This window comes from Capricornis sumatraensis, chromosome 3 (assembly GCF_032405125.1).
Source record: "Capricornis sumatraensis isolate serow.1 chromosome 3, serow.2, whole genome shotgun sequence".
In the NCBI taxonomy this organism is placed as follows: Eukaryota; Metazoa; Chordata; class Mammalia; order Artiodactyla; family Bovidae; genus Capricornis; species Capricornis sumatraensis.
Window position 1 is genome coordinate 74,910,965 of NC_091071.1, and position 72,089 is coordinate 74,983,053.

Here is a 72,089-nt window from a genome sequence, read left to right on the forward strand (position 1 = left end):
TGTTATTAGAAATTTGTCCCTTACATTCCTAGTCCATTACTCTTACTTGCCTAAATTATTTCTCCAAACTGTTTGGTTAAAGCATTCTTTTGGGCTTGCACCCAGTTCAAGACACTCTGATTATTGTTTTCTTCATGATATTTAGTGGATCTATTTATTAATTTAACAAATATTTATTGAGTACCTATTAAGTTTCGAATACTGGTCTTGCCATTACTTTATATATTAACAGAAATTATTAAATAGTGAGTATTATTTTGGGAGTGGTTTAGTTGCTAAGTGCTGTTCGACTCTTGCAACCCACGGACTATTGCCCACCAGGCTCCTCTGTCCATGGGATTTCCCCAGGCAAGAATACTGGAGTGAGTTGCCATTTCCTTCTCTAGGGGATCTTTCCAATCTAGGGATTGAACCTGCATCTCCTGTACTGCAGGCAGTCTTCTGCATTGCAGGTAGATTCTTTACAGATGAACCACCAGAGAGGCCCGAGTATTATTTTAAACCCATATAAATGAGCATTTTGTGGTTAGTCTTGTATACGTGTGTGTGTGTATGTGTGTTTTCCTGTGGCAGAGGGGAACGGAGGTGAGAGAATGTCTGTTTTCCTTCCTGTGTAAAATCTGCTTGGTTTTCTATCTTAACTGCCATTTTATGCCAAACATGTAGTGTTAAGATAAGCTTGTTCCTGGAACTTCCCTGGTGATCCAGTGGTTAGGACTCAGCATTTCTGGTTCAGGAGATGCAGGTTCAATTCCTGGTCTGGGAACTGGGGCCTGCCTGCTTCATATAGCATCCGAAAAAAAAAGCTTATATATGTATATATAAAATATTCTTGTTTCTGAGAAGCATGTCTACACTAAGTCTCCTGGGTTTTATTTTATGATGAAATGCTGATTTCCTCTTTATAAAACAAATTCTTTATTCCATAATTTTGAATAACATGATACTTTCAAAAACCCTTTGTCTGATTGGATTTAGGACATTAAACATTTCAGCATAACAATATTTTCCTCTGGGCCTGCGGCATTTTAATTTTATTGTTAAGGAATAACTTTCATTAATTTAAAGACTTTGCTTCAGAATGAAATGAAATAGTATCTGTAATGGGAATAGTTATGCCAGACAAAGAAATATTGTTTTTCTTATTTAAATGATTTGTCTTCATTGTAAAAGTGACCATCAATTTTTAGTTCTTTCTGATTTTTCCTGGTCTTTTTTCACTCATGCAGCATTTTGGTCCTATTTGCTTGTTCTCTCTTTTTATAGGTCTCCCCTAGCTTCTCTTCTGGCTTCCCAGGTGGCTCAATCAGTAAAGACTCTGCCTGCAGTGGAGGAGACTGCCAGAGTACAGGAGACAAGCGTTCGATCCCTGGGTCGGGAAACTCCCCTGGAGTAGGAAATGGCAACCCACTCCAGTTTTCTTGCCTGAAAAATCCATGAACAGAGTAGCCTGGCAGTTATTATTTGACTTTTCTAGTATTGCTGTCAAAGAATTTCAGTCCTTGGATCCCAGACTGCTTTTCTATATTCATCTGCTCTATCCTGCCCTGTTAGTGAAAATTGCTTGTTGCTTGGTGGGACATCAAAAATCTGACAGTCTTTGGCTCCTGCCTCATTTAGGGATGAGGAGTACCACATAAGAAACACAGACTCCTTGGTTTAGGATTTCTTAGTTTATTAATTTCTTGGTTCAAGTTTCTTGGCTTCATATGTCTCTCAAATTTCCCAAAGGCTAATGCTCTAATATCCGCTTAAAAGCAAACAACAAAGAAAGTAGCAGAATTTTTTAAAAAGGAGATGTGTGATGTGGAATTTAGGCAGTGTTTTTAGCTCTGGCTCTAACAACAAATATGATCAAGTTGGTATGGTAATACACATAAGTAGCTCCTGAACTTTTGTGGGATGAGAGGGAGAGCTTAAAAAATTGCAGGCAAGTACTGATATAAAAGGGGCTTTCCAGGTGGTGATAGTGGTGAAGAACCTGCCTGCCAACGCAGAAGACATAAAGAAACAAGGGTTTGATCCCTGGGCGGGGAAGATCCGCTGAAATAGGACACAGCAACACACTCTAGTATTCTTGCCTGGAGAATCCTTTGGACAGAGGAGCCTGGCAGGCTACAGTCCATAGGGTCACTAAGAGTCAGACATGGCTGAAGCAACTTAGCATGTGCACACACACACACACACACACACACACAGATATTAAAATGTCATAAACATATAATGGTTTCTTAATGCTTGCAAGATAACAGTTCAGTTCAGTTCAGTCACTCAGCTGTGTCTGTCTCTTTGCAACCTCATGGACTGTGGCACGCCAGGCCTCTCTGTCCATCAACAACTCCTGGAGTTTACTCAAACTCACAACCATTGAGTCGGTGATGCCATCCAACCATCTCATACTCTGTCATCCCCTTCTCCTCCTGCCTTCAATCTTTCGCAGCATCAGGGTCTCTTCCAATGAGTCAGTTCTTCACATCAAGTGGCCAAAGTATTGGAGTTTCAGCTTCAGGTAACCACAATATACAAAACAAACAACTAAAGTTTTAGACCCGATTTATGACTGTAATATAAAATAGTACTGTGGATGCTAAAACCAATGTTAGATTAACCAAGTCCTAAAAATACACCTGCTGATACTGTACTGACCAGTATTTCTAAGCGTTTACTTTTCAGTTCAGTTCAGCCACTCAGTCGTGTCTGACTCTTTGTGAATAAACCTTTACTTTAGTAAAGTAAACCTAGTAAAGTAAAGTACTTTAGGTCACACATAACACTAATATACCAATAAACAGGAACCATAAGAGTACATGCCAAAATGCTGGAGCAAGGCCACAGGTAAACTTTATGGAAAAACCTGCCACCAGGTAATTAAGCATGCCACTGAAACATTTTCAGCTATTTTCCTCTTAATATTCCCACGTACACTCAAGATAGAGCTAAATAAATGAGTAAGTTCACAGGAAGGTAGAAAGGTCATTTTAAGTCCTGGTTTCGGGTGTGTCAATGCTTGTCAGAACAGCAGCAGGAAGACTGAAACAGAAAGTTGCATCTATCATAGAAGGATTTAAAATTTTTCTTTTTTTCTTTTTTTTTTTGGTCTTGGGAAGAACAGCAAACCCCACCAGTTCCCTAGAGTCTGCGTTCTCACTTCCCAACTGATGTTGGGTTTAAGCAAAACTGCAGAGAAGCAAGCCCTCTCTAGGAAACCTCAGCGTCTTTGCAAACAAGGACAGCGGGTTGTTCTCTACTGTCGTTGCTTTCCCTCTCATCTGGCAATCGGTCTGCCTTTCGATAGCAACCCAGGAAGGAGTGGCGCGCCCCAAACTCGCGAGGCTCTGCCAAGTACCAGAAGCTCTTCTTTGGAAGACAGAGGCTCCTCCTTTGGACGTGAGGCGCCCCTACCAGAGCGCGCGCTTGCAGAAACGGAAACCACTAGCTGCGCTGAAGTGAGTCAAGTGATGAAATCAAGACTGCATGGGAAGGAAGCTCACCCAATAGCTCACGAACCTAAGTGGTGACAGACGCTGCTGAACTCTGCTCGTGGAAACCCTACGAGCCAACCGTCGCTACTCTCATGAGGTGGTCCTCGGAGGCACGGGGCACCCCGATCTCCGGACAGAGCACCCCTTCATTTTGGCAAAACGCAGAGGAAGAGAAGTGTGTCTGAGGGATATCTAGATCCTCTGGTTCCCTAAGGACTCAAGACTGTGTCCTGGTTACAAGGTGACCCCTGACATCAGGTCAGCGCAGGACTCCCCGGGGCAGACAGGCTGAGACTCGCCCGGAACCGAGAACCAGCCTCACCTCTCGCGCGGACAGAGCCGCCGCGCGGCGGCCGCGCGCGGCCAGGGACTGCGCCCTCGCCCCGAGCGCGGACCTCGGTCCTCACCTGGGGCGCTCAGGTAGGGCTTGGGCGGGGCGGGAGGCTGGCGCGCAGGCGCGCGGCGGGGGCCTCGCCCCTGCCGACGTCGCAGGCTGGAGCTCACCTGGGAGACTCCGAGAGGAAGCGGAGCCTCGGTTCGGCCTCTCCTGGCAACGCCGGAGGCCCAGCGGGAAGGCAGGAGGCGGCGGCGGAGGAGGAGCTGGACTAAGCGGCAACTGTAGCGACAGCAACCGGAGCCGTCGCCGCCGCCGCCGCCACCTGCACCTGGCGCCCGGCCCACGTCCAGCGCCCGCCGGGCCGCCGCTTCCCGCCGCCCTGCCCTGCCCTGCCCTGCCCTGCCCACCCGCCAGGTGAGTCGGCGGGCCGGCGCTGGTGTCGGGGCGGGGGACCCGTTGCCCCAGGGCAGCATCGGAGGTGGGGAGGGGGGTCGGATGGACGCGGAGGCTCACGTGGCGGGGAGACCGGGACGGTCCCGGTGGCCGGTTGGAGATGGTCTCGAGAGCGGTGTTTCAGTTGCCCTTCGGGAGAGGCCGAAAGGGGTGCCCGAGGCCGGGGGAGGTGACGCCCCGGGGGTCGCCCGGTCACCCGCGGTGCCCTCTGTAAGGAGGCTCCAGAAGATCCAGCCCCGGGCCGAAGTCCCGGGGCCCTGGAGCCTGTCCCTTTGAGGGTCGCGGACTGGGGGTGGGGTGGGGAGGTGGGAAGGGCAGGGAGCGGGGCGGCCGCGCTTCCTCTGGGCTAACAGGTTGCAGGTCTCCTCCCGCCCCGGTGCGGGTGCCGGAGCGGCGAGCCCGCGGCGGGAAGGGCAGAGCTTGGCAGACAACTTTCCCAGCCGGACCCCAGACAGTCCTAACTGGAAACCGCGGCCGCCGAGCCATTCGAATGGTTTCCGAGTGGTTTGGAAGGCGCTCTGTGGTCGGGACGCGGACATCCTTCTCTCTCTGTTTGGTCTCTGCACTTTTCCGGGTGCGCTCCCTAAGCCAGAGCTGCGCCTACTTTCCGGTTTGATCAAGAAGTTATTTTCTTCGTGTCAGGAGGAAATCCAACTGCCACTCACCGACCGCACACCATCTCGTTAAAGGACCTGTTGACTTAACAACCTGCATATCGCGGGTTTGGTCTGCCTGTGGCATATGACTCAAAGGTTCAAAAAAACTTTGTTTCAGGAACCTGCCACGTCTGAACCTGGGTGTGCCAGGCCCAAATTCCTTTCCCTGCCTAATTAGGCTTTTCTGAAGCCTAAGAAATGAGGGTGAAACCGGTGCTTACCTTAGATTTTTATTTTCTTTTCTTTCAAAGTCCATCAAAGTACTTCCTTCTCTCTCAAAAACTCATCCAAACACCTCATTTTAAAATTGATCAAATAACTGTTTCTGTTTTAAGAACTCCATGGAGTTACCAATTCTTCTGGTTTTCAAAATACCTTATCAAGTGAACAGTGAACATAATTTGCTATAGAAGTTATGCTGCAATATTGAAGACATTTTAATTCAATTTGTATTATTAAAAAATCAAAGTCGCTGCCTTTATTTGAGAATTTCTGGTTGTGGGGAAATCTATTGCTTTTTTTACTGTGCAAATTTTTCTTTGAATTTGTGGCTAAACTATGTAAGGTTAAAATCATGCCCTACAAATAAATTTCTTTAAATTTAACTTTTAATATCGGTAGTCTAGCATACATATTAGTTGAAACATTCTGAACAGTTTGTACCAAGCATCTTTCTTTTTGCATTGCTTTTAACTAGCATTTTTACATAGAAATTTTAATAATAAACAGTCTCACTGTCTAGATTTTTTTAGTTCTATCTTAGCTAATTTTTTAAAAACACAGTTTAAATTGAACACAACATAAAATGCCTTAGGAAACACGAATAATTTTTTTAAGGTGCAGTTAAAAATTCAATCACAGCACAATAGGAGATTATTATTAATGATCACTTTAACCAGTGCGTTTTGTTTTTCATAAAAGAGCCTCACCTTCCCTCTTAATCTGCTCACTATACAGAGAAATATATGTGCTAAATTAGATATGGGTATTGCTCTCTCTGAGGGGCTTCACAGGTGGGTCAGTGGTAAAGAATCTATCTGCCAGTGCAGAAGATGAGAATTCGATCCCTGGGTGGGAAAGATCACCTGGAGAAGGAAACAGCAACCCGTTCAAGTATTGCCTGGGAATTCCATGGATAGAGGATCCTGGCAGACTACAGTCCGCAGGGTCATAGTCAGAGAGGACTGAGCAACTGAGCACACAGGCGTTGATCTCTGGTATTAGTTTAATCTTATTGATTATTGGGCCAGATATTATTAGGTTATCTTTGCTTTTAATTCTAGAGAGAAATGTAATATATCTGCATCATCTAGAGTAACAGTGTGTCTCATTTAAACTATCTGTAAAATAGAAAAAATAATACTTCCCTAAATTAAGATAATGAGGGCTTAAGTCAGAACTCCCTTCTAGCCCTACCATTCTTAGGATCCCCTTCTCACTTTGGCTATCCAGCCAACCCATCCATTTTGTGATGAACTGAAGCTGAGAAGAGATTCTAACTTCAGTTCACCTAGCAAGTTAATAGTAGACATGGCCTTATTTGAGTGACTTGACTCATTCAAGACCCATGTTATCTTTTCTTTTCACCACCCACCTTCTCGTTTATCTTAAGATGTGTATCTTTCTGTCTTTCATATAGTTTGTAAGTCCTTTGTAATTACAGAACAGTCAATTGTTCTTTGTGCAGCTCTGATTTACTCTAATTTCTACTGTCCAGATGATGCCTGACTCCAGGGAGACTGAGTGAGGCTGTCAATCTTTTCTCTCACTGTGAGCACATGTGTATTGATGATGACATGTAGCTTGATATTTTTAATCCTTCCTTGATTTCACAGCCACATTTAATTTTTTGAGTCAACTTGGACGACATAATTTAGTCTTCTGATCTTTTATTATATTGGCTTAGAATGTATTTTATTTTAAGCCAATAAAACATCAGTGTTTTTAAAACTTTTTTTTTTTGGACTGCAGTCCTCAGAATTGCATTCTATTCTTCAATACAATAGACTGAAGTATGTGTGTATATAAATGAAGCAAGGTTTACAAGGCAGTACTTAACCTTACAAGTGGATGCTCTCTATTATTTACTGTAAAAAATATTGGTCCTAAAACACTGCATTGATTGTATGGGCCCAGATGGGCTGGAACCTACAATAAAAATAGTGATGTCCTATTGAATTTACATTTTTTTAAGGCTGATTTTTCTAGCAGTTTGTGTCTCTGTCTCTCACACACACACACATTCACAGGGAAGAAAATCAAACTGTACTTTTAAAAATGTATAAAATTATACTGTAATCCTTATGAAACATTTATTGGATGGCTAGAGGCTCTAGGACCTGGTGCTAGACCAAATCTCTCAAACATTAGGAACTGCATGAAAACTTATTGTACATCATTGTTATCTTAAATGAGTTCTCAGTATATTGTGGTATGTTTGGGGATAGAAAAAACTGGAAAGGTTTTTCTGAAGGGATTTCAGTGGTAACTATTATCAAATGAAAGCTTGAGAGAGAAAAAGAATTATGTCCACCTCTAAGTGCTAACTTTTATGGCTGAGTTATATGCTGGGTGGAGTGTGAAAAAATTATAGTAAACCAGCAAATTTATTCTTTGGTTTGTAGTTTGTTAATGTATATTTTCCTTTTACTATGAAACAAACATAAGACATATTGTAGAAATCATACCATTTACCCACCCCCCTGCAAAGACTAGATTGGGAATTTGAGAAATTTGATTGGATCCCTAAAGGACATGTAGGGATGTACGCTTGGAAGCTCAGATTGGATTGATTAAGCCTTCCATAGAAGCTTTTAATTTTAACCTGCCTTCCGATTCCTGGTAAAAGGAATCTTTCTCCAAAAGCAAATATTACTGTTTTAATATTTTGGAAATGGTTAATGCCCAGATCATCTTCAGACATATTTAACTTTTTGGTCCATAGAATATGAAAGTACATTTGTTATGCCAGATCTTTTATGATGGTAAAATCTTATTGAGAAAGAAAGATTTTTAATCACCTATCTTATTATACATCTAGTTAGGATCAGAATGATTAGTTTGATATAATTTGAGTAATCAAAACACAATTAATATGGGGCCAATAGCAGCAATGAATTCAAATTAGTGCCAGTAAAGACAAAAGACCAACATGCATTAACTTATGGCAAAGCAGAGACAAGTAAGACTCTGAATTCTAGGTCATTAGTGACTACTGGCAATTAGATGAAATCTCCTTCAGTCATTCTCTGGGTTGGCCTCATATTTTTGGCACTAAACAGAGATTATTTTCCCAAGTACACATTTTCCCCCTATAATTGTTTCAGTCTCAAACTGTCCAAACTAGTTTTTTCATCTCATCTATCCCATTGCCTGCTGGACATCTTTAAGATGTCATAATTACCTGAGATTATACCTGTGTAAACCAGAACCTTCATCTCATCAAAACAGCAGCAGCAACAGCAAAAGACAGCCTCTTTTACTTCCTGTATCTTCTTTATGAGCATTAGTACATTTACTGTATCTTATCCACAAATAAAACCAAAAGAATCTCTAACAAAAATTTTTTTGGTTAACTTATTTTTCAGTAGAATTCAATGCATTTGCCGTGAAACCTGAGTTAATTGTCAGGAAGCTGTTTACCATCTACTCTGCTTGGTGGATGTGCCTGGCTGAAGAAGTAGTTCTATGCTTGATTGTGTGTGTGTGTGTGCTAAGTCACTTCAGTCATGTCCGACTCTGTGCGACCCTGTGGACTATAGCCCTCCAGGCTCCTCTGTCCATGGGATTCTCCAGGAAAGAATACTGGAATGGATTGACATGCCCTTTGCCAGGGATCTTCCTGACCCAGGGATTAAACCCTCCTCTCTTACGTCTCCTGCGTTGGCAGGCGGGTTCTTTACCACTAGTTCCACCTGGGAAGCCCCTCTGTGTTTGACTACATGGCACCACCAAGTGCTGCTGGGGGATACTCTGTTATATTGGGTATGTAAACCGTATCTCCTTTATAACATCCAAAATGTCTCAATTTTTGAAACATATTAGGCTCCTGGGATTTTGGAGAAGGGGTTATTGATCTGTATCACCATCCAGCTGTCATGCCAGAAGTCCAGAGGTCATTTTTTACTCTTATTTTAACTTCTAGAACTATCAGAATACTGAATCTCTTTAAGGTTTTCCACTTATTTTTTTTTCTTTTTTCACAAATTCCTCTCCTATTTCTACTGCTCTAGTTCAGGGTCTCATCACCTTTTGTCTTGGGTACCATAGCCACCTGCCACCTGATATCTCAATGGATAGTGTTAGGCTCAAATCCATCCTCAAAAGAACCCCTGAGGTGCTAATCTCTTTAAAAACATAAACCTGAACTTCTCTCTCCTCGGCTTCAAATCATGTAATGACTTTTCATAGCTCACAGGATAGAGAATCTATGGCCCTTAAAATGGCCCCACCAGATGTGGCCCTCGTTTAACTATGGATTTATACTCAGAATTTTTTATTTCAGCAACAGATGTCATCGGGTTTTTTTTTGTTTGTTTGTTTGTTTTTTGTTCCTCTGAACTGCTCAGAGCACCTTCCCTCTTATGTTTACTTCTATAACTTTTTCTGATTCTTAAGAGTCAACTGAGATCTTACGTCATTTAGGATACTGCCACCCTAACCAACATACACTCCACATACACCTTGTAAGGTATAGTTCAGGCTGAGGCAGAAAGGAGAAACGACCTCAACAGAAGTAGGTTACCTTTTTTCAGGCAAGGAGGGGTGACAGTCGGCCTAACGACCAGGCCGAGCACAGAGAGGGATCAGAGAGGCTCAATATTTGTAGGGAGGTTTGTGGAAGCGATAAGGGAAACATTAATCAGGCAGGATGTTTTGGGTATTTTTTAGTTGAGATGGCATTTGTGGTTGGGCAGGGGGTGATAAGTCTTCTGTGCAGGTGTAGGGGGTGGAAGGTTTCCGGACAGGGGGTGATAAGTCCCAGATAGATGCAACCGGCCTGGAGCATCAGGGTGGGACCTAAAGTTCTGTTTTGTTTTCTCCGAAGTTAGATGATTCAGCAAGGGCCTTTGAAACCGTTGTTTTCTTTTCTAGGCCCAAAAGACTCCTTCACACCTGAGCTGGGTGAGGTGTCTTTTTATCATGTGACTTACATATGTGATATAATACAGTCTGCTGGCTCACCTGTGAACTCACACACAATTTTTATTAATAAATTATTTGCAAAACATGTAAAATTTCTCTTTCCACTTAAACTATTATGGAATAAAAATATTGGAGTAAAAATGGCACAGAAAGGAGAGAGAGGCATTGGGGAGGAAGTATATTTGCTTTTTTTATAGACATTGCAGAAATTGGGAAGTAAGAAACATACTTAATTAGGCTATTTAATTTATATAGCTATTATTTCCATCTGATTTCTTTGAATTCAGTGTTATTTTTGTTCCTTTTGGTTCTGTTCCAAGATCTGGGTTTTACCATTTAGAAGTGAAAAGTTAATTTTGTGATTGAAATGCCTTGCAGCTTTTGTTTGCAAATATTCTACAATTGAGTACATTTGTATTGGTGAGAAGTTTAGGAGATCAGCTTTCATGTAAAGAATATAATGTAATTAGACTAGACCAGAAAAGAAAAAAAAAAAAAGACGAAAGATTCCTTCCTGGAAGTCTCCCTTCACCAAGTTCTGTCAGTTTTACCTCTTAAATAAATATTTTTCAAATCCATCTACTTTTCTCTATTCCTAGCACTAGCATCTCTTGCCTGAACTTTGGCCATGTCCTCCCTGTTGCCTCTCTGAACTTCTTTCTAGTTGCTTCTTCGCAGGGTACCTAGAGGGATCTTCTCAGAATATTGGTCTTAAGCCTTTCCTTGCCTCAGGGTAAGTCAAACTCCTTAAGATGGCTTAAAGGCATGGCTTGATTTAGTTCCTGCCCAGAGCACATCTCTCTCATCATCACTCTCTGTTCTAGCTCTCAGCTCTTAGTCACTCAGTCCTGTCTGACTCTCTATGACCCCATGGACTACAACGCACCAGGCTTCCCTGTCCATCAACAACTCCCAGAGCTTGCTCAAACTCATGTCCATTGAGTCGATGATGCCATCCAACCATCTCATCCTCTGTCATCCCCTTCTCCTCCCACCTTAAATCTTTCCCAGCATCAGGGTCTTTTCAAATGAGTCAGCTCTTCGCATGAGGTGGCCAAAGTATTGGAGCTTCAGCTTCAACATCAGACCTTCCAATGAATATTCAGGGTTGATTTCCTTCAGGATGAACTGGTTTGATCTCTTTGCAGTTCAAGGGACTCTCAAGAGTCTTCTCCAATACCACAGTTGCTAGGCATCAATTCTTTAGTGCTCAGCTTTCTTTATTGTCCAACTCTCACATCCATACATGACTACTGGAAAAACCATAGCTTTGACTAGATTGATCTTTGTTGGCAAGTAATGTCTTTGCTTTTTAATATGCTGTCTACGTTGGTCATAATTTTCCTTCCAAGGAGCAAGCGTCTTTTAATTTCATCGCTGCAGTCACCATCTGCAGTGATTTTGGAGCCTAAGAAAATAAAGTCAGCCACTGTTTCTACTGTTTCCCTATCTATTTGCCATGAAGTGATGAGACTGGATGCCATGATCTTAGTTTTTTGAATGTTGAGTTTTAAGCCAGCTTTTTTGTTCTCTCTTTCACCTTCATCAAAGGGCTCTTTAGTCCCTCTTGGCTTTCTGTCATAAGGGTGGTGTCATCTGCATATCTGAGGTTATTGATATTTCTCCCAGAAAACTTGATTCCAACTTTAGGTTTATCCCGCCCAGCATTTCACATGATGTACTCTGTATATAAGTTAAATAAGCAGGGTGACAATATACAGCCTTGACATATTCCTTTCCCAATTTTAAACCAGTCCATTGTTCCATATCCGGTTCTAATGGTTGCTTCTTGACCTGTATGCAGATTTTTCAGGAGGCAGGTAAGGTGGCCTGGTATTCCCAACTCTTTAAGAATTTTCCAGTTTGTTGTGATCTACACAGTCAAAGGCTTTGGTGTAGTCAGTAAAACAGAAGTAGATGTGTTTCTGGAACTCTCTTGCTTTTTTGATGATGCAACAGATATTGGCAATTTGATCTCTGGTTCCTCTGCCTTTTCTAAATCCAGCTTGAATATCTGGAGGTTCATGGTTCACGTATTGCTGAAGCCTGGCTTGGAGAATTTTGAGCATTACTTTGCTAGCATGTGAGATGAGTGCAGCTGTGCGGTAGTTTGAACATTCTTTGGTATTGCCTTCCTTTGGGATTGGAACTGACCTTTTCCAGTCCTGTGGCCACTGGTGAGTTTTCCAAATTTGCTGGCATAAAGAGTGCAGCATTTTAACAGCATCATCTTTGAGGATTTGAAATAGCTCAACTGGAATTCCATCACCTCCACTAGCTTTGTTTGTAGTGATGCTTCCTAAGGCCCACTTGACTTCCAGGATGTCTGGCTCTAGTTGAGTTATCATATCATTGTGATTATTTGGGTCATGAAGATCTTTTTTGTATAGTTCTTCTGTGTATTTTTGCCACCTCTTCTTAATATCTTCTGCTTCTGCTAGGTCCAGACCATTTCTGTCCTTTATTGTGTGTGTCCTTTATTGTTCTAGCTCTACTAGCTTTTTTTCTTTTTTTTTTTTGCCAAGTCCCTCCTGCCTTTAGGTCATGTGTCATTCTTCCTGCCTGGAACTCTCCTTCCTCTTTCACCCTATCTAGCTAAAACTTACCTTCTGATTCCAATTTAAGCTCTTACTGTAACTGGAATTTTTTTTATGGGTCTTTTTTCCCACCTCCAGCTATGGATTAAAGTGAAGACTGAAGCCTAAAGAGGTAAAGTCCTACTTAATACCTGGGAATATTACCTTAAATAAAATTAAAGTTTCCTCACAAAAGGAGCAGACTTTAGTATGTGACTTGTATGTATAAAAAATAGATTTTAGTTATTAATGCCTTTATATTTTTACCAAATAACAGTAGTTAATATTTATTGTCTCAATAAGTTTTAGTCCTCAGTTACTATTTTACTACTGAGCAGTTATGTGCCAGGCATATTTTAGGAACTTACGTGAATTAGTTGTTTAATTTTCAAAGCTGCTCTATGAAGTGCATGTTTTTTCCGCCTAATTTAGAGATAGGAAAATTGAGGAATAAGTAATTTTCCTCTGTCCACAAGTCTAGTGAAATGTCAGAGCCGAGATTCAAATCTAAGTAGTCTCATTCCAAATCCTATACTTCCCCTGACTTATATGTAAATAAAATTAAGTAGGATTTAAAAGATTCTGCGGTAGCAACAGAAATCCTCTCAACCCTCATCTCCCCCAATCGTGCTATGAGAAGGCAATCACTTTCACCTCTTTTAGATGTTTCTTCCCATTTTTACCTTTTGAAATAATATGCTTATACTGCTATTTCTTAATGTATTATTTTGATGTTACCTACTGACTTCCCATATGGTAGATAAATGTTAAGCTTTTTCACACACATACTCATTGCACTCCCTACCTTGATTTCCCAATAGATGTCACAATATAGTCCCACATTTTGTTGGCATTTTAGTATGTATTTATTGTTGTGAAATCTTGTTCACCACTGAGCCGAGCAAGTCTATTATGAACATGCTTCCTTGTAGAATTTTAAAAAATCTTTGAGTTAATCATAAACTCACCTAAGAAGAAAGAACATGTTTAGTTTTTCTGTATATGGTTTTCTATATAATCCAACACTGTCTCAGTAAGATTTTTTTCACCTAATCAAACCTATCAAATTCATGGGTCCCTTCCTAGAGCTCTCTGTCTTCTTGTTTCTGTTTGGACTATTGCTCTCTAGTCCTGTTCCATAGTAATTGTTTGGGCTTTTTCTTTGCTGACATTTCTGACAGAGTTCATGTTTATTAGATACCATGACTTCTGTTGTTTTTGTGCTCCCTAATTTGGATGGCACACCCCCACATCCAGTAGCCCTTTTCCTTTCACTGTGTCCTCTAATAACCAGTTTTCCTCTCTGGAGGCAATTAATGCTTTTTTCTTTAAAAAAATAAATAAAAACAATATGTGTATATTTTCTCTGTTTTTGAAATGCAAATAAATTTTGCACTTTTTTTCCCATATAACTATATTATGGAACATCATATCAGCATATAAAGTTGCTTGTTTGTTTTTAACTTTGCTTACTATTCCATCATATGACTCTATCATTACTTATTTATCTAGTTCCCTTTTGGTAGAGTAGTAGGCTGTTTCAACCTTTGATATTAAAAAGAATGCTTTACCCTGGAGAAGAAAATGGCAACCCATTCCAGTATTCTTGCCTGGAAAATCCAATGGACAGAGGAGCCTGGTGGGCTAGAGTTCATGGGGTCGCAAAGAGTCGGACATGACTTAGCAACTAAACAACAACAACAAACATGGAAGCTGTTCTTTTTTCTTTTTACTTTTATATGTTTTAGAATTTTCCATAATAGAAACTTTAATAGAAATGTTTTAAAAAAGAATGCTTTAACGTAAAACCTTTACAGCTTTTTATTTGAATACTAACATATGTGTGGGATAAATTTCTAGAAGTTATTCTCATACTTGATTGGGTTATTCTCATACTCATACAAAGTATTCTCCATACTTTCATGGAGCTTTGGATAGTATGAGACCTTGCATGTTTGATGATTCTGCATCAAATGGGGTGAGAATAAAGGGTAAAAGAATAAGTGGGTAATACTGGTGATAAGTGGGCCCTTCTGGAGAACAATTAATAGTGCATAAAGGGTTTCTGATGCAAATTGTTTTCTTTGAGCTTTTGACCATGACATTTTTCAGATATGACCCATCTTTTTGAACTTTGTCATCACCTCCTTTAGTGTTCATGGCTTCTTGCTCCATTATTTTAGCTCCAGGTCTACCCCTGAAGTAATCCAGAGGAGAGATTATGTTGTTATTTTTCAGTCACTTAGTTGTGTCCAGCTTTTTTGTGACCTCCATGGACTGTAGCCTGCCAGGTTCCTCTGCCCATGGGATTTCCCTGGCAGGAATACTGAAGTGGGTTGCTATTTCCTTCCCCAGAGGATCCTCCTGACCCAGGGAGTGAATCTGCATCTCCTGAATTGCAGGCAGATTCTTTACCACTGAACCACCAGGGAAGCCCAAGCATGTCATTAAGTGGTCTTTTTCAGCAAGCCAAGAACCTATCTTTAATGCACTTCACAGCTTAACAACCTTCCCAGCCTCCACACTGATTTATCTGTTGAGTTCAGCTAACTCTTATTTCCAAATCATATCCTGAGCCTCCACACCTCTTCTGCTCTCACCTGGATTACTTTTACTAGTCTCCTAATTGCCTTCAGCCTCCTCTCTGGCTTTCCCAACCATCTCCCCTGAGGGGGAAAAAAATCCATACTCATCACAGCTTCAAGAGCAATCATTTTAAATTTCAGTTCTGATTAGTTCATCACCCTGCTTAAAAGCCATTAAAGCCTCTTCCCTTTGCCTGAAGGTTTAAGTGTTAATACAGATCCCACAGAATTAGGTACCCCTCCCTTCTCTACATGGAGCTTGGCATTCAACATGTGTTTCATAGGCCTCAGTGTGTGGTATTGTCCTGACAAAAATTGCCCTACTTGAGGTCATCTGTTGAAAGGAGAATTAAAGTTTAGGCTGACATTGTTTTATTTCCAACTGAAACATACATTAAAAGGGTTTTTTCATACTTTGACCATAGGATGCAGAAATTTCAAATGGTAACTGAATCAGTGGAGGGATAGCGTGTGCTTCAAATTAGGCACATGTCTGGCCTAATCTTAAAGGAAGACATTGCTTTTATGCATAATTAAACTAAATAATGTTATGGATTTATGGAGAATTTATTTTGTTCTTTTATATCTGGGGATGTATTAGCTAATGGAAATGGGGTAAGTAAGGGAAATATATAAATGCTGAGGTGGAAGTTTTTTGTTTTTTGTTTTTTAATTTCTAGACTAGAGGGTTGGCAAACTACAGCCCCTGGGCCAAATTCAGTCTACCACTTGTTTTTGTAGAGAAAATTTTATGAGAACCAGCCATGCCTTTTTATTTATATATTGTCTATAGCTGTTTCTACACCACAAAAATAGAGTTGAGGGGTTGCAATACAGATGATACAGCCCACAGAGCAAAAAAGATTTACTGTTTTGCCCTTTCCAGAGAGTTTGCTGACACTTTCTAGAGAGGAATGGAAGTTGAGAGCTTGAAAGCAAGTATTTACTAAATGAGTTGTGCATAAACCTGTAGAAAGATGAATGCAAAGGGATAAAGGTTTGAGCAAGCAATCTTCACTTCTCCCCTATTTCTTAATACTCTGAGGCCTCAAAAGGAGAGTGCGTGGACAGGCATATATCTGCAACTTGTGAGTTTTGGACCCCAAAAGGAATGTTTGATTGGATTTATTGTATGCAACTTGCACACACATCTTCCAACTGTATTCCATGACAAGGCCCCATGCACACTTCCTTCACTAAGATATTGAGAAAAAAACAATGAAGGGGTCCCTGCATTGTTGAAAAAATCTATAGTTGCTATCTTTAATAACCCATTGAGATTGGCTCCCTAATTTCAGTGGAGGTGGTGGAATCCTATAGCAGCAGAAACCAAGTGGCAGCATTTAACCACCAAGGATGAATCGGGTTACCTGTGCAATAAAGGAAAGCAGGGACATAGGTGTAATCAGAAGGTACTGGCCCTCAGATGGGGCCCAAACCTCAAATGGTTTTATGGGTAAAGTCATCAACAGACTTCTGGCATTTTGTGTATTTCACAGGAGAAGCTCTAGATCTGGTAGCAAAAAGCTTTAGTGGCCACAGTTGAGAATCATGATCTTTCATCCAGTTTCCAAACCTAAATCAGTTCCCAAGTCGAGAGTGATTTGATTGACGTGGCGGCCTGTTCCCCTCGAGGAAGAACACTGTGTCACTGCCTCAAGCATATACCATAAACCTTCTAAGACTGAGCGACTGAACTGAACTGAACTGAACTGAACTGAAGCCCTTCCCAAAGGAAGGAACCTGTAGCCATTTGTTAAACTGCATTTTGAGGAAAAGGAAATAATCATAGCTTTCACACTTAATTCCTGAGGACCGAAAGTATCCTTGTGGTCCACCAGTCAAAATGGGGACTTAGAATGGCCATGGAATATATGGAGTCTTAGCTCAAGCCTGACTCACAGTGTGCTCAGATGGTCAGAAGATCCACTCTGTGGATCTTATTTCCCCAGTTTCTCAAAGTATAATTGGAATAGATATACAAGATAACTATATTAGCTTTCTAAATCACAGATCCAGGACCACTATGGTAGGGGACCTAAATGGAAGACCTTAGGACTTTTCCCTTGTAAGACAGTAGATCAGAAGCAATGCCATATCCCAGAGGAAATTGTTGAGTTTAATGCCACCATCAAAGATTTGAAATAAGACTAGTGATATTTATCACATCTCCATTTACCTCACTAATTTGGCCTGTGCAAAAGTTGGATAGATCTTAGAGAATGACTGGACTACCATAAATCGAATCCTTGGCTGATTCCACATTACAGCTGACCTTTGAACAATATGCAGGTAGGGGCACCAACCCTCCAAATAGTTAAAAATCTGAGTATAACTTATAGTCAGCCTTCCAACTGTGTAGTTTCTCTGTATTGGCAGTTCTGCATCCGCAGATCCAAAAACCTCAGATCACATAATATGTTTTCACTGTTGAAAACATACATGTGTAAGTGGACTCATTCATTTCAAACCCATGTTGTCCAAGGAGCAGCTGCAGTTGCTGACCCAGATATAGTATCTTTACTTGATCAAATCAGCACAGCCCCTGGCTTTTGATGTGTACCTACTGATATGATGAATTTACCAGGACTACCAAAAGCAGTTTGCTTTTATTTAGCAGGGCCAACCATATAGTGTCACAGTTTTGCCTCAGGGTCAGGTTAGTCCTTCTGTTCTAGAAATCGTAATCATCCCAACATTCCACAAAACATCACACTGGCCTACTGTTGATGCTATTTTATTGATTGTATCCAATGAGCAGGAAGTACTTGGTACTTTAGATGTCTTAGTAAAGTATATGAGAACCAGAGGGTAATATTGATCATTGATAACCAGAGGGTATATTACCAGAGGGTAATATTGATAATTCAGCCCCGCAAAAATTCAAGAACACTTAAGTAACATTTCTGGATATTCAGTGGTCACTGTGCCCAAAAGGCCCTTCTGGATTTTGAAGTAACATGTACTACCTTTAAACATGCCACTTCAGCCTGTCTACAGAGTAACCTATAAGGTTGCTAGTTTTGAAAGACGATCAGAGCAAGAAAAAGGCTGTGCAGCAAGTCCAAGACATATGCATACTGTGCTCCCAATCTGGCTGTGTGACCTAGCAGAGTCAATGATTTTCTGAGTGTCTACAAGAAATGGAGAGGCTGTACAGAGCCTCTGACAAGCACCAAAAGCAGAATCACAGTGCAGATTTCTGAGATATTGAAGTAAACCTCTGACTTCTTTAGCTAACTCTTCACCCTTTGACACACAGCCTTTGAAACATTTTTTGGTTTGCTACCAGGTAGATCCTGAATACATGAATGTAGGCTGTCAGTTTATCATGTGGACCAGACTTCTCATCATTGAGTGTTGTCTGAGCTACCTTGCCATGAAGTTGGCCATTCTCAGCAACAATCTGTCCTCAAGTGGAAATGGTATTGTCGGGGAGAGGGAAATGTCCTCCTCTGCTCCTCCCGAGTCCCTGTGACTGGACTAATAATAAAATTGACATGAGAGTCTAACAGAAATAAAAGAAACAACTTTTAATGCACGCACACAGAGTTCTCATGGAAGATGGGACCTAAGAAGTGGCCAGAGTAGGCATCTTTTATACTTTTTACACAAAGAAACAATAAAACTTGTGAGGAATTGATAGGACAAAGAAACTTAGGCTTTGAGTGCTCAGTTGGTAAAGGATCTAAACAATTTGGGCTGTAGTAGTAAATTAAAGAAGGAACAAAGTGTGTGTGTATGTTTAACACAGGTTTCTTGGCCACAGATTCCTTGTCTCTGGCAATAGGGTGTCCTCTGCCTACAGATGCAGAGCATCCCCCCATTCACATGAGAGATTTATTTCCTGCTCTCTGGTATACAGGAGGGCTGAAGGGTCCCTCTTTCATTGGAAATTTCTTTTTTTTTTTTTAGTTAGTCATGTTTGACTCTTTGAGACCCCATGTACTATAGCCCCCTCCTGGCTCCTCTGACTGTGGAATTTTCTAGGCAAGAATACTGGAGTGGGTGGCCATTCTCTTCTCCTGGGGAATCTTCCTGACCCAGGGATCAAACCTGGGTCTCCTGCATTGCAGGCAGGTTCTTTACCATCTGAGCCACTAGGGAAGCCCAGCTGTTTCATAAGTAACTTTAATTCAAAATAATATGCCATTGGGGTGTGTTTGGTGGGGAGGTCTAGCCCTCAGCCCCAGTAGTATGTAAGGGACAGAGCTTGTGCAAATTTGGAAAGTACGAGCAAATGACTTGGACTCCTTTGATAGCAGCTCCTATTGTATTTCTCAAGCCTGTCTGGAGAAACTGGGAGACAGACTGGTTATAGGGGAGTCTGCAGAATACGCTGGTATCATTCAATAGCTGATACCCAGGGAGAGAATTCCAGAAAAAAATCTACTTCTGCTTTATTGGCTATGCTAGGGCCTTGGACTGTGTGGATCACAACAAACTGTTGGGAATACCAGACCATCTTACCTGCCTCCTCAGAAACCTGTTTGCAGGTCAAGAAGCAACAGTTAGAACTGGACATGGAGAAACGGACTGGTTTAAAATTGGGAAAGGAGTATGTCAAGGCTGTATATTGTCACCCTGCTTATTTAACTTATATGCAGAGTACATCATGTGAAATGCTGGGCTGGATAAAGCTAAAGTTGAAATCAAGTTTTCTGGGAGAAATATCAATAACCTCAGATATGCAGATGACTCCACCCTTATGACAGAAAGCCAAGAGGGACTAAAGAGCCCCTTGATGAAGGTGAAAGAGAGAATAAAAAGCTGGCTTAAAACTCAACATTCAAAAACTAAGATCATGGCATCTGGTCCCATCACTTCATGGCAAATAGATAGTGAAACAATGGAAACAGTGAGAGTTTATTTTCTTAGGGTCCAAAATCACTGCAGATGGTAACTGCAGCCATAAAATTAAAAGATGCTTGCTCCTTGGAAGAAAAACTATGACAAACCTAGACAGCATATTAAAAAGCAGAGACATTACTTGCCAACAAAGGTCCATCTAGTAGTCATGTATGGATGTGAGAGTTGGACCATAAAGAAGGTTGAGTGCTGAAGAATTGATGCTTTTGAACTGTGGTGTTGGAGAAGACTCTTGAGTGTCCCTTGGACTGCAAAGAGATCCAACCAGTCCATCCTAAAGGAAATCAGTCCTGAATATTCATTGGAAGGGCTGATTCTGAAGCTGAAGTTCAAATACTTTGGCCACCTCATGTGATGAGCTGACTCATTAGAAAAGACTTTGATGCTGGGAAAGGCTGAGAGCAAGAAGAGAAGGAGGTGGCAGAGGATGAGATGGTTGGATGGCATCACAGATTCAGTGGACATGAGTTTGAGCAAACTGGGAGACAGTGAAGGACAGAGAAGTCTGGCATACTGCAGTCCGTGGGGTCACAAAGGTCAGACACGACTGAGCGACTAAACAACAAATTCCAGAGTGGATAGCTATAGCACTACAACTCTCCTCATTGTAAAGGGCAGTGGAGAAGAAAAATTCTCCCAGTAGGCACAATTTTGAATAGTAGATGTGATTTGTATAGTGTATCTGAAATGAGAGATGCCAGCAGTAAAGGTATATAATGTGCCATGGGCAGTTGCTCATGGTTCAGCTGTATGGTCAGGGACTTAGGAGAAACAAGATTGGAAGATTGGTGACAAGGAATTTTGAGGGAGTGGTATAAGGACGGACTTTTCAAAAAGGGGAGATCCTGAAGAAACTCATTTTCCATCTGAATGCCCACCATGGAGCACCTATTTCTCTTAATAATGAAGTGGACAGAATTATACACTCTGTGGATGTCGGTTAGCCTTTCTCCTGTCTCCCCTAGCGCATATGCTGAGGGCCCATGCATAGTAGCCATGGTGGCAGAAATGGAGGCTATATGGGCACAACATGGACTTCTTTCTAAAGCTGCCTGGCTAGTACTACTGCTGAGTTCTTAGTCAATGAGAAATCAACATTGAGTGCCTAGGGGCACCAGCCAGCCACTGGGTGACAGGTTGATTATATCTGACTTTCCATCACTGAGGGAGCAGAGATTTATCCTCATTAAAATAGACAAATATTCAGGATATGGATTTGCTTTATCTGCCAGCATTAACAGCACAGAATGCTTGCAGACAGAGTTCACTCATAATGAGTAGTAGAAGAAGGAAGCCGTGAAGATCAGTTATGGTCTCGTGGCCAATGAGATAAATGAGGATTGTAGTAGCTTTGCACATGTTTCTGTTGCTTTTTGTATGTGTGTGTGTGTTTGTATCTGCTACCGGTTTTCTTCTTTCCTTCCCATTTTTTTTCTAATATTACACTAGGAGTTGTTAGAAGTTAACGTTATAATTTAGTCTTTAGGTGACAGAATGTTAGGTGGGACTGTGACAGAATTGGAGAAGTAATTCACATAGTCCTAACAGTGGATACAATGGCTACTGGCAGTCTGTGTCTCCTCATTTTGAGGTTTCCCCTTCACTTGTGAGAAGGGTGCATCTTGTTTGGTGGAATATAGTTATTTTGCTCTTGTGCTATACTTTTCAATAGCCCTACCATGTACACACTGGAAACCCATGAGAGATCTGGCTGTTCAACTTTTATCTCAGGCACTAGCTTGGAGCTCCACTGGCCCAGGGTGCACATGAAAATACACTAGAGTCCTGTCGAGGACAGCTCTTCAGCTCCATCAGCAGCCAGAAGTTTTCCTGAGCACCTAGCAAATTCCGGGGTTTGATACCTTGCTAGGAATGATTCCTTTCAGGGCCCCAGAGGGAGTGTCTACACTAGGGCACCCCATGACTCTTTCTCTATTAGGGAGCCAGGGCTCTCCCATCTCCATTAAGATCTCTGGATCTCAGCCCTTGTGATGGGATAGTTCTTGGGCCTTCAGCTCAGCTTAGGGGTGGTGGTTGCCCGTTATATCTGCCATATCTGTGTTCTTTACAATTCTTGTTAACTCCTACTAGCCAATTCCCTGTTACTCCAGTTCTCTCTTAATAATAGATTAACCTTTCCTTGTTCAAATCCGTATGTACTTTGTTTCCTTGCTAATCCCAAAGCCATTAGCTGTGGTGGTTCACTAGCTAAGTCGTGTCCCACTCTTGCAACCTCATGGACTGTAGCCCACCAGACTCCTCTGTCCATGTGATTTCCCAGGCAAGAATAGTGGAGTGAGTTGCCATTTCCTTCTCCAAGGGATCTTCCTGCCCCAGGGATTGAACCTGGGTTGCCTGCGTTGCAGGCGGATTCTTATGCCACAAATAATCAACTTAGCATAACTTTCATGTGTTATGTGAAATTCATTCATAGGTGCAGGCGTGGCAGGAGGTAGTATTTGAGCCTCCCTACCTGGTTACCCCCATGGGTAAGTGTAACTCCATAATGACTTTTTTGTTCCCAACTATAAAGATAGATTGGCTGGTCCACAAATCAAGATCTGCAACCTTTCACCTAAGATACATTAATGGAGATGTTTATCTGACCAGATATGGTTTAGAAGTTGAATGTCTGACCATGCTCTTTTCCTTACTAAAGCCTGTGCTTCACAGTCACTGGAAGTCAAACCTATCACTAGGCTTTTGTCTCAACCTGGAGATACCTTGGTTCAGAAGCCATCCTGCTTTATGACAAAAGCCATCCTACTTTATGACAATTTCATGCATTTTGTTGTCTGCTGGTGGCATTTTCCAGTCACCCAGCACAATTTTACTTGATGTTTAGCTGGGATCCTTGGGGTCTATCTGCTGTGTGTGGCTGTCTCCATGTAGTTTGCTTTGTATTAGTGTCTGTCACTTGTCATCCATCCGGAAGTTACTTCCTGCTCAGAATCGTTGACAAGGATGTGAATGTGGACTTAAACATAATCAGAACTAAGAAACTATAAGTGGCAAATCATCATGAAATTTTATTCCACCAATAAAGACAAACAGAAATGACTTCCTACCACTCCTCTGTTCATTAACATTTCCAACAGCAGATGACAGGCACTTAAAATTTCTGCCCAAGACTTAAGTGAAAGTCGCTCAGTTGTTTCCGACTCTTTGCAACCCCATGGACTATACAGTTCATGGATTTCTCCAGGCCAGGATGCTGGAGTGGATAGTTCCCTTCTCCAGGGGATCTTCCCAACCCAGTGATTGAACCCAGGTCTCCCACATTGCAGGCAGATTCTAACTGAGCCACAAGGGATGCCCAAGAATATTGGAGTGGGTTAGCCTATCCCTTCTCCAGCAGATCTTCCCAACCCAGAAACAGAACCAGGGTCTCCTGCATTTGCCAACTGAGCTATCAGGGCTTAAGGCTTTATTATCAGGGCGAATTTTGTGTTTAAATTCAATGAGGAAATCTAGATATAATGCATGGAAAAGCTCCAATGAATATTAATTCACAATAGTGTACTTTTGCTAATCTACAATCTAGGCTATGATTTGAAGATGCAGTTTTGTAATTTCTTGCTTTGTGTAGTTATTCTTAACTCTTTATAGCATGTTTTAACTCAAGTTGTAAGCAAGCTTAATATACCAATTAGGCTTTGTGCCAACTAAGTTCAACTGAAACCAGACCTTGAATCCCTAAAATTGTAAAGGTTTATTGTGACAAATACAGAAACAAGATATGGAAAGAACCACTGTTTGCTTATTTTGTTAAATGTTACTCTTATGTGCAGTTATGAAGTTATGCATTCCACTGCATTAGAAGATTGTTTTAGTTGACATTTTAAAATTAAACTAACAACTAATATTCTTAAAATTTGTGCTTTTTCACCTGGAGGGACAATAATGACTATAATGACTGTAATAATGGATCTTATTTTGATATTTTCCTGTCTGAATCTGCATTTAAACAATATCCCCAGCTGATTTATTGTCACATTATAGTTTAAGAAGCCATGGTCTAAATACTTGGAAGCACAACTTTGTAGTTAGATTATTTTAATTTATGAGATTTTGTTTTCTTTTCTGTTCAGATGGAAGCATATATTTACTCTTGAGTACAATTCATTGATTTTAAGCCAGCCTCACAGACTGTTAGAATTGTGAATATTATTTTAACCTTTCAAAGTATCATTTATAGGTATCTTTATTTATTATTAATACCTTTTTGTAATGTTTACATGTATATTAAGATATAGATTAATTTTTTAAGACCAGAACTACTCTGAATTTTAATTTTTTTCTAACTTTAGACATTTATAAGGATTTAGAATTTAGAAAATCTGAATTTTAATTACTTTATTCTAGCTTTGAAAAACTATTTTATGGTATTCCCTTCTCTTCTGTGAATGTGATCTTTTATAATTAGCAAGTGACCATTTTGGATAGGTATGTTTAAAGATTTTAGAAAGAGAACAAGAGCAAAGCCTTTGTCTGCTAATCATTTCTAATGTGCAAATATCCTGAGCTTGCTGTTGTGCTGAGTTTTTGTTTTTAATTCTCAAACTTAATAATCCAATTAGAAGTTGGATCTAGGAGAGATTTGTTTTGGTTCATTGGCTGTTTTTACACTGATCATCAAGGTTGGCAGGTAGTATGGTCTAAGAACATGGTATTATTCCCAGGAATGGGAATTAAGACACCCCCCCCCCACCAGTTTCATCTTACTCATTAATTAATTAGGATTATGTCTTTTACTGTTCAGAGTCTCAGTTTTTCCATCATTATTATGGGAATAAAATATTATTTAAAAAATGGTTTAACAGCATCATAATTTGGAATATAACTTCAATGCCTCATTTATATCAGCAATTAATCCCTTAGCCTTTCCAGGAAACTTTGGGTCATTCTTGCTTTGGATTTTATCTTATCTCTCTGTGTCAAAATAACTTCCCTAATTTATATCAGGAGTCTATTTTGAAAACCTATCTTTGAAGTATTAGAAATTAATAATGTGGTTGTCTTTGGTTAGGTACAGTCCCTTCCTTATCAGGCGCTAGTTTTGCCCAAAGTCTTGTTACCTAAATGAGTGATTCTTAACCTTTGCTGCCTTTTAGAATTATCTGGAGAGTTTAAAATAACAACAAAAACATGGCCTAGGCTCCACCACTAGAACAATAAAAAATTATATACTTTAAATATGTACAACATATTGTGTATCATGTACATTTCAGTAAAGCTGTAGAAAAGTCCTTAAAAGTCTCTTTGTAATAATACACAGTGATCCAGACAGCTGGAGTTCCTCTCCATAAAAGCCACAGTGTCAAAAATAAACGAATAAATAAATAATAAAAATAAGTAAAATAAAATCAGACTCTGTAGAGATGGGGCCTAAGGCACTGCAGTTTTAAAGAGCTTTCTCTTCACGTATGTCCAGAGTTGAAGATCAGTGGTGGAGATGCTTCATGTCGAGTGTAATTTATCATTAATGGAAGCTTGATATTGTGCATTAGCAGCAAAGAAGAGCACAGTATACACAGTCCTGAGGGAACTATGTTGGAATCTTCAGCTGATCAGCAATCGATAAAAAAATCTATTCCCTTAGAAATCTGAGAAAAGCAAACCATCATCTTCCTACTTTAGTAGGCTCTACCACTAAGCAGTCTGTTTCTTAACCCTCTGTTTTCAAAATCTACAGTCTCATCCTCCTCAATCTTTATTTCCAAAAATATGCTCTGAAAATAGTTTTTCCTTTAAAATTTCATTTGTCCAGAAAACCTCACTTGAGTTGTTAAGAGACTATTTGTAGCTTTTCCCCCCTAGATTTTCCCCCATTTCCTTACATTTATAACATCAATTCTTGACCCTAGCGACCTTATTTCAGACAAGTCAGTGAAAATCTCAGGCTTTTACATCAGTTGGGGGAAATGCTGCTTGAATGACCTTGGCCAAGCCACTTAATCTATTTGACTCTCAATGTTTGCCAGTGAAATGAAGGTATGTACACTTGTGTAGTAAGTGTCAAAGTATGTGGGACTTGACGTTTAACAAAAGCTAACTATTTCTGTTATTTATGATAATAAATGAAATCTTGGTCTACTTTCATCCCTTCTCTAGTCAACAAACACTTATTGGGTACCCATTATGTCACCAATATTGGAGAATGTCAAAAAAACAACCATGAGTAAGGGAGTAAATTCATGTCCTTTATGTGCTTTTCTCGACCCTCCTAGTAGAGACATCCTATCCTAAATCCTAATTGAGTGACTCCCTTAGGTAGATAAATGCGTGGACTGGAGAGGATTACTGCACTATTGATGAACTCCTCTAGTTTATAGTTTATCCTTAAAAAAGAACTCACTTCCAATAGCCTCATTAATTCTATCCTTTTTTCGAATTCCCCACCCTATCCACAAATATAACTTCTGGCATAAAATGTTTTAGGAAAAAACCATCACTATTATAGAATGATCTAATAATGTCATCTCCCTCCACTCTCTACTTTCCCAGGACTCTTTCTTGTTCTGCATTGTGTTAAAACATTCTAAGGAATGAGACCAGCTCATTCCTTCTCAAATTCCTAATCAAGCCTACTCTGGCTGTGGAAGAAATCTAGGATCACCATGTAGCGCTAGAGAAAGGGATTTTTGGTGATTGTCTCAGACAGAAAGGGGGATGAACGCAGGTTAATTTACATCTATTGTCAAGCATGAACACTATGCCAGAAAACATGTTTATGAGTAGGATGGGGAATTAGAAGAATGGGACTAAGGAGGCCATTAGAAGAGAGAAGGGTGATCAGGTTGTATTTTGTAGGTTGGAGACCATTATCCTGTGAAAACTCAGTATTTTTCCTATCCTTATCTCCCTGGAACTTCTTAGATCATTGTTGCCCTGTTTGAATGTGTCCTAGATCTTAAGCTCAAAGATGTTAGGGGCATGACTATAACTCACCTATTAGATTCTCTGCGAAAAGTTCATTTCTGGTTTTGCACTGAGGTCCGTTAGACCAGGTCTCATGACATTTACTTTTAAAGATCAACCACTGTCAAACAATTAACATCTCTCAAGGGTAGTATGCAGATTGTATCCACTTGATGTGGACACATTATCTGTCAGTCTGTTCTTCCTCGTTTCTCCTTTTTTCATATTCCTTGCTCTTTCCTTCCAGTTTCTCCTTTTCCTCCCCCAACCCTTCAGTTCAGTTCAGTTACTCAGTTGTGTCTGACTTTGCGACCCCATAAACCAGGCCTCCCTGTCCATCACCAACTCCTGGAGTCCACCCAAACCCGTGTCCATAGAGTCGGTGATGCCATCCAACCATCTCATCCACCATCATCCCCTTCTCCTCCTGCCCTCAATCTTTCCCAGCATCAGGGTCTTTTCAAATGAGTCAGCTCTTTGCATCAGGTGGCCAAAGTATTGGAGTTTCTGCTTTAGCATCAGTCCTTCCAATGAACACCCAGGACTGATCTCCTTTAGGATGGACTGGTTGGATCTCCTTGCCATCCAAGGGACTCTCAAGAGTCTTCTCCAACACCACAGTTCAAAAGCATCAATTCTTCTGCGTTCAGCTTTCTTTATAGTCCAACTCTCACATCCATACATGACCACTGGAAAAAAACACTAGACTAGACGGACCTTTGTTGACAAAGTAATGTCTCTACTTTTTAAAATGCTGTCTAGGTTGGTCATAACTTTCCTTACAAGGAGTAAGCGTCTTTTAATTTCATGGCTGCACTCACCATCTGCAGTGATTTTGGAGCCCCACAAAATAAAATCTGGCACTGTTTACACTATTTCCCCCAACCCTTAAATGTCGCCTTTTCTCTGGCCTTCTTTACTTCACCGTAGGTGAACTCTTTTGTACCCCAAGACTGTCAAACGTTCATCTCTAGCACAGAGCTTTCCCTAATTTTCAGTCCTATGTATCTTTTTCCCTGGAGAAGGAAATGGCAACCCACTCCAGTATTCTTGACTGGAGAATCCCATGGTCAGGGGAGCCTGGCAGGCTATAGTCCACAGGGTTCCAAAGTAGGACATGACTTAGCAACTAAACCACCACCACCATATATCTTTTTACTCAGGAGAACTCACCTTGGAAATCCTAACAGCATCTCAAATTTGTCATGGCCAAAATGGAACGTCCCATCTCCAATCTATCTTTCTTTCTATATTTCCTGCTTCTGTAATAGGCATCACTTTACCCATCCACCTCCTCTTTTTCCCTTTCGTTCACAAAGTCCTATTTGATCTCAATTCCTTGAGTCTCTTGAGTCAGCCCTCTTCATTCTTCCTGTTCCCCTCAATGATTTGGTACACATTACCTTTGCTGGTGCTGAGGAACTTGTGGTTTTTCAAAAATATAAATATGATTATGGTCCTTCCTTAAAGTCATGCAATACTTTCCATTCCGTTCATTCAGGACAAAATTGGTGGAGTCCAAATTTACTGTGTGAGCTGATCTTTAACTGACTTTCTAGCCTTACCTCCTGCCCTTTCCTGCTTGTGGCTTCCATTTCTGCTGTACTCAAGGACTGATCACATCTTTTCTTGCTCTTAGACCTTTGCACCTGCCATTCCCTCTCCTCTCTCTTTTGTCCAGCAGTCTAAAAATTGCTTATGGCTGGGTGATATCTCTGGGAAATTCTACCTAACATTTCTCCTTATCTTCCATGTGCTTTTGCAGTCTCCATCATATCACACTGCTTCATTGCCTGTTGAAGTGCCATCATTCTTATTGGCCTCTGCTCCTTGAAGCTTACCTTTAAGGTATCTTTCCTTTCATAGCCATAGCCTAGCACAACATTTGTTAGAGTAAAAAGGACATAACCACAGTTGGGTGGTTCTGAAACTCCTTATATCTTCAAGTGATGTTAAAAGCTAAAGAAAGAAAGTGAAAGAGTCGCTCAGTCATGTCTGACTCTTTGTGACCCCACAGACTGTAGCCTACCAGGCTCCTCTGTCCATGGGATTTTCCAGGCAATAGTACTGGAGTGGATTGCCATTTCCTTCCCCAGGGTATCTTCCCAACCCAGGGCTCGAACCCGGGTCTCCCACATTGTAGACAGACGCTTTACCGTGTGAGCCACCAGGGAAGTCAAAAGCTTAAGAGATCATTTTAATTTTTACATGATACCATTGAAGCAACCAAGCTGAGAAATATTGGAATCTCAGTTTTATGGGCAATAAACATCATAACTGAGGTATCTTTTGGAACCAAAGTGTCCATTCTATACTGAAAACTTATAGAGCAGTCCAACTAGAAACAGTATATTAAACTAAGTTTGCAGGTTCTGCCTATTTTGTTTATCCAGCTTAAAATTTCTTGTTAAAGACTGGAAAATCCATCTTAGAACTTGGTTTTCTTATTTTAAATCTAGTGATAACTTTGGAAAAGAATTTAATTAAATCAAGTGCTAGCTTTTACTTCTATAAATGACATTTTCCTTAAAATATGTTTAGGATTAGGGAGCACTGGCATTTTCCTTGCCCCTTTGCCCTTGCTAATTACTTGACTGACTATAATGGTGCATAGTGTATAATCACGTACTGAACCCTTCACATTACATTTTTTTAAGCATTGTGAAGAAAGTCCATCTTCACTGTGATTCAGGTTGTAGTCAGTGTCCTCTTTTACATTTTGTTTCTTCTGCTTCTGGTGGCCTGTATTAGGATATGATAAACATACTGCTTTGTTCTTAGGATCGTCTACAAGCAGGATTTTATCACACCAAATACTGGTTGTATAATTCAATGATCTCTATCGCCTCTTTAGAGACACTTCAAATGAAACTTACTGCCTTTTTTTTTTTTTTTTTTTTGGCTACTAGATTTTGTGTTTGTGTGAGCTATGAAAAATAGCCATTATAATAACATTTTCTTAATTTTCCAGTCTTTATTGGTTATGTCAAATTCACAAGCACTATTGGGTTCGCAAATTTGGGAGGATGCTGGTTTACTTGGTGGTGAAGTTGCTTTATCATTTTAATTGATTTAGTTGAACTTCAGATTGTTGGTGAATGTCTTAAAAACCACTATTTTAGATGTGTATCTGACAGTACCTGTCAGTGTACTTTTGTTTTCTTCTGGATTACCCCTTCCTTTACAATCAGTTTAATGAAGTCCTTTGTCCTCTCGGTTATTGAACTAAAATTCTTTTTAAACTCAAAATATATTTATAAAACCTATGCATATTATATGGTAGATAGTAGCCAGAGTTAACATGTAATGTATTTTTTACTGGAGAGAAATCTCTAATATTTTATAACCCCAACAGATTATAGTTAACGATAGCAATTGTCTCCCAAAAGTATAATTTTTTGAGGCCAAGATACCTTTGACTATTATTAACCATAAGAGTATATTGTTTACAGCTTATATTCAGTTGTCTGAGTGAGTGAAGTGAACCATGCCTATAGGAATGAATAGCTACTAATACCATCTGTCATTTCTGTTTACAGGTATTACAATTTAAGGAAACCTTCTTGCCAGCAAATCTATGATAAAAAATATACATAACAGAGGAAACTGTAACAATTATTTGTCAAGTGACAAGCTTTTCATGTCAGAATGGCTCACCTAAAACGATTAGTGAAACTACATCTTAAAAGACATTATCATAAAAAATTCTGGAAGCTTGGTGCAGTAGTTTTTTTCTTTATAATATTTTTGATTTTAATGCAAAGAGAAGTAAGTGTTCAGTATTCCAAAGAGGAATCAAGGATGGAAAGAAACATGAAAAACAAAAACAAGATGTTTGATTTAATGATAGAAGCTGTAAACAATATTAAAGATGCCATGCCAAAAATGCAAATAGGAGCCCCTGTCAGGCAAAACATTGACGCTGGTGAGAGACCCTGTTTGCAAGGATATTATACAGCAGCCGAATTGAAACCTGTTCTTGACCGCCCACCTCAGGATTCTAACGCACCTGGTGCTTCTGGTAAAGCATTCAAAACAACCAATTTAAGTGCTGAAGAGCAGAAGGAAAAAGAACGCGGAGAAGCAAAACACTGTTTTAATGCTTTTGCAAGTGACAGGATTTCTTTACACCGAGATCTTGGACCAGACACTCGACCTCCTGAGTATGTTGAAGCATATTAATTGTTTAGTATTTATCTCGAGGGTTTGCCTGGAAGGGGCGTTAGTTAAGGTGATACTTGTTCTTTAGCCACTTTGAAGCAAAGAATTAGCAAATACCAATTGTTTAATCTGTTTCAGTGATTTTTTGCTTATTATTATTGAGAGTAGATTTCTGTATCTATGATTGGTGAGGCATTGCATACATGAAAAATTACTATCTTAGAAATTAGGAAACAGAATTCTAGATTTGACCTCTATAGAAACACAAGGAAATCCTTTATTCCTAAAAGCTTTAGTTTTCTCATCTATTAAGCAGGAAATATGGGGTGGATTTTATGGGAAATGTGGGAGGTAGAAGAGTTATTTCTGTTCTTCTCTGTGTTGCTATAGAGTAGAAATATTAAAAATGTGCCAAGATTTTGGAGCTATTAGATAATGATACTTTATGAGCTAAATCACAGACTCTGTGGCTACTTTTAGTGCTATAATTATATTTCAGAATGCCCTGTGTTTTGTAACCTTTCTTTTAAGAGCCAATATTGCCATTATTACTAATTCAACTGCAATTCTTTTTCTGGGGTATCTTTGAACAAGTTCTTGTATTTATTGAGTTTTCTCCCTTTAGCCTCTGGAAGGCCAGAATTGCTTTTTATTGTTACTTTGTTTACATGTTTATCTCAAATATATTTTGCTTAACATTCCCCCACCCCAGATTCTTCTGTGCTGGCTCTTTGTTCTTAGTTAACTGTTTTGTTATCTTTGAGGTAGTATTCAAATACTCTATTTGAACTGAAATGGTGAAAATGAATTTTAGCACTTTCAGGCAATCTGTAGGTTTGTTAAAAGTGCAAGCTAGACAGACTGTAAACAGTGCCTGCATATTTTGCTTTCTAGTTATAAGAGAATTAAATTTATAAGTGTGGCTGAAGAAATGTACTTTGGTAGACTTAGGTCTATTGCTTTCTTCATATTTTTCTTTGATCTGTTCTCATGAATACCTGGTCCAACTATGAGTCCCTCAATACTGAAGCTGTGTAAATTAGATTTCTGTTGCTCTATTCTAATGTATATGATTCAGGGTTAAATTGCTTATTATTTTAAATGAATGTGTGAAAAAACAAATGAGTGGAAAATATTCTACCTCTTCTAACAGGGCACCGTATAGTTCCTTTTTTATGCTGATAGGTTAAAATGCACTATGGCACTTTACTGATTTTGGAAGAAGTGTTGATTGAAAAGTAATCCCCATCACAAATCAAGAAGCATGCTTTTTGTTCTTTGACATGACAAAATGAGCCTAAGATAAGCCTTTTCCCCAATATAGCATTGAGAATCTATAGTAATATACGATAATGTTAATCAATAAGTAAGTACAAAATAGCTAAACAGACAAAGAAACTTTTTTTGGACAGTAGTGCATACTTAGAACTGTGAAGAGTTGAAGATTGAATATTTCCATAGTTTTAACTTATGTCAGTAATAAAAACATTTTCTGAAGAATTGCTAACCTTTTATATGCTCATTAGAAATATGGATCTAGTTTCTCCCAAAGCCAGATGGTCTTGTGACTGATAACTTAAGCACATTTCTATATGCCAACTTTTTCAAATGGTTTGACTGGGAATCTGTAATTACTTTGGCAAGTTATTTTAATTTCACTACTTTAAATGACATGTGAAACAACTTTTAAAGCATAAATTGAGCATGCTAATTGTTTCAAAATAAATGAGGTTTATGAAATTATATTGTGAAATTTTATTATCACTTGTATTAATGACACTTTTACTTGATATTAGTACTTATCAGTTAGGCAAATAAACCCTAGTTTAAACTGAAAGTCTTATGAGATTAAAGAAATAACTTTTCACTAGTGTGAATTTTTGTAAAGTTTTCTACTTTAAATCTTCAAAAACTTTTTATATTTCTTAACTAATACTATATTAGTCACATGGCAAATAAATATAGGGAATTTTGTTTTAATCTCAAATCTTCCTCCCCCAAATGCTTATAAGACAACAAATAAGGTTTTCTCTTTTCTTAAAAAAATACTATAGTATGAAGTTTTTCATAATTTTTACTTATACTTTGTTGTTTTAAAAAACTTCACGTATTAAAAATACAAACTTATGTTTCGCTGTTTGTTTCTGTGTAATTTTAACTCAAGGATAGATAAATTGGTTGGTTGTATTTGGACTTTATTTTTAATGAGTAGATGAGTAGTTTATCCAAAATTCACTTTAGAACAAGTTGTTTTCATCTACCAGTGCAGATGAATGCTATTATTTTCTTCTGGCTATATGCTTCACGACAGTCCTAGAGAGAAAAATCAATTTCATGCAGAACCTTCCTCCTCTTTTCCTACTCAGTGGCATTGACACCCTCTCAATAGTTTACCCCTAATCTAATTCCTTCATCACTACAAATATTTCAACCTAAAGATCTCTCAGAAGAGGATCTGAAACACATTCATACTGATGTATGGCTATAAGAGTAGTAATTAGTGAGAGTTTGTAGAATATCTCTTTTAGGGTGGCTGCTTTCCTAGGCCTCTAGTACCATCGTGGGGGCTCTGGTTTTTCCATCAGCCCTGGCAGAGCAACGGAAGTGTGCTGGGCTCTTATCTCCACGAGTGACAGTGATTTATTTCCCTACCTTTGGATTTGACCAGCACAGTTTGATTGTTCACACACTATTTATAGTGGTATTTGACTGTGTGGGAGGATTTCATAGTCCATTTTCCAAAAGTGTACAACCGTTTATGGTTATCAAAGATCCAGTTGTTTTAATCTTTACCATAAACCACACATATTTTATGTCCCAGGTTCACTCTGTCTGATTTTACTGTGTTTTGAGGCCTCTCCTGTATGTTATTTCATTTGATCCTCACCTCACCTCAGCTGAGGAGGGACTGTGGTCATCTCTAGTCTCAAAGGCTGGAGATTGTACAGACCCACCCACATCCCAGTGGGTTCGGATGAGGATTATTTTCCTTGAGGGTGACATTGCTATAAAAATGAATTCAAGATCTATTTATAACTAATGTTTTTTAGCAAATGAGTAGGATCACTAATCAGTCATAAGCCACCTAGGATCTCTCTCCTTACCGGAGCAAAATCTTTAACACAGCAAGTCATGTGATATATGGTAGGTACTTAACAATTTTTTGCCTCTGATGATCATTATAAGAAATTAGGCTTTGTGGAAAGTGAATTTTTTTCCCCTTTTGGTTCAGGTATAGGTTAAGGAAATTGATTAAACAGAAAATATTACATACTTAGCAAATATCTAAGATAATCTCTACAAAGATGAGTATTAATTTAATAAAGTTGCATTGTTAAAAATTGCAAATATTAAGAGAAAGGCATCATTTCTACAATGAAAGAAAAAAATTTTTTTTTTTTTTTAATTTGAGCAGTTACACTTATTTGCCATTTTGCAGTTTGGCTCACTTCTAGGTTTATTTTTCTTATCTAAAATGTTATTTATATTTAAAGTTATATTGTTGAGAAAGCTTACAAGAGCACGTTTTAATCCATGACATGTGATCAGTATCAGTGGACATGACCTCTAGGTGAGTGGTCTATTTGTAAAACTTTTGTTTCAATCTGTTTGCCTTTATATAGCATTCAGATCATCTGACATAGAAATAAACTATGCGCCAGCATTTCTACTGTGTTAAAGATTAAAACAATGATAATTTTAGCAATGGTATAGCTGTGAAATAATGTAATACAATTCATTATCGTTCTTCTACTTTGACTTTTTCTAGATGCATTGAACAAAAATTTAAGCGCTGTCCTCCCCTGCCTACCACCAGTGTCATAATAGTTTTTCATAATGAAGCGTGGTCCACACTGCTTAGAACTGTCTACAGTGTGCTATATTCTTCACCTGCCATACTGCTGAAGGAGATCATTTTGGTGGATGATGCTAGTGTAGATGGTAAGAAAGCACATGCAAATTAGATTATTTCCTGAGTAAATCCATGTGGTGCTGTCCAAAGTCTTTTTGGTTGTATTTACTCTCTGTATGCCACTTCAGAGCCTGAATATAGTGTCTGGAATGCTGTGTATGCTGGGTAGAAGGAGAATCCAAGGATGTCCATATTCAGATATTTTGGAGTTTATAAGTGTGTGAAACGCCGTTATTTATAGTTTTGTAGTCCTCAGTGTGAGAATTTTTCCTTTAAAAGACATGATTAGGAGCACATACTTAAGCCTTGAGTCAGGCTGGCTTGGTTTGAATACCATTTCTGGTCCTAACAAGCTATGCAACTTGGGCAAGTTATTCAACCCTCTTATACTCAGTTTTTCTGTCTGTAAAATGGGGAAAATGTCATATTTCATCAAATTTATTGTAAGATACATTATTAGTTTATGTATCATTAGAAAAAAAGACCCTTACAGTCAACTAAACTAACATATCATTGATTATAAAAAGTATATAATTGTATGGTTCAGAATTGAAGAAATATATTAGTATATAACTCCTAAGTGAAGTGAACTGAAGTGAAGTTGCTCAATCATGTCTGACTCTTTGCGATCCCATGGACTGTAGCCCACCAGGCTCCTCAGTCCATGGAATTTTCCAGGCAAGATTACTGGAGTGGGTTGCTATTTCCTTCTCCAGGGGATCTTCCCAACCCGGGGATCCAACCCAGGTCTCCCGCACAGCAGGCAGACACTTTACTGTGTGAGCCACCAGGGAGATCCGAAAGTGAAGTCACTTAGTTGTGCCCGACTCTTTGCGACCCCATGGACTGTAGCCTACCAGGCTCCTCCCTCCATGGGATTCTCCAGGCAAGAGTACTGGAGTGGGGTGCCATTTCCTTCTCCAGGGGATCTCCCAACCCAGGGATCCAACGCTGGTCTCCTGCATTCCAGGCAGACACTTTAACCTCTGAGCCACCAGGGAAGTCAGCATATATAACTCCTAGGGTTGTTTTAAAGATTAGATGAATTAATATAAATAATATATTAATAAATAATATAAAAGAGTAGTTAAAAATTACTGAGGAGTTACCACATCCTGTTTTATTTTTGGTTCTTTTAAATATTCTAATACCACTTACAAAGCTAGATAAAATCGTTAATGAATTTTCACTTCAGTTTACAAGTCAATAGTCAGTTGCTAAGTTACACATTGTCAGTTGGACTCACAGGATAATTGGACAAATACTCTAATTTGCTGAATTTTCAAACATCACAAATATTTTGGGTATCAAACAGGTACAGATTATTTCAATGAATGCAAAATTTATTCCTGAATGAGCCCAAGTTTGGAACTAGATTTCTTAAACTCAAATTCCAGCTTTTTGGAAACACTAGTGAGCAGTTTCCTTATCTGTAAAATGATGATGACATTCTTCCATCAAATTCAAGCACCAAGTAAATCATTACTTTATAGGGCTTACCCTGGTGGCGCAGATGGTAAAGAATCTGCCTGCAATTCAGGAGGCCTGGATTTGACCCTTGGGTTGGGAAGATCCCCTGGAGAAAGGAATGGTTACCCACCCACTCCTGTATTCTTGCCTGGAGAACTCAATGGATAGAGGAGCCTGGTGGGCTACAGTCCGTGGTGTTGAAGAGTTGGACATGACTGAGCCACGAACACTTTCACTTTTTTTTCCATTGCTATAGACCATGAGGGGGAAAAAAGTTGCCTATTATGTCATATGTCATCAATTAATTATAGGATATATCCAGATTTTAGACATGATAGTAAGTGAACAAAGCACAAAATTATTAACTTGTTTTATTTAAATATTTCTACATACAATTCTAGACATCCCTATGGTTTCAAAATAAAATAGCCCAAGTGAATAGAGGTTATATTATTGAGCTAAATTAACATCCAGATGGAATAGGATTGCTCCTAATCAGAGATCTTTGACTTAGCTGTAAAACCTATCCACCAAATAGAGAAGCTTTATTATTCAAGTTCCCTAGATTCAAGTTACATTACGTCCAGATTTCTGATTTGAATCTTTAATCCTCTGAGCCAGGTTGCTTCACCATCCGATTGTAATCAGTTGGTTTATTTATTGCTTGACTTGTTCCATATTTTTCTAATTCTTTGTATCTATTTGGACCAAAGTCCATGGATTTTAAAGTGATATCTGATTAAGTTCTCTTGTGTGTTTTATGTAAAAAAAAGAAAAACCCAGAACTTTATTTTAGAAATCTTTTGCTTTGGTTTCTTGAGCTCTTTTCTCAGATAATTTTTATTTTGTTGATTTTTAAAGAAGTGGGACAACAGGGACACAATAAGGCTACATCTAGCAAGCCTTCAGTTGAAAGTAACATATTATTTAATTGCACAGCAAGATTAATAGAATGAAAGGAAATCAGAATAAAGGATGATATCCATTTATAATCTTTCTGTTTCAGCCATTTCAATCTTTTCTTTCCTAATCACTATCTAAACAAATATATAATGTTTATATAATTATACCCATGAAAGAAAACCAGTTTTGAAATCTGACATTTTCATATCACGTTGTTTTTAGCCTGTTTCTGTTACTTTCAAAACTTACTTTTAATGGCAGTAATGAACCAGACACATTTTGCTTAACCATATAATTTGTGTATGCCTTAGTCTTACTATAACATGATACTGTAATAGATACCCTTGTACTTCTGTTATTTTCCTTTTTTTGAATTATATCTTTAGATTAGTCTGGAATGGCAGGGCTATTTGGTTAAAGTGTCTGAATATATATATATATATATATATTTTGTAATTCTTTATAGCAATCAATGATAGATTTGGAAATATTTTCTTGACAAAGGGCTATCTTTGCATAGTAGTGTAATTGTCTTATTGGATTCAGTCAGAGAACTATCCAAGGAGTACCCACTGTGGAAAATGTATCCCTAGTTATTGTAAAGGAGCTTGTGAAGTAGAAACCATAGTCCCTGACTTCAATTTGCTTGACGGAAAAGCATGAATATGTGGGTTATCAATTAACAGATAGCTAAAACCCAGTGATACCAAACAAAATATAATGAACATTTCCAGAGCATAGACCATGTGCTAGTTTTGTTGTTATTTAGTTGCTAAGTTGTGTCCAACTCTTTGTGACCCCATGGGCTATAGGCCACCAGGCTTCTCTCTGTTCATGGGATTTCCCAGGCAAGAATAGTGGAGTGGATTGCCATTTCCTTCTCTAGGGGATCTTCCTGGCCCGGGGATAAAACCCAGGTCTCCTTCATTGTGGGTGAATTCCTTATTATCTGAGCCACCAGGAAAGCCCAATGTGCTAGGTAGTCCCTGTCTCAAATATTTTATTTGTATAACTAATCTTTCATTGTATCCTCCCAACAATCCCCTATGAGGGTAAATCCTATTATTCTCGTTTTATAGGTAAAGAAAGTGAGGTACAGAAAGGTAAAATAACTTGCCTAAGTTCACGTAGCTAAAAATAATGGTGCTATAAATCAGACCCAGGAAATTTGACTTCATGGTTTTGTGTTTTTAAATTCATAAAATCAAGAGTGTGGATGGGGGTTAAATTTAAAAGGCAGGTAAGAATTTACAGGAAATTCAAAAGTTTTGGGTGAATAAAATTTCTTAACTTGTGAACAGTGAGAGGGTTTATTGAAGGAATCTGTAGTGACTCCATTTAAAAAATTGATTCCCATAAAGATATTAGAAATATTTTTATTTTATAAGTTTCTGCTTTGTGAATTTATCATTAAAGCAGAAATATCGATGGTTATTTTTTTTTAAGACAAATTACAGTCCTACTTGTCTTTCAGAGAATTAGTTTTGAGGTACTTAGAAGGTGTTGAAAAAGTTAATCTGTTACTCTGAGATAGTAATGTTTAGATAACACTTACTTTTCCCCAAATGTTATTCCTGGACTCTTCCCTCCTTCATGAATGTTTAAGCTTTAAATAAGCAACTATCCTTTCTGCACCACAGGAGAATTAAAAAATATGCATAATTACAGATAAAGTCAAAGTCACCTTCAATTGCTTCTGAAATCTGGCAGAAGCAAACATCTACCCAGGAGGCTTGCTGGCATTCTCAATATTCCCAAGTCTTTTTGAGTCTGGGTGATGGCCCAAGAAGGCCACGTGAAGAACTACATGATATATTCAACGAAGAATCAAGCATTTAATGTGAAAAAACAGGCCTAAGAAGTTGTTTAAAAATATGGACAACACTTGAGTAACTTGACTGACATTTGTTCCTTTTACCTATTATTTTAACTCTTGCTTAGTATGTATGTCATCCAAATAGGAATACTGAGATCTTAAATTACACACCCATAACTCAGATTTTCCCTGCTTATAACCTCATTACTGATTTGCATGCCCTTTTCTTCCTTCATATTTTTATTGGAAAAAATCTGTGTCAGGAGACTCTAGAGCTTTCAAAATTTTTTTGCTGACTCTTTGTAGAAATATTCCCAAACTACTGTAGCCCGGCATTTTTCTACTTGTATTTTTCTCAAGATTTTGGTCTTAAAGTTATTTTGACCACTGGCTAAATGTCAGAGAATTTTTTTTGAGACTTCACATTTTTCTATAAATTTCCAGATTTAAATACCAATTTAAAAAAGAATTAAAAAAATTTTTAAATGAGAATCAAATATCTTTTTGGCCAAATTCAGTTTCTTTCTTTCCTTTGTCTCTTTTCTCTGGCCTCTAAATGAGTGTTCTTAACTCCTGGGGTCTATTCCATTTGAAGTCTCTCACTCCTCCCAAACACATTGTATTTACTGACATGACATGGACAGGATGACTGTGTGTTATAATGTCATGCATTATAATCATCCAAAAGTTAAGATTTGTATATGTAATTTTTTCAGTAGAGTTAAGGATATAATATTTTTTATCTTAAGAGGTGGATGTGTACAACTGTTAAGATTATACACATAGAGGGATCATTGCCTTGTGCTTTCTTTGTTAGCTTTCATGTTACATGTAAAATAAACTTAGAAATGAGTTAATCTTGATTTTTTTCTTTTACAGAGTACTTGCATGATAAACTAGAGGAATATATAAAACAATTTTCTATTGTAAAAATAGTCCGACAAAAAGAGAGAAAAGGTCTGATCACTGCAAGGTTGCTAGGAGCAACAGTAGCAACAGCCGAAACGCTCACATTTTTAGATGCTCACTGTAAGTATGCATAGAGAAACACAGTTGTAACATTTTCCCTCTCCCTCCCTCTAATTCAAAAGGTAAGGAAACCTTTTCTTTAAATGTCTAATAGCATTTTCTTCCAACTGGTGATTATAGCAATGATAGCGCAAGCAGATTATAGCTCTGGGTAGGAAATTCCTTTCACTTATTTAAAGATCTTACCTCCTTTGTATTTGAGGTTCTTTAACTTTATGTCTTCCAGTGACCAGCTTCCCCAGTGAGTTATCCATGCCTGGGACAGTTTTTCAGATGCTTGTTTTGTATTTTTAAAACAAGTGTTTTTCCTTATTATTCTTGAATATTGCACTTTAAAGTGAGTGAAAGTTTTGCTTGTGTGTGTGGTCAACTCTATCATAAACTTTGTCCCAGTCCTCACACTTTTACTTTTTATATTTCAGTTTTTTTCTTTCCCCTTCAAAGATTCATAAAGTCCTTCTTGTGCCAAATGAGAGGTGTTCCTTCATAGCTTCCTGTGTGTTTTCCATGAATGTTGTGAATTTTTGTTTGTTTTCGTTGCTGTTGGATTTTTTCTTTGTATTTTAATTTTTTCTCAAGCGTCAATGATTGTAAATATGGTACTTGAAGACTATTTTTAGAGTCAATGTCTAATGTTCACCATTCGTATTATTCGAATGTCACATAGTCCCTCAAGCACCAAGCTTCCTGAGTTTTACTCTTTGTATGAGTGTTTAGCTTTGGATTGGCCAGCCCTCGGGTGCTCTTTGACCAAGCAGATGGTTTTGAGCACACACTAATTGTTACAGAAGGGCTTTTGGATTTCCTTGAGTCTGTTTAGAGCTTTCACATCCGGTATTCTCTCAATACCAGGCATTTAAGCAAAGTCTAAAAGTAATCCAAGAGAGGTGTTTTCAAAAGGAAATGGCCCCTTCTCCAGTATTCCTTCTCCTGTTCCAAAATTACAGTAATATCAGACTGGGCATTCTTCCCCTCCAGGCAGATTTGTCTGACGGTCCTCCTGGGCCATGACTGCTGATGGCTGGATGATGAAAAGTCCTGAGGAGGACTGCACATGCCACATCTCCTGAAGTCTGAGAGTGATGTGAGAGCCTGGCCTGGGGCCAGAATCCGACCTTTTGTGCCACTCCTTCATCCCCTTTCGTTAGTGCTGAGTTGGTTTGAATGGCTCTTTTCCAATTGCTAAAATCAGAATGTTCTGATTCCTTTACTTATTTTCTCCTACAACCTTGTCAGAGAAATGAAGATTTCCGTTTCTATACCTTACTCAGGGAGACAAGTTTAAGTAAATCAGAATATTTTTGGAGCTAGGTGGTACGAAAAAGTCACCCTTGATTCATAGTCCATTTTAAAGAGAAACATACAGTGTGAAACTTAAATATATCAGTATTATTTTACTTCCATTCTAAGTTAAAAAAATGTTACTCCCTCCCCACCAAAATCACTTCTTCAGTTCAGTTCAGTCTCTCGGTCGTGTCCGACTCCTTGCAACCCCATGAATTGCAGCACGCCAGGCCTCCCTGTCCATCACCAACTCCCGGAGTTCACTCAGATTCACATCCATCGAGTCAGTGATGCCATCCAGCCATCTCATCCTCTGTCATCCCCTTCTCCTCCTGCCCCCAATCCCTCCCAGCATCAAAGTCTTTTCCAATGAGTCAACTCTTCGCATGAGGTGGCCAAAGTACTGGAGGTTCAGCTTCAGCATCATTCCTTCCAAAAAAATCCCAGGGCTGATCTCCTTCAGAATGGACTGGTTGGATCTCCTTGCAGTCCAAGCGACTCTCAAAGAGTCTTCTCCAACACCACAGTTCAAAAGCATCAATTCTTCGTCTCTCAGCCTTGTTCACAGTCCAACTCTCACATCCATACATGACCACTGGAAAAACCATAGCCTTGACTAGATGGACCTTAGTCGGCAAAGTAATGTCTCTCCTTAGCTATGCTTAATCTTGCCTGTTTTTTTTTTTTTTTTCATCCTACCCTTATCTCATTACAGGAAACCTTTAAGAAATCTCCCTTATATAAATGTTCAAAATAATAATAATAATGACTTAGATATTCTCATTTCTCTGCAAACTCTCTTCCAAAATACAAAAAGAAAAAAAAAAAAAAAACCTGGAGTGATTTTTTTTAATTAATTAAAGTTGTGTTCTTTCCAGGTGAGTGTTTCTATGGTTGGTTAGAACCTTTGTTGGCCAGAATAGCTGAGAACTACACTGCTGTCGTGAGCCCAGATATTGCATCCATAGATCTGAACACATTTGAATTCAACAAACCTTCTCCTTATGGAAGTAACCATAACCGTGGGAATTTTGACTGGAGCCTTTCATTTGGCTGGGAAACACTTCCTGATCACGAGAAGCAAAGAAGGAAGGATGAGACGTATCCAATCAAGTAAGACGATTGTTCTCAAAGTCTTACATATAGTCAGTTGTTTGAATGTCTCTGCATTCTTTGTATTTTTTACAGTAATTTCCACCAAGGTGATTCACACTAACAAAAACGAAGAATATTCTGTATGAAAGGAATAAAAAAGTACTTTACTTATGGACTTGCTTATACACAATGTTACCTAGTAGGAAGTAAAATTAAGTGAGCTCTAACTATGTCTTCCTTATAATCATTACTTAAGAATCTTTAAGTTTAGTTAAAAGACAAAATAATTTTGCTCTGCTAGGGAAGGATACTTACCATAGTTCCTCCCCATCCCCCAGAACTTGACTTTGAAGATTGCATTTTTAGTTTTTATTAATCTGTATAAAGCCTTGAAATTGTGATCTCTCTTTATTTGTAAATTTAATTCAGTTGCTCTTAAAATAGTTCTTTTTTTCTTACTTGGTTGTATAACAAAGTTTGACAATGGATTATTTTTCAGAACACCCACTTTTGCAGGAGGCCTTTTTTCCATATCAAAAGACTATTTTGAATATATTGGAACTTATGATGAAGAAATGGAAATTTGGGGAGGTGAAAATATAGAAATGTCTTTCAGAGTAAGTTTATAAATATAGTTCACATGCTCATATATTTCTAGTTGGCTGATACAGATTGTCATAGATGTATGTAGTCTTTACTTTTTGTGCTTTCTTAAATTGTTAGAAATTTTAGAATCAACATATTTTCTTTTAAAATGTAGCTTAATATATTTATTCATTGCTGCCAGTATAACAAGAGGAATCAGTTAAATGCTTGTGTCCAGTCACTAACACCAATTAATGCACTTGTAGCTACTGAATTCCAGCCAAGATAAATATAATTAAATCTAGTGCTTCAGGAAATTGGTTGACTATCAAGGGAGTCAGAATGGAAAAACATTTACATATAATTTTAAAGAACATTGAATTTAACTCTTTGGATTAAATGAGCTTTTTTTCTGTACATATTAAAAGTTAATATGAGAAATAAAGGTTTTAGATCTCTACATGTATGTATTTGATTTCATGAGTTCATTTTCTTCAATAGCTTTGTCATTCATTTCTCATCACTTAGGCTGGAATGTAGTAGAAAAAGAACTGAACTAACAGTTGGAAGTTTTAAGTTTTGGCCCTGGTTTCATCATATAATGGCAATGATTATCTTAGCCAAGTTTGAGCGGCCTAAGGGCAGGGGTCTTGTTTTATTCATTTGAGTATTCCCAGCCCCCAGCACATGTTGAATCTCAAGCATAGTTGAACTGAACATATCACTAAGCTTTCTCACTTGCTTAAAAGAGAGAATGTGATCACTGACCTAATATTAGCACATACTATTAAACATGACGTTTAGATTTTTCATTTATGGCAGAACAGATTGTCAAGACATCTAAGTGAGCAGGTACTGATTTAGCAATTTGCCATTTTATTTAGAGTTAAAGCAAATACGTTTTTTTTGACCCTCTTAAATGGCATGATATTTTTTGTATATCATGTCATATATATAATGACAAAGTTTAATAGGTTGTGTTTTAGAAAAATGACTGTCTGGAATCGTTTTCTTGATCACAAAATTGAATGTACAAGAGGTAGAGTTTGGGCCCACTTACTCCAAATCTGCTGTGGAAGTCAAATGCAGAAGAGCCATTGGTCTTCTGTGAATACTAGAGAACTTGCATAATTTTTGACCAAAAAAAAAAAAGAAATTTCAGAATTTATTTTTATGAGCGATCTGAAATCACTATTCTGTTGAGGTAATTTCTGAAAATATGTTTACTTTTTTTGTCTCTAGTGTCTGTACTGCCTAATGATAGTTCTTTAAGAGCTTAAGTTGAATTGGCAGGGAACAGAGAAAGCTGTAAAGAGAGAGAACAGAGAAAGCTGTTTGTAAAGCTGTAATAAATCTCATTTTTATTAGTATCTTAAAGGTGAACTTAAAAGCAACACTTTGATTTTCCTAAAATACTGTAAATTTAAACAAATATCATTAATTATCAGGTATGGCAATGTGGTGGGCAGTTGGAGATTATGCCTTGCTCTGTTGTTGGACATGTTTTTCGCAGCAAAAGCCCTCATACCTTCCCAAAAGGCACTCAGGTGATTGCTCGCAACCAAGTTCGCCTTGCAGAAGTCTGGATGGATGAATACAAGGAAATATTTTATAGGAGAAACACAGATGCAGCAAAAATTGTTAAACAAGTAAGTTAGAACTAACAACAGTAAAAATCCACAGCAAGTTCACATGTCCTTGGACTTGTTTGAGCCAACTCAAGTATAAAACATTTTTTAGGAAAGTATTTTTGAAGCTGGTCTTTTTAACTCAAAAATATATAACTAACTGATGCCAGTTTTCACTCTCTATTCTCTTGTTTTTTTTTAAGTCAAGTAAACTGAATTTAAAACCTGAGGCAATATACAGCAGAAATCAATGCAATATTGTAAAGCAATTTCTTCCAATTAAAAATAAATAATTTTTTAAATTGAGGCATTCTATTTGATGTTACTTTTTTTTTTTAACATGAAAGATATTTAGTTTTTGTGACTGCTTTGGTTCAATATTTTACTTAATGAAAATAAGATTAAGTGGAACTGCTTTCAGCTGGTTTTAGGTGATGTGATTAACTCCTGAATCAAGGTGCTAAGTGGCATTTTGAATTAGAGAGACAGTGTCAGATGTGACAGAATGAACCAAGATATCAAGCTTTTTTGTTTCCAGTTCTGGCTCCACTACTTTCCGGAAGGGTGACTTTGGCAAAGCCCCCTGAGACTATAAAATGGTCATGGTACTTTATAGGGTGATTGGCAGGTTGGCCAGACATGAAGTATATGCTCCACCACATTTCTTCTCTCTCCTTCCCTGTCTTGGTATAAAATACTTACCTGTCTCCCAAAACAACTGTGAAATACATACTAACAAATGCATGGCACTGTGGTTGTTATTGACCTGTCCTAGATAAAAGCTCTGTAGAATCATCTTGCTTTAGAATTGAGTCCCAACAGTTTCAATATTGGATGTGGTAACTAAACTAGACAGTTTAAGGACATGCTTTGGTAAATGGCATCCAATTCTTTGTAAGAAACCATGCCAGTTTGTAAGGAAGTATATATTGGGATTAAAGGGCATCAACACCTCGGATGTCATAAAGGTTTGGTTACCTCATTTGTCTTTTTCTCTGGTCTCTGGTATCTCCCTATAACATGTCAGTACCAAGCAAAATCAGAGCAGTGCTGGACTGGATTGCTAGCCCTTCACCCAGGGCCACCGACACAAATGGGGTAGTTTGTATACTGTATAAGGTACTTGGTTAAGCAGGCGAGTGGATACTACTACAGCTTATGATTTCTTGTCACCCACAAAGTGGCAAGTGACCCAGAAAACCCATTTTTACCTAGGGCAAATAGACCTACATGATAAAATATATAAGCTACCCAGAAATCCTTTAGAGTTTCCTACCTTTTGCTAAGACCCCTGGGTTCAAAACATTGAAGTTGGCACAGAAAATATTTTTGTTAGTTAAACTGATAAGCTAGAGTATTTACTTTTACACATATCTAGGTACTCATAATTTTTCTTTAAAATTTTGCCTATATCAGATACCTTTTCAACTTAGAAGTGCTTTTAAAAAATATTTTCTTATTCCTTTTTAAATAAGATAAAGGGAAATAAAATATAGTTGATTAAAAACTTGACTTTTTCTACTAAAACATTGTTATTGTTAGGATATTATTAGGAAATATTGTTAGGAGTAAGCGGCATCCTTAAAACTAGAAAAAAATATTCCTAAAGTATAAAAATTATTATTATCTTTGTGGTCTTGACTGGAGAAGCGATATGAATTACACTGTACATTGGCGCTGTTTCTCACACCTCACTTTATAGACCACTCTAGTGTATAAACTAGGATGCATTTCGAATGTCCCCACTACCATTGTTTGCCTTCAGCATTTCATTTAGGACCTCTGTCCCGTGAAAGAGGTTTGTGGCACAAAGGAAGAATACAGTAGCACAAGGTCAGCACTGCAGCAGTCCTTGATTCTTTTTGAAGCCAGAAGTGAGCAGCCAGGCATACTTGTTGCCTGAACGAATGGTGACTAGTTAAATTGCATATTACATTTTGGCCCAGAATTTTTTTTTTTAAAAGACCTAAATGTAAATATAAATAATAGCATTTGAAGTACTTCATCAGTGCTGTTTTAATTAAGCATTCCCCTTCACTTCTCATCTTCCTCCAGAAATCATTTGGTGATCTTTCAAAAAGATTTGAAATAAAGCACCGCCTTCAGTGTAAAAATTTTACGTGGTATCTGAATAATATTTATCCAGAAGTGTATGTGCCAGACCTTAATCCTGTTATATCTGGATATGTGAGTATTTTCCTGTTCCTTTTTACTTGGTGTACTCTTTGCCACGAATATTTATGTGGTTCAAGAAAAATTGCTGTAATACTTTCTGGTTTATTGCTTTTGAGATTTTTACATTAACATTACTTTCAGAAGTTAGTTGAGAAAATATATAAACCACATAGATTTTTTTTAAAATTTTGTAACTTGAAAATTTCCCTTTAGATTAAAAGTGTTGGTCAGCCTCTATGTCTGGATGTTGGAGAGAATAACCAAGGAGGCAAACCACTGATTCTGTACACGTGTCATGGACTTGGGGGAAATCAGGTGAGCACTGCACAAAAAATCTTGCCTTCTCTTTAGTACCTGCAACCAAAAGTAAGTTCTTACATGTCTTTCAGAACCCATACATCAATTTCATGTTCAGGTAAACTGGTATGTGAAATACTTTTAGAGTAAGTTAGACAGTTAATATTGAAGTTGCAGGGTACTTTATTTTGATTTTCACTCTACCTCTGGAAACAGTTTGAGGTTGCTTACCCATTCAGTAGAAAGGCAAATGAGAATATAATAGAATAATGCCATCTGAAATAAAAACAAAAACGGGATCTTCTGTGTGAACCTTTAAGGTTGCGTGGCTATTAGCATGGTGATTTTGCTAAATTATACATAAAGGCTATACTTAACAGGATTAGACAGCAAATAACATCATGTTCATACTGTACTTTTGTGGGCCACAATATTATCTCAACAGATTTTTTCAAAAATATGTTTGTTCTTGATTCTCCTTGATTGGTGACATCTTTGCTTGTTACTGCCCTTTTGCTGTTTTACTAATTAAGACTAAAATGTCATATGTCACTATGGATAGAGAACATAGTAAAATATTATTTCCAGGTTTTAGCTTCCTTTTCTTGCCTTTTACAAGTTAATTCCTGGAAGATTAGACTCTTTCTCTCCGTTGTTAATTCAACAAATTCACTAAGTGACCCCTGCATACCAGGTACGCTGCTGGGTTCAAGCAATTTAGATTTCAGCTCCTTCAGGAAATTGCTGTTTCAAAACTGGCATTTACAGTCAGGATGGTAAGGTCTGGGATAAAACTTTCAGAGTGCTCTGGGGGTATGGAGGAGGGCATCTGAATTAGGGTGCCCATACATTTGCCTGGGAAAGGTGACATTTGGGGACATTTTTTGAAAGGTACACATAAGAGTTAGTGAAATAGCTGGTGGGAGTGAGAACATTGTCCTAAGGAGAGGAGCTAGTGTGTCTTTTGGGGGAGGGCAGGATTGCAAGTGTTTTGGTATAAAGTCCACGATGTGCATAGAGGATTTTCATGGTATTATTAATGAATACTCAAGATGCCCTGTGTTAACAGCATGGAACTTTGATGATATCAGTTTTAAGAAGAAAGGGCCAGTTTATCTCCTGGTCCGTATACTTCCATGTTTTTTCTACTCAGCCTCAGTTTAATCCAGTTCCAATGCTTACTCATCCAAACCAATTAGTCTGCTTGCTGAAGATAGATGATGCTGATGCCCAAAAGCTATAGGTAGTGAATAGGATCCATTGCTTGATGGTTAGATATAGTTCTGAAATAGGATGGAGATACACACAGATATATACAGACTTACATGTATATACATATACACAGATGTATGAGTATATGTCTTCCTATTTGGAAATTTCCCTACACACCATATTTTAAAAGAAAAAATAATTATACAAATAGTTGCCTTCTTTTGGAAATAACACAGGACTATCCAAGTAAAAACTAGGGTTTGGAGCAATGAGAAATATTTCCTCATTTGTAAAAATCTTACCATTAAATGTGTGTGTGCGTACTCAGTTGTCTCTTACTGTTTTGCAACCCCATGGACTGTAGCTGCCAGGCTCCTGTATCCATGGAATTTTCCAGGCGAGAATATTGAAGTGGGTTGCCATTTCCTTCTTCAGGGTACCTTCCCAATCTGGTGATCAACCCGTGTCTCTTAAGTCTCCTGCATTGGTAGGCAGGTTCTTTACCACTAAGTGTAAATATTAAGTGTAATTTATTTCAGGCTTTCTATAGCATTACATCTATTTTACCATAAAAATTGAAGATATATTTTATACGATGTTCTGTTTTTCTCCTGTCATTGCCATAAAGATATTTTTATAGTTCTGTCTCTAAAATAATTTTTAAATTATAAATATCATGGGGGCAACTTTTAGAAATTTTGGAATGGTTAAATAATTCACATATTCTTTCAACAAGTATTTGTTTGACAGTCTATAATGTAACTCACTCCCTTATAGTAGTGAAGAAGACCAAGTCTCTGTCTCGTGAAGCTTGTATTCTAAAAGAAAAGGAAAAAATAAATATGTAATTTTAGGTATAAATAAAAATAAAATAGGGTAGGGAAATAGTGTGTGGGGGGCAGTTAGTTATTTTTGGAGGTTCAGGGAGACCTCTTTGAGAAGGTGACCTTAGCCTGGAGGCCTGAAGGAGTTGGGAGAGGAACCGTGTCCTAGGAAGAGAGCATCTTGGCAGAGGGACCCAAAGCCAGCGGCCCAGTGGCAGGTAATGAAGCGGGCACAAAGCCAGTGTGGCTGGAGTAGAGTGGTCCAGGGAAAGAGGGTGGAAAATGAGGTCAGAGACATGGATTAGGGGGCTGGTCGTATAGGACCTTGCTGGCCACGTTAAGATCATGTATTTAATCCCAAGTGTGACAGAAGCCACCTGAGGATTTTGAGTGGAAGAATACTATTTCCTGGTTTATATTTTAAGAAGATAACTCTGGCTTCATTTGCCCTGACATGGCCACTGATTTTATTTTGATTTATTTCCTTTAAATGTTATTTTCAGTCAAGCACTGCATTTAAACTAGTTTAGGAATTGTGGTTCCTTGAGTGGTAGATGTTTCTGAGATATCATCGAACTCGGTCATTTCCTCAGGCTTCCTTCTACTCTCTTGACAGATAATGATATTTTTTTGTAGCAGAAAATTCCATTGTAATGGTATTTGAATATGCCAAGTGAAAGATAAGTATTTTGATTATGTGACTAAATTGACTAAATACTGGTGTAGTGCAGAGTGCAGGTTAATCCATTACTGCTTTGTTACTCAAGGCCTTGCTTCTTCCCCTTTCTCTTCTTGCGGTTTTGTCCTGGTTCTAAGTTAAAGTCTGTCCAGTGTTCTCAGCTAGCTAATTACATACTCTTTGGCTAAATATCTTCAACTATTTTCCATTCCTTATAACTTCCCTTTTAATGTTTTTTAAAAAAATATTACTAGTGAAGTAAAGTACTGGTCAGCCTTTCTCATCATCTTTGAGGTCCTAAAGTTTATCCTTTTTAAAGCACAGACAGAATGTTGTTTTCCTGATCTAAACCCATTTTCTTTCAATCTGAAGAAAGAAAGTCTTCTTTCTTTCCATTTGAAGAGCTTTCAGTCTCCATCTGAAGAGCTTTCAGTCTCTATCTGAAGAGCTATCAGTTATAAAAAAGACTGATATTATATTTGTGGAAGGAGATAAATTAAGCATGAGGCTAAGGCCAGGGGAACTCAAGATTAATTCAGCTAATGTTTGTGGAGTGCCTACTCTAATACACATAAAGGGTTTAGAACAGTCCCTGCCTAGCACATAATAAGGGCTCAATAAATATTAGTGCTAAGACTAATTACTTCCCTATTGAAAATCAATTATGTTCACTCATTTTCCCTTTGGAATGTCAACATTATGAAATATTTGATTTATAATGGATGTCATTACTAGATACACTGCCTGACTTTGGTCTACAGTGAAGTCAGCTAGCTACACCATAATTCTAATGGAGTGCTGTGGAAGTCGTCTCTGATGACTCTGGGAACCCTGAGGAGAGTGTAAGTTTGTGCACAGGACAAGTTCAGGGAAAACTAAAGCAGGAAGGTAATATTGGAGTTGACTTTGGAAGCGTCGAAGGGAGTTAACTAGACAGAAAAGCATCCAGGGAGGTGTTCCAGGGAGAGCACCGTAAAGCAAAGTCTTGGAGCTGTGGATACACATGTCCTGCTGTGGTAGGATTGTGTGAAAGGAACAGTGTATAACCGGGACGATGGCTGATGCAAGATTGAAAGTGGAAGATTTCACATACCAGTTAAGAAGTATGGGCTTTATCTTAGCAACAGTAGTGATTCACTTAAGCAGGGAACATAAGGGATCAAATCTACGTTGCAAAAGACAAACTGGCAGCAAGATTGGATTGTGTTATAGGAGTGGAAGTTGGAGGTACAAGTGGAGGTGTTGCAGCAGAGATTTTGAGTTCCTGAACAAGAAAAATGAGGGTGTGAAAGTAAGGATGGGTAGGATGGTAGCATCTGAGAGGAAGATTCAGAAAGACTACGGAGCTAGTTAATTGGATATGTGGAGAGAGAGAAGCATCAATAATAGTAACAATAGCTAAAAATGAATTGAATGCTTACCACATCCAGTTACTGGTCTAAATGTTTTACACATATTAACCCATTTATAGTCATAACCCTATGTGTGCACTTGTGTGCTAAGCAGTTTTAGTCGTGTCCAACTATTTATGACCCTATGGACTGTATAGCCCACCAGACTCCTCTGTCCCTGGGATTCTCCAGGCAAGAATACTTGCCATGCCCTTTCCAGACCCAGAGACAGAACCATGTCTCTTACCTCTCCTGCATTGGCAGGTGAGTTCTTTGCCATTAGCGCCACCTAGGAGCTATTAAATTACCTTTTACAGGCAAAGGAACTGAGGCATGAAAAACTGTGTCCCCTCCTTTTTTTTGTCCATGGTATGAGGGTTGCAGGATCTTAATTCCCCAGCCAGGGACTTAACCTGGGCCACTGCAGTGAAAGTGCCTAACCACTGGACCACCAGGGAATTCCACTGGACCATCAGTGAATTCCCAAGAGTACCGTGTTTAAATACTACTAGTTTAAATGAAAGTAGTATTAATTGAGATGAATAAGAGGGAAGGAACACTTGTGGGGAGAAACAGGAACGATGGGCTTGCTAAAAGTTTCCAGGCTCTTTTCTATGGCATACCTGTTCTAGCCTCCATCCTACCTGATAGCATCCAATTTCTGACATGGGGAGGAAGATAGTACCTTCTTAATTAAGTAACTATTGGTGATAGGCTGGAGAAAGTATATAATCTTTTCTGTTCCCTAAACTCAGTTTGTAATTATGATACCTATTGTTCAGTGAGTTGCTGATTTTTTTTTTTCTGACAGTTTTGCAACTGAGGATATAGGGTGCTTTTGTCAATAACAGCATTCTTCCTTTCACAGTACTTTGAATATTCTGCCCAACATGAAATTCGGCATAACATCCAAAAGGAATTGTGTCTTCATGCTGCACAAGGTGTTGTTCAGCTAAAGGCATGTACCTACAAAGGTCACAAAACAGTTGCCACTGGAGAACAGATATGGGAAATACAGAAGGTACCTCAGTGCAGTTAATTCACCCCTTTATGTAATTATTCTGAGTAGCCCTGTTGCTTATCTGGGAAAATATACAAAACAGTACATTAATGTTATCCACCAGAATTTCTCTGTCTTTGTTTGTCATTATGTATCTCTACCTTATGTTAAGAAAGAAGGTATCAATGAATTAAATACTCTTAGAGCAGAATGGTTGTAAAATGTCTTAGAGCATGATTTATGCAGATCAACTTTCTGTGGATTATTAATAATAGTTGTCGTATTTATTTTTCTGGAGTTTCTTATAATGTTTCCTGTGACAGTCATACTTTTCATACCTAAACTGATACTTTCCTTCCCAATTTTTGTAGTTTTTCATGAATCTAGATTTGAGGGAATACGTGAAAGGTGGTTTTTTTCCCCCCTGTTTTTAAGCATATGTTTTAAAGCTTAGCTAGAATCTTGCAGTTCTTACCTGCACATTGTTTTGTGTAATATTAGAACATTTATATAGCACCTTCTTTGAATCAAACATTGGTGGCATAAGTTGCATTGCCTGCACCAAAAACCAACAAGATTTAATCGGACATGGTAGATCTTAGAAAGATTAAAAGTTAGGAATGGTGTATATTTATTCTGTTAAGTCTACCTTAAGCTTCCATGAGACCTTGAAGTGTTTTTTATGTTTCTCAGTTAACTCTGAGTCTTGAAACTTAATGTCTGTTTTATTTCTTTTTATTCTAGGACCAACTTCTATATAATCCATTCTTTAAAATGTGCCTTTCAGCAAGTGGAGAGCATCCAAGCTTAGTGTCATGCAATCCATCAGACTCACTCCAAAAATGGATTTTTAACCAAAATGATTAAGTGTTCCTTAAAATAAAGGAGTTGAAAAAGGAGAGATTCTTTCTCATAAAACTGTGACTAGGCATACACTGTAGTTTTTGAAAATTATGCAAAAGCAGCTAATTGTAACTTATTCCAAGTGCATTTTTTTCTTATTTATATCTTAAAATGTCTATGTAGCACTGCTACAGAAATCCCTTAAGTTTCCATTTCAAAGCACAATAACTAGTAATACCAAAGACTATTTTGAAATGTCCAGATGTAGAGGAAGAGAAGTTTACAGTGTGATGAAAATAATTTTTCCAGTAAAGTGATGTTTGTGTGCTTTGTACACTTGAGAATATGCATAGTTACATTCACACACTCACAATTTAAAATATTTCTTCTAGTTTTTTGGGGGGGAGGGAGAAAGATTTGATACTGTATTTTTTTAACATAGAAATGGATCAGTGAAGGTCAAAAGTTGGCCTTTGTGTAAAACCAGGAAATTTTTTATAGATCTACAATTTATTATATAAAAATGCAGGTAAACTTTTTTTTTTTTTTTTGCATTTTGTTAACTTATCTGTCAAATGTTTCCTTAAACATGAAATTAAATAAATAAGGAGAAGACTATTTTTAACACTTCAGTTTCTTGGCAAACTTAAAAATATTTTTTAGTCTGAAGTCTACTTGACTTGAAATACTGAAGTCTTCCTTAAAAGACTTTTTAAAAAGTAACTATACTGTGTGTTTTCCCAAAGAAATTTAAAAAAACAAAACAACAAAAAAAAAACCTCGAAGTTGCTCTATGTTAAAAAGGTGTCTTTTCCCTTTCTGTTAGTCTTTTTTTCCTACCAAAATTCACTAATCTTGCATGTTTATGAAATTGAGTTTCAGATGCAGAATACTTGACTCATTTAAAGTTAAATTTTGTTTGTTACTGATTCAATTGTAGATTGTCTTTGCAATGAAAATTTTCACCAAAAACCTTATTTCTATCTATGGAAAATACAATAAAATCAATTTTATCAATATTATAAAGGATTTGATTTCAATTTATTTATTTTTTGGATAAAATATATAATTGATAATAGGGGAAGCATGAATTTTGTATACTGAATTTCTAAGCATCAATTGCAGAATCATCAAATATTCTTAAGGGAAAAAAACTTAATAATAGCAATGGCATAAAAATGGGAAATGGAGAAGATTCTGTGTTAGATATTTAGAGATATTTTTACTAATTTCTGATAACTTTCCTTGAGTATATGATAACTATTTGGTGTGTGATGCTTACTTGGAAGACTTAACAATTTTTCTTTTTGGTAATTTTATATATAGGCCCTTCTATTCTTATTGAAGAAGTAAAATATGATTGGGTTCATTTTTTAACCTGGCTTCAATTGTGCATAAGAGAATATTTTAGTTATTAGCCCCGTCTTCTCATTGTACTTTGAACTTACATTAAAAAAAAAGAAAACCTGCACTCTTTATTACAATGCCAATTTTTATTTTAATTCAACTGATATTTATTGTGGGCCTAACTTTGTGTCAGAAGTTACGGTAGTCATATTGCCTTTAAGCCTAGGTCTTATACAGCAGAAAGACAGATAATTTTGAAATAGCACAGTGCGTGACATTATAATGTTATATGTTATGATGCAAATGATAGTTCACTATTCATAGTGAATATTTCTTTACTTAAATAAGTACTTTACTTTAAAATATTACTTTATTTTACTTTAAAATAGTTCTTTAATACTTTAAAAAGTATGACTTTAAGTAATAAAAAGTAATACTTTACTAAATACTTTAATACTTAAAAAACTATGACTTTTTCTAATACTAATATGTATTGTGAAATATACACTAGAGACCACATACATGTCTATTTCTGTTTCTCAGTCTGTTAACTCCAGAGTAAACATCCAGGAGCACAGATTGCTCTTGGAGCTCATTGTATCTCACAAAATCAAACAAATCCCCAAAGGGACTTTATAAATTATGAGCTTAAGTAAAACACATTAAAAAAATCTGAGCTCCCTGTGTGTATCAGTCATATATCATCATGTTAAGACCCAACCAAAAATCTGTTTAGATTAGGTTTATTTTAATATAATTTCATTAAATGCATTCAAAGGGAGAGTCCTTTCTACCTGATTTGGGAGCCTCAGGCTGTTACTCAAGTGTCATATAATTCATTTCATTAGGAATTTGTCCTTAAGGGAGAGGATAGTATCTTTTAAAATCTGAATTCTGAAACAATGCTAGCAGGAAATTATTTCTGGAGACTTCTTATCATCTATCTGAGAGATTTGGATGCACTCAAGTGTGAAACTGTGGAACTTTTGGTCAACTTGAAACTACCTTGGAGATGATGTAGTGGCTGCAGAAGACCCAGTATGTTGCCTTTATTCCAGGGGCACTAAACCCGCTCAGGTCAGTCTGATGGGTGTAAAGCCATGACATGACCATACGATTAACCATAGTAGAAAATAAACAGTATACTAAAATTGCCTATTACTACAACTGACCATGAGGATCAAGTTTTAAGTTCCTACATGGACAGAGATGTGGCCTTACTTTTGATAGACAATTTAGTTAAATACTGTGTAAACCATTAAAATATAAGTAGAAAAAGATAGGAGCTTCAATTTTTGAGACAATAAAGTTGAATGCTTTGAAGAAACTAGAAACAGTCAAATTATTTTTTAAAAAAACACTGCCAAGTTATGTGTGGATAAGAATTAGAAAAGAGAAAACGAAAATTAAATTGCATCACAATTGACCTAAAGAAAGCAAAATATCCTCAGATGGTGCATTTTTAGTGTGGTTATGCAGAAAAGATGTTGCATAATTCTCATAAACCAATTCACATGCTTTTAATGTTTCTTGTATATCACTCTGTTAATTCCTGAATATAATTTTTCATTTATTTTTCTAAGAATATTCATAGATTTAAAATTTTCATGTTTACATCTACTGCATTGACAGTTTCCTCTGAGCTATATTTTCCCATATTGTTTTGCTTTCTGTGTTTCATAATGGCTACTTTCCTTAAATGTCTGATGCTTCTTTAACAGAGGATCATTGAATACTTAATGGAAAATTTGCCAGTATGGGGAGGGCTTGTTGGCTGTAGTCTTTCCTATTAGATGACCTTATTGGGGCTCCTGGAGAAGGCAATGGCACCCCACTCCACTACTCTTGCCTGGAAAATCCCATGGATGGAGGAGCCTGGTAGGCTGCAGTCCATGGGGTTGCAAAGAGTTGGACACGACTGAGCGACTTCACTTTCACTTTTCACTTTTATGCATTGGAGGAGGAAATGGCAACCCACTCCAGTTTTCCTGCCTGGAGAATCCCAGGATTGGGGGAGCCTGGTGGGGGCTGCTGTCTATGGGGTTGCACAGAGTTGGACACGACTGAAGTGACTTAGCAGCATTGGGGCTCTTGCAGTGTGAAAAAAATGACTTTAGATCCCAAGAGAAGAAGCTTCTGGCCACCTTCCTGGAGGAAATAGACTGAAATGTCAATGGGAGAAGAAGGCTGGGGCTATATTTTCAATGTAGGACTCCCGTCCTCAACTGTGCTTTGTGTTCCCTTTTTGAGAGACCCTCTCTGGTTTTTACCTTCTCCAGTGAGTGAATATCTAGGCTTCTGCTTGAGGCCAGGAGAGGATCCAGAGGTCTGACTGGCAGACAGACATTTAGCTAGTCTTCCTCTTTCAACTCCGCTTTCTCTAAACCTCACTTCCAGAGGCATCAAGTACCACCAGCTTCTTTATTAGTTTTTCAGTGGTCTCACAGTACAAAATGGATTACTGGCCTGCTCTCTCTTCACTCTAGCTTTGAATTAATCTTCCTTCATTCGGCTGACCCTTACCATGAACTGGCTTGCATTCCAAACTCCAAAATTTCATCATCGAAACTCTTCTCTTTCTTTCTGTGAATTTTCTCTGTCTTTTTAATGTCATTTTCAAGGGATTTTGGAAGGAACCAAAAGAGAATGAGGATCCAATCTGGTATTCTTAACCAAAAACTTCCATCCATTCTTCAGTGACCTCAGTCCGTCTTCTGTCACTGACACCTTCCAAGTTGTCAAGTCCAGTATCCCCTTTCCTGTCCTCATGTATCTCTGTAACACTTGAGATGATTGACTGAAACCTCATTTTTGACATTTCTTGAAACTTTTTTGTCTCTGGGCTTCTCTGGCTCCACAAGCTTATATCTGTAGTCCCATCGCTCTTCTCTAAACCATCGTATCTTACATGGACTGAGATGATCCCTTAACTAATTTCCCTAACTTTTTGTCATTCTGACCCAGTCTGTGCTTCTTTCTTGCCTCAGCCATGACCAGGTTTCTCTGGCTCCTTGTGCTTCAGACACGGCAGCTGTCTCTTCTCAGGTCGAGCTTGTTCTTGTCTCAGAGCCTGTGCTTTCTTCATCTGCATGCTCTTCACAACGGTGTCTTTTACGTACTTGAAGTCTCAGATCAAATAACATGTTCTCAGAAGAGATTACTTTTGTAAAGTAACTCAGACATGACTGCATCACCCTGTTTTTCCATTATTACATTTATGATTACCTGAAATTTTTTATGTGTGAACTTGTCATTTATCTTCACTAAGATGTCAGCTTCATGAGGGCAAGATAAGAAACAATGAAATTACATTACATTTTAGGGAATGTGTACATCTTCTATGTGAAACAACTGTATTTTTCAAGAATATTTTAAGCACAGAAGGGATGCCAGTCGGGGGAGGGCTATAAACATATAAGAATGGGAGATGCAAAGGATTAATAGGCAAAAATAAAAAGAACGACAACAACAACAACAAAAAAGGTTTTTTGTTTGGACTGATGAAAATAGATACAAAATTTTTTTAAAATTTTTGATAGGGAAATTATGGGTCTATATATCATTTCTTCAAAAGATGTTTTACAGAAAATATTTATTCAAAAAATAAAAGTACCAATTCACATAGCAAATAGTAAATTTATGAAATTCATTAACTAAATAGTTTATATATGTGGAGATTTTAGTGGATATAAAAAAAGTCAACAAAATCGATGGTTGATAAATTCACAGTTGATAAGGAAATGTTTGACATGTTGCCAAGCTTCTAAAGTGACACAAATGATGACAGTGTCTTATCAAACTTATCCCTTAAGTACATCAGCCACAGACATATACTTCTTTGAATGTTAGCTATGAGAGTATTTTTTTCTGTTTAACAATTTCTTAATTTCAAGATATTCCTTTAGAATCTCAGCTATCCATTGTGTGCATTATTATGGGAGATGTCTTAATTTTTTTCCAGTGAATATTTTGAAAATGTCTTCCCTTTTAAAACAACATTGTGGAAAACATTTTTCTTTAAAAGTATGAAAGAAATCCAAGGTATTTTTTAAAAGGTACTTTTAGTGAGTTTTTTTAAAGAAGAAATAATTTCTACTTATTTGTAAAATTTTTATTATCTGGAAGGAGCATTATTTCATTACTTGTATTAGAGTGCTTTTATTATTTTATTTTTCCATTGAAGTTCTTAACTCTGGATGATTTTGGTAGAAAAGAAATTTGTTGAAAGGGTACTGAGTAGTTCACAGAATCATTTATAACACTGGAGAAAACTCTAGAAAAATGGGAAGAATAAAGCAAAGCATGTAGCTTCGAAGCTAACATTATGCTGCAGAAGGTTGCTGGTGGGAATACTGTTTCCACTGTTACCAAACACCAAATGAATGGTTTGCCCCTCTTAGTCACCTGGCAATGGCGTTGCCCACTGCTGACACTGGCTACTAGACGACCCTCCTTCTACAGTTGTGAATGAATTCCCGAAGTTACTGCCATAGCTGCTGCTGGGATAAATTCCCATTACCAGTATCCAGCAATGGAATTTATGAAAGTGGGTATCTGAATTTGGGGCTTCTGAAGCAGAAGGCTGAAATTTCACAGGAATAAGAAGGCAGTCCAGATGTCAAGGAGCTAAAAAAAAGACAAATCACTTCAGAACAAATCCTAGGATTTATAAACTATAACATGATTTATTTCCTTGCTATCTTTCCATTTAAAGAGTAAACAACATATATTATGTATGAAAATGTTTTCACTTAATCATATTGTGAGCATTTTCACACTGTCCTCTTTTCCTTGCCTATAAATTAGGTCAAGGATATTATATTTTTTAAAATTTCTGTGTTATTAGAGTTAAATAATTTGTTTTCTACCAGCAGTATTTTTTAGTTTGTTTTATAAAGTTAATTTTTTATTGAGATACAATTTATGTATAATAAAATTCAGGGAGCTTTTGTTGTTCATCGTAACATTTTTGAGATTCATCCATGAAACTTTATGTATCTGTAGGTTTGCCTTTTAATTACCAAGTAATATGCCATGTACGAATATACCACACTTTGTTTATCCATCTTCCACTGATGGACATTTCAGTTGTTTTGACTTTTTGATTGTTTTGAACAACAGTGCAATGAATATTCATGTATAAGTATTTCTATGAATGTATGGTTTTACTTTTTTTAGATAGATACATAAGAATGGATTTATAGATTTGATGTTCATTTAACTTTAAAAGATACAGTCAAGATACTATTGTTTTTTATTATTTTATTTATTTGGCCATGCTGTGTGGCTTGCAGGATCTTAGTTCCCTGAGCAAGAATTGAACCCAGGCCCACTGCAGTGGAAGTATAGAGTCCTAACCACTGGACCACCAGGGAAGTCCCCAAGTAGTTGTTTTTTAAATGGTTGTAATCGTTTTTATTCCCACAGGCAGTATATGAGAGCTCTTAGTGGCCCTGAGTCTTCACTAGCATTTAGTATTTTTAACCTTTATGATTGTGGGCATTCTAATGAATGTGGAAGGCTATCTTAATGGTTTCAATTTTTATTTCTCTCATGAAGAGTTATTTTGAGCACCTTTTCATGTTCATGTTAGTCATATATCTTTTTTGTAAAGTGTTTCAATCTTTTGTACATGTTTATTGGATATATTTCTTTATTATTGATTTGTGGAAGATCTTCATGTATTATGCATAAAAATCCTTTGTTAGACATGTGTATGGTAAATATTTTCCCCCAGTCTGAATTTGTTTGTTTTCTTAATGATATGTTTTAATGTACAGAACTTCTTTTTATTGAAGTGTAATTTATCACACTTTTGTTTAGTGTTTCATATGTTCTAAGAAATCTTTATCTGCTCCAAGGGTGTAAAATTGTATTTCCATTTCTTCTAGACACTTTATTGTCTTATCTTTTAGGTGAATAATTAATCTTGAAATACTTTTTATATATGGAAAAGTGAAATCGCTCAGTCGTGTCTGACTCTTTGCAACCCATGGACTGTAGCCCACCAAGCTCCTCCATCCATGGGATTCTCCAGGCAAGAATACTGGAGTGGGGAGCGAGGTACAAATTTGAGATTTATTTATTTAATTTTCTAAGGATATCTAGTTGTTCCACTATCATCTGTGAACTTTCCCCAAAGAATTGCACTGCTCTTGCGTAATCAGTGCACTCTGTGCATGTATCTATTTCTGGGCTCTCTAGCCTTTTTTATCTGTATCTACATGCCTTTCCTTATGGCCATAGTACACTATCTTGTCCCTTCATGGGTCACAGCCTTGTCATGGCCAAGGGGCTTGTGTAACTCAGTGAAGCTATGAGCCTCGCCGTGCAGGGTTACCCAAGACAGACAGATCACAGTGAAGAGTCCTGATGATACGTAGTCCACTGGAGGAGGAAATGGCTACCCACTCCGGTATTCTTGCCTTAAGAACCCCATGACAGTATGAAAAGGCAAAAAGATATGACAACACAAGATGAGCCCCCCAGATCAAAAGGTGTCTAACATGCTACTGGGGAAGAGCAGAGGGCAGTTACTAATAGATCCAGAAAGAATGAAGCGGCTGGGCCAAAGTGGAAATGACGCTCAGTTGTGGATGTGTTTGATGGAAAAAGTAAATTCAGATGCTATAAAGAACAATATTGCAAGGCACACTGGTGGCTCAGTGGTAAAGAATCCCCCTGCCAACGCAGGAGACAAGGATTTGATCCCTGGTCCAGGAAGATCCTAGAAGCTGTGGAGCAATGAAGCTTATAGGCCAAAACCATTGAGCCTATGCTCTAGAGCTCCAACTACTGAGCCCGTGTGCCCTGCAGCCCACGCTCTGCAACAAGTGAAGCGCAGCAGAGAAGCCCTCACTCCTCACAATCAGAGAAAGCCCACACAGCGCTGAAGACCCAGTATAGACAAAAATAAATTTTTTTAAAAGAACAATACTGCATAGGAACATGGAATGATAGGTCCATGAATCAAGGTAAATTGGACATGGTCAAGCAGGAGATGATCAGATTGAACATCAACATCTGAGGGAACTAAATGGACAGGAAAGGGTGAATTTAAATCAGATGACCATTATATTTACTACTGTGGACAAGAATCCTTTAGAAGAAATGGAGTAGCCTTCACAGTCAACAAGAGTCCGAAATACAGTACTTGGGTGCAACTTCAAAAGTGACAGAATGATCTAGGTTCATTTACGTGGCAAACCATTCAACATCACAGTAATCCAACTCTATGCCCCAACCACTGATGCTGAAGAAGCGGAAGTAGACTGGTTCAATAAAGACCTACAACACTTTCTAGAAAGTGAAAGTCACTTAGTCGTGTCCAACTCTTTGCAACCCCATGGACTGTGTCCATGGAATTCTCTAGGCCAGAATACTGGAGTGGGTAGCTTTTCCCTTCTCCAGGGAATCTTCCCAACCCAGTGATCAAACCCAGACCTCCTGCATTGTAGGCAGATTCTTTACCAGCTGAGCCACAAGGGAAGCCCAAGAATACTGGAGTGGGTAGCCTATCCCTTCTCCAGAGGATCTTCCCAATCCAGGAATCAAATCGGGGTCTCCTGGATTGCAGGTGGACTCTTTGCCAATTGAGCTATCAGGGAAGCACTACAATTTCTAGAACTAACACCCCCCAAAATATCCTTTACATCATAGGGGACTGGAATGCAAAAGTAGGAAGTCAAGAGATACCTGGAATAGTGGGCAATTTGGCCTTGGAGTATAAAATGAACTAGTCAAGAGAACATGCTGGTTATAGCAAACACCCTTTTCCAACAACCCAAGAGACAACTCTACACATGGGCATCACCAGATGGTTGATACTTAAATGAGATTGCAGCTGAAGATGGAGCACCTCTATTCAGTCAGCAGAAAAAAGATCTGGAGCTCACTGTGGCTCAGATCATCAGCTTCTTATTGCACAATTCAGCCTCAAATTAAAGAAAGTAGGCAAAACCACTATGCCATTCAAAGTGAAAAAAAGTGAAAGTGAAAATCGCTCAGTCATGTCTGACTCTTTCCCACCCCATGGACTGCAGCCCACCAGGCTCCTCTGTCCATGGAATTCTCCAGGCCAGAATACTGGAGTGGGTAACCTTTCCCTTCTCCAGAGGATCTTCCCAACGCAGGGATCAAACCTAGGTCTGCATTGCAGGCAGATTATTTACCAACTGAGCCACAAGGGAAGCCCATGAATACTGGAGTAGGTAGCCTAACCCTTCTCCAGCAGATCTTCCCGACCCAGCCATTCAGGTATGACCTAAATCAAATCCCTTATACAGTGGAGGAGACATATTAATAGATTCAAGGGATTAGACCTAGTAGACAGAGTGCCTAAAGAACTATAGACAGAGGTTCATAACATTGTACAGGAGGCAGTGATCAAAATCATCCCCAAAATAAAGAAATGCAAGAGGGCAAAGTGGTTGTCTGAGGAGACTTTACAAGTAGCAGAGGAATGAAAAGAAGCGAAAAGCAAGGGAAAAGGGGAAAGATACACCCAACTGAATGCTGAGTTCCAGAAAATAGCAAGGAGACATAAGAAGGCCTTCTTAAAGGCAAAGAAATAGAGGAAAACAATAGAATGGAAAAGACTAGAGATTTCTTCAAGAACATTGGAGATATCAAGGAAAAATTTCATGCGAGGATGAGCACAATAAAGAAAATAAATTGTATGGACCTAACAGAAGCAGAAGAAATTAAGAAGAGGTGGCAAGAAAACACAGAACTATACAAGAAAGATCTTAATGACCTGGATAACCACAATGGTATGGTTACTCACCTAAAACCAGCAGGGACTGTGAAGTCAAGTGAGCCTTAGGAAGCATTACTACGAACAAAACTAGTGGAGGTTACAGAATTGCAGCTGAACTATTTAAAATTCTTAAAATGATGCTGTTAAAGTGTTGCACTCAATATGTCAGCAAATTTGGAAAACTGGAAAAAGTCAGTTTTCATTCTAGTGCCAAAGAAGGGCAATGCCAAGAAATGTTCAAACTACCATACAGTTGCACTCATTTCACATGCTAGCAAGGTTATGCTCAAAATCGTTCAAGCTAGGCTTTGGCAGTATATGAATTGAGGACTTCCAGATGTACAAGCTGAATTTGGAAAAGGCAGAGGAAGCAGAGATCAAATTGCCAACATTCACTGGATAATAGAGAAAGCAGAGGAATTCCAGAAAAACATCTGCTTCACTGACTACACTAAAGCCTTGGGTTTGGGGAATCACAACAAACTATGGAAATTGCTTAGAGATGGGAATACCAGACCACCTTACCTGTCTCCTGAGAAACCTGTGTGTGGGTCAAGAAACAACAGTCAGAACCGGACATGTAATAGGGACTGGTTCAAAATTGGGAATGGAGTATGAAAAGGCTGTATATTGTCACCCTGCTTATTTAAATTTTGTGCAGAGTTAATCATGCAAAATGCCAGGCTGGATGAAGCACTAACTGAAATCAAGATTCCTGGGAGAAATTTCAACCACCTCAGATATGCTGATGATACCACTCTAATGGCAGCAAGTGAAGAGGAACTAAAGAGCCTTTTGATGTAGGTAAAGAGGAGAGTGAAAAAGCTGGCTTAACATTCAAAAAACGAAGATCATGGCATCTGGTCCCATCACTTCATGGCAAAATAGATGGGGAAACAATGGAAACAGTGACAAGAGTTTATTTTCTTGAGCTCCAAAATCACTGCAGACAGTAACTGCAGCCATGAAATTAAAAGACGCTTGCTCCTTGGAAGAAAAGCTGTAACAAACAGACAGCATATTAAGAAGCAGAGATATCACTTTGCCGACAAAAGTGTGTATAGTCAAAGCTATTGTTTTTCCAGTAATCATGTGTGGATATAAGATTTGGACCATAAAGAAGGCTGAGCACCAAAGAATTGGTGCTTTTGAATTGTGCTGGAGAAGACTCTTGAGAGTCCCTTGGACTGCAAGGAGATCAAACCAGTCAATCCTAAATGAAATCAGCCTTGAATATTCATTAGAATGTCTGATGCTGAAACTCCAATACTTTGGCCACCTGATGTGAAGAGTCAACTCACTGGAAAAGACCCTGATGCTGGGAAAAATTGAGGGCAAGAAGAGAAGGGGCCAACAGAGGATGAGATGATTGGACGGCATTACTGACTCAAGGGATATGAGTCTGAGTAAATTCAGGGAGATTGTGAAAGACAGGAAAGCCTGGTGTGCTGCAGTTCATGGAGCTGAAGAAACTAGTCTGTCATTGTTTCCAATTTTCCCCATCTATTTGCCATGAAGTGATAGGACCAGATGCCGTGATCTTGGTTTTTTGAATGTTGAGTTTTCAGCCAGATTTTTCACTCTCCTCTTTTACCTTCATTATGAAGCTCTTTAGTTCCTCTTCCTTTCTGCCACTGTGTCATCTGCATACCTGAGGTTAGTAATATTTCTCTCAGCAATCTTGATTCCAGCTTGTGCTTCATTCAGCCTGGCATTTCGCATGTACTCTGCATACAAATTAAATAAGCAGGGTGACAGTACACAGCCTCGTTGTATTCCTTCCCCAGTTTGGAACCAGTCTGTTGTTCCATGTCCAGCTCTGTTTCTTTGTGAGCTGCATACACTTTTCTCAGGAGGCAGGTAAGATGGTCTGGTATTCCCTTGTCTTTTAAGTATTTTCCACAGTTTGCTGTGATCCACACAATCAAGGGCTTTAGTGTAGTCAATGAAGCAGAAGTAGATGTTTTTCTGGAATACTCTTGCTTTTCCTATGATCCAACGGATGTTGGCAATTTGGTCCCTGTTTCATCTGCCTTTTCTAAATCCAACTTGTACATCTGGAAGTTCTCGGTTCATGTACTGTTGAAGTTATTCTCAGTGTTGGTGAGGGCTGAGTAAAAAGGACACTCATAAATTGCTGGAAGTGACATAATCTTCCTAAATGGCAGTTCAGCAGTGTGTTAATTGCCTTAAAATTGTGCAAACCCTTTGACTCAACAATTCTATTTCTAGAAATTTGTCCTAGAGTTAAAAAAAAAAGTTTTTTAACTTTTGCTGTAAGAACATTCATTAGGATTTTGTTTAGTGAAAGATTAGAAAATTGTAAATGCTTATTTGAAGAAGATTGTTGTGAATAAATTTTTGTATATCTATACTATGAAATAGTATATTTATACATGAATTTATATATATCATGTAAAAAATAATGAAAAATATTTGCACCTTTAAAATGGCTAGACCCTTCACAAATCCAATCTCTACCCTGTAAAAACACCCACTTTTCTGAGTTTTGGGTTTATTTTCCTTTGTTTATTATAATTCTACTACATATGTTTACAATTTTAGTATACTATATATAGATACATATACAAATATTAAACATTACTGCTTTTGAACTGAATTTATTTAGATGGGAAGTATATTTAGGATATACTGGATTTTAAAAAATCCAATTAGAAAAGTACATATTCAGAATAATCTCATTATTTGTGGAAAAAAATCTGGGTGGATATACAACATTGTTACTAGGTTAATTCTGGGTGGTGGGGTAATATCTGATAATCTAGATATCTTATTTTTACTAACTTATTTTATAGATTAGTTAAATCAGTTAAGGTGCTTATTGCATAGAAAACTATGGTTAGAAAGGATCATTTAAAAAGTAGTGTCCACCAAGGAAACCAGAATTGAAAGAGACAGATGTACCCCAATGTTCATCACAGCACTGTTTATAATAGCCAGGACATGGAAGCAACCTAGATGTCTATCGGCAGACGAATGGATAAGAAAGCTATGGTACATATACACAATGGAATATTACTCAGCTATTAAAAAGAATGCATTTGAATCAGTTCTAATGAGGTGGATGAAACTGGAGCCTATTATACACAGCGAAGTAAGTCAGAAAGAAAAACACCAATGCAGTATATTAATGCATATATATGGAATTTAGAAAGATAGTAATGATCATCCTATATGCGAGACAGCAAAAGAGACGCAGCTGTAAAGAACAGACTGTTGGACTCTGTGGGAGAAGGTGAGGGTGGGATGGATTTGAGAGAATAGCATTGAAACATGTATATTATTATATGTGAAATAGATCGCCAGTCCAGGTTCGATGCATGAGGCAGGGTGCTCAGGGCTGGTGCACTGGGTTGACCCTGAGGGATGGGATGGGGAGGGAGGTGGGAAGGGGGTTCAGGAAGGGGAACACATGTACACCCATGGCTGATTCATGTGAATGTATGGCAAAAACCACTACAATATTGTAAAGTAATTAGCCTCCAATTAAAATAAATAAATAAATAAAAGTGTCATCCTTAGTACATTTTTCACTTCTAATTATTAAAGCAAAAACAGCTACTAGTGGTCTTAGGAAAAGTAGAAGATAAATTATACTTTTATTTACTTAGTACATCACACTCATGTTTGGTTTAGGCACAAATGAAGGCAATAATAATTTGTGACACCTTTATTTCACTTACATCACTGTGGAAAGGTCTCCTTACCCCTGTAAAAGACAGTAAGGAAATACCTGCCTTAAATGTGAGAATGCAAAGAGAATTCACAGAAGCGCTTTTACCAGAGAGACGCCCGATCTCCTATTCTTGATAAGGGCAGCGTAGTGAGACATATATTCTGCCTTATATTTATCAAGTTTTGGTATCTGGTTTCAAAGAAATCTGTACACATCAGTAAGTTAGACATTAGGTGACTTATGAAAACGAGTAAGATATGATCTCTTCCCTCAAGGAGCGTCCGTTTCAGCGAGGAAGTGGACAACTGATCAGGTGATTACAGGTAAGGAGAAGCTGGGGACAGAGGTTAGCACAGAGCGCAAAGGGAGGTAGAAGGGTGACCCTGTCCACAACGATGGACGTGCGGGTGTCAGGGAAGTTTTGCTGGAAGATATTTCTGGGAGCCTTACTTTGAAAGGCCACCTAGATTTAGCCAGATTGACTGTCCTTCAGCTTCCCTCAGTAACCTGGCATGTACTCTGTGAGTCGAGCGTCTTTCACCCAGTCTTGAGAGGAAGAGGTGGGCCACAGCGAACTTAGACGCAGAGAAGGCAGAGCTCATCCCCCTCCTGACTCTTTTGCTGTCAGACCTCCTGGACTCACACCCCGCATGCCCTAGCTTCGGCAGCCCCTCCCTCCCGGTCTATTTTGCTCCGCTTCCTGATTAGTGAGATTTGTAAGTTCACAGGGAAACTGAAGGCACGCTATGACAGAGGTCCCCTTCAGCTCATTTTCTGCTGGCAGATAGCCTCTATCAGAAGCAATATTGATATTTTTCTTACACAGATAGGCTTGTGATTGTTACTGAGTTTTTAAAACCTAAAGTATGTGTTGTTAGAAATCACATATAGTGAAAAATCTAAAGACTAGCAAGCCAACGACTGACATGCAAATCAGTGTTTACTGAGAATGTGGTTGGGAGGGAACACACAATGACTGTCTAAGGTCCATTCCATCAGTATTTCTTAAGGTGGGTGTTCAGGTGTTCATTCTTCTTGAAAATGAAGGCTTATATTTCATACAGTCTTCTGTATTTATGAAGCATTTATCATTAAAAGAAAAAATAGTTATGTAAAGAAGGAAGGAGGGTGAGTATGGTGAAGAGTTGGGGGTGGTGGTGGAGGTGAAATACACATCATGAAGAGGGTCCTTTTTGTTTACTATTATTTTATTGTCCCTAAAATGGCCCTCTTGTCTCTCATCTGCCCTAAAGTATTAACGGTAAATACTTATCTGTATAAGAGGCTTTGCTAAGCAAAATGCTTGGTGAATTGGATGTGGAACTTAGAATACTTCAGAAGGGCCTACCGGATATGAAGGCTATAGAGCCAAAGCATTGAACAAATGCAGCATAAAAGGATTTGCATTACGTTCCAACCACAGAGCAAGTGCATTTAATGGAGTTATAAGGGAACCATGGGAATTGTGTGTTTATATAAAGTAGAGTTCAAAGGGAGTTGCCAGGATTTCAGTTGGGAAAGGCTTTGTGGAGGAGGCAGGATTGCTGGAGCCATTTAATAGAAGCAGGAGAGTTTGAACTGGAGGGAAGAAAATGTTTCAGGCTTTGAATTGTTTGTGGTCCTGTTGCTATTTTGACCATTAGGGGCGCAGGAACTGCCTGCATGGTGATCTCCGCAGGCCTGCAATGGATTGTCCAGGAATGCTCTGCTGTGGCTTCCACTCTTCTCTGGCAGTCCTTTCCCCAAACCACAAAACCCAAATAAATGTGCTTTTCTTCTAAATAGGCATGGCTTTGAATATGAAACCAAAATTTTTGGTTTGAGAAGAGTCAACATTTTGATGGCATTTCTATTTCTGGTGTTTATTTTTCAAGTGCAGCAGTAAAGATAAACTATCCTCCTCCATCTGTGCTTACATCTTTCTATAGTGAGCTGAAAAGTGCAGCTCATCACGGTTATCCCCCATTTTTGTCTGCTTGGTGTTTACTTTAAGATCTGTTTCTCAACAATGGGAGCGTGTCCGCTCCTTGGCATTCAGATTCATGTTGTGATGGGAGAAGAGAAAATGTTACCAAAGGCCTTATGAGTCAGTGTTCCGGAAGATGATCTCAGCATCCTCTCATCTAACTCTGTTTTCTGCTTCTTTCTTTATGCTCTTGTCCCTTTTCATCATCCTTCCTCCTCCCCCATGTCCCAAGGTCTTCTCGTTCTTCTACCCTCACTCTAGCAAAAGGCTTCATATTTAGAAAGACTGATCAAAGTTCCTCCAAGAGAAGGCTTGAGGTAATATATCATTCCCACCCTGTTGTTCATCACAGGACCTTTTGCCTACACTGACTAGAGGGTGAAGGACATACTTATATGTCCTTATAAAGAGTAGTTTAAATTACTGCTTCCCAGATGCTGCTAGTGGTAAAGAATCTGCCTGCCAATGAAGGAGACTCAAGAGATTATGGTTCGATCCTTGGGTTGGGAAGATCACCTGGAGGAGGCAATGGCAACCCACTTCAGTATTCTTGCCTGGAAAATTTCATGGATAGTGGAGCCTGGGAGTTTACAATCCATGGAGCCACAGAGGCAGACACAACTGAGCAGAGCACTGCTTACAGCTGTGGAATAAAGGAGTCAGTGTACTTGTTTTTGATAAAAATTTTATCCACTCATGGTAGAGGTATGATGGAATAATTTTTATATTCTCTATGTAGAAAATAGCATTAAAATATCATTATAGGGCTAGAGCATGCAGCTAAAATATGCAGGAAAATATAGAGGCATATTAATTGAAAGTTATTTATTGATTTTATGACATGATATTTGTCAGCTTTTAAAAATTTGTCTTATTTGTTGAGATTTAAATTCTCACTATAGGTGTTTATCTTTGCACTCTATGTTCATAATTTTAAGTTTTATTTTCATAACAAGAAACCCCCAAATTGTAAAAGTTGCCGCCTCCACAATACTTGCATCTGCCCTTGATGCTCAAGGAAATGAACAACGGCGAACATGAAAGCTGAACATGTTAAGCTTTAATAAGGAAATCTATTTCCGTATCCACATAGGAAGATGAAACATTGCTTCTCTTATGCTGTATTTATGATGTTTCTGATTCTGCTTTCTAACCCATCAAAAGCATAGGAAACTGCTTCCTGCTATTGTGTCCAACCATCTTTCCAAATAGTCAAATTCATGTTACACTTTAGAGCACCAGCCACCCTAATTCTGCACTGTGCTTTTTGATTTACTGGAAACCAGCCCAGCAGGCATTGCCCTTGTGTACCCATTTTGATATAGTGCTTCCATGAACTGATATTTAATGAATATTTAATAGAGTATGTTCAGCTAAATTAGGTCAGCAGCTAAGGTGGTAGGGGAGCAGTCTTTTTTTTTTCTTTTAATGCTGGAGCAGCTTCAGATATCAAAGCACATTAGAAAACCGAGACCTTGACAGAGTAAACAATAGGGATTGCCCTTTTCCCTCCCCTCCCCTCCCTGCCTCCCCACCTTTGCCAGAGGACTCCAGGAGCTGCTTCAAATTCCTGAAACATCTCAGAGATATTTCAGTCAGTAGAAGCATGGCCCTAATGTTGATGTAAAAACACAGGGAGAGAGGAGTTATAACCCTTCAGCCTGAATGGTTTGGAGGGTGTGGGGACTCACCGAGTTAGCAGAGTGGATACAAATTGTAGAACATCGGAGGATTTAGTGGTGACTTGGCATTGGTTCGGCAACTTGCATTCAAACGGTTCAGGAGGAAAATTGAGAGATAAAGCAAAGATGATGAAAGTTCACATTGGGAAGACTAGATAAACGGTACATGGAAATTTTCTGGACCACTCTTGAAATTTTTTATACATCTGAAATTATGTAAAAATAAAAAAGTTTAAAAAATGACAGCTACAACAAACTAAAAACTAAAGAAGACAATAAAAAACACTATGGATCACCATTTTCACCCTACCTTTTTCCTTAGTATAATGAAAACATTGACACAAACAATTTAAATAAAGGATTGCATCCATCTCTCTTTATGGCATACATTACAGAAAGCTGGGCACTGCTGTTTTGGTAATAAATTATTTAAAATGCTACCAACCTGACAGAATTGGGACTCTGTGAATGAAAGGAATTTGAGTCTTTTAGGACTTGACAGAGGATTTCACATTTCAATCTACATAGATACTATAAGCTGTGTTACCCCTCAAGTGTTTTGAAAAGTGGGATAAAGTTAGAGGTCCTAAGCATTCCAGCCTGTATCCTGATTTCATTATTGTTATCATTGTTCTTCACTGTTTTATATTCCCTAACTAGTTTTATATGAAAGTGAAGTCGCTCAGTCGTGTCCAACTCTTTGTGACCCTGTGGACTATAGCCCACCAGGCTCCTCCGTCCGTGGGATTCTCTCAGGCAAGAATACTGGAGTGGGTTGCCATTTTCTTCTCCAGGGAATCTTCCCGACCCAGGGATCGAACCCAGGTCTCCCGCACTACAGGCAGACACTTTAACCTCTGAGCCACCAGGGAGGAGGTGGCTCAATTTTCCTCCTGAATTTATATACAAAATTATATTATACATATATAATATAAAACTGTTATATAAAACAGGTGGATATTTTAACACTAGCACCACCAAGATTTCCCAGGTGGTGCTAGTGGTAAAGAATTCACCTGCCAATGCAGGAGACATAAGAGATAGGGATTCGATCTCCGGGTGGGGAAGATACCCAGGAGTAGGAAATGCAAACTGCTCCCGTACTCTTGCCAGGAGAATCCCATGGATAGACGAGCCTAGCGGGCTGCAGTTCCTGGGGTCACAGAGTCAGACACGACTGAGCTTCGGAGGAGCATATATATATGTATAATTTGTCTTGGGTTATAGCCTTTATAAAACAAAGTAGGTGCCATCGATAAACTTAGCTGCCTGGTGGCTCAGACGGTAAAGCGTCTGCCCGCAATACGGGA

The 72,089-nt window shown here is 38.3% G+C and overlaps 1 protein-coding gene across 1 annotated transcript; it reads left to right on the forward strand.

The window, feature by feature from the left end:
- Positions 1 to 30,672: 30,672 nt before the first annotated feature.
- GALNT3 (polypeptide N-acetylgalactosaminyltransferase 3) lies at positions 30,673 to 53,918 on the forward strand. The gene is made up of 10 exons (XM_068968591.1): positions 30,673 to 31,187; positions 34,955 to 35,127; positions 40,167 to 40,316; positions 42,479 to 42,713; positions 43,195 to 43,312; positions 44,729 to 44,929; positions 46,964 to 47,095; positions 47,297 to 47,398; positions 52,355 to 52,507; positions 53,231 to 53,918. Exons 1-10 carry the CDS (start codon positions 30,673 to 30,675, stop codon positions 53,351 to 53,353), a joined length of 1,902 nt encoding a protein of 633 aa, XP_068824692.1. The 3' UTR covers positions 53,354 to 53,918.
- Positions 53,919 to 72,089: the final 18,171 nt, after the last annotated feature.

Bases quoted from the DNA above. Each gene is read 5' to 3' on its own strand.
- GALNT3 (XM_068968591.1), top strand. From the start codon at position 30,673: ATGGCTCACCTAAAACGATTAGTGAAACTACATCTTAAAAGACATTAT. The intron at 47,096-47,296 runs GTGAGTATTTTC...ATTTCCCTTTAG, and splicing joins ATCCTGTTATATCTGGATAT to ATTAAAAGTGTTGGTCAGCC. The intron at 52,508-53,230 runs GTACCTCAGTGC...TTTTTATTCTAG, and splicing joins AGATATGGGAAATACAGAAG to GACCAACTTCTATATAATCC.